Genomic DNA, 72089 nt, shown 5'->3' on the forward strand with positions numbered 1-72089 from the left:
ATTGCTGGGTCTAGTGGTAGATTAATTCCCATTTTCCTGAGGAATCTCCATACTGATTTCCAAAGAGGCTGTATGAGTCGGCATTCCCACCAGCAGTGGAGGAGTGTTCCTCTCTCTCCACATCCTCTCCAGCATAAATTGTCTTCGGTGTTTTTGATTCTAGCCATTCTGACAGGAGTAAGATGGTATCTCAGAGTTGTTTTGATTTGCATTTCCCTGATGGCTAAGGATGTTGAGCACTTTCTTAAGTGTCTCTTGGCCATTTTAGCCTCCTCTACTGAGAATTCTCTATTTAGCTCTGTACCCCACCTTTCAAGTGGATCCTTTGGTGTTTTGGAGACTTGTTTCTTGAGTTCTTTGTAAATTTTGGAGATTAGCCCTCTGTCAGATGTAGGGTTAGTGAATATCTTTTCCCATTCTGTGGCCTGCCTTTTTGTCTTTTTGATTGTGTCCTTTGCCTTACAGAAGCTTTTTAGTTTCAGAAGGTCCCATTTGTTAATTGTTGATCTCAGTGCCTGTGCCACTGGTGTTATGTTTAGGAAGTGGTCTCCTGTACCAACTCGTTGAAGAGTATCTCCCACTTTCTCTTCTAAAAGTTTCAGTGTGGCTGGATTTATGTTGAGATCTTTGATCCATTTGGACTTAAGTTTTGTACAAGGCGATAAACATGGATCTATCTGCAGTCTTCTGCATACCATTACCCAGTTATGCCAGCACCATTTGTTGAAGATGCTTTCTTTTTTCCACTGTACAGTTTTAGCTTCTTTGTCAAAAATCAGGTGTTCATAGGTGTGTGGGTTAAAATTAGGGCTTTCGATTCGGTTCCATTGGTCTACCTGCCTATTTTTGTGCCAATACCAAGCTGTTTTCAGGACTATAGCTCTATAATAGAGCTTGAAGTCAGGTATGGTGATGCCTCCTGAAGTTCCTTTATTGTATAGGGATGTTTTGGCTATCCTGGGCCTTTTGTTTTTCCATATAAAGTTGATTAATGTTCTTTCCAGGTCCTTGAAGAATTGTGATGGAATTTTGATAGGGATTGCATTGAATCTATAGACTGCTTTTGGCAAGATTGCCATTTTTATTATGTTGATCCTACCAATCCAAGAGCATGGGAGATCTTTCCATTTTCTGGTATCTTCTTTGATTTCTTTCTTCAAAGACACAAAGTTCTTGATATACAGGTCTTTCACTTCCTTGGTTAACATTATCCCCAGATATTTGATGCTGTTTTTGGCTATTGTAAAAGGTGATGTTTCTCTGATTTCTTTCTCAGTCACTTCATCATCTGTATATAATAGGGCCACTGATTTTTTTGAGTTTACCTTGTATCCTGCCACATTGCTGAAGGTGTTTATCAGCTCTAGGAGTAGCCTTGCGGAGTTTTTTGGGTCACTTATGTAAACTATCATATCATCTGCAAATAATGAAAGTTTGACTTCTTCTTTTCCTATTTGTATCCCCTTTATCTCCTTTTGTTGTCTTATTGCTGTAGCTAGAACTTCAAGTACAATATTGAAGAGATATGGAGAGAGTGGACAGCCTTGTCTTGTTCCTGATTTTAGAGGAATTGCTTTGAGTTTCTCTCCATTTAGTTTGATGTTAGCTGTTGGTTTACTGTATATTGCTTTTATTATATTCAGGTACGTTCCTGTTATCCCTGATCTCTCTAGGACCTTTATCATGAAGGGGTGCTGAATTTTGTCAAAGGCTTTTTCAGCATCTAGTGAGATGATCATGTGGTTTTTCTTTCGCAGATTGTTAATATGGTGGATTACATTGATAGATTTTCTAATGTGGAACCATCCCTGCATTCCTGGAATGAAGCCTACTTGATCATGGTGGATGATTTTTCTGATGTGTTCTTGAATCCGGTTTGCAAGTATTTTATTGAGTATTTTTGCATCAATGTTCATGAGGGAAATTGGTCTATAGTTCTCTTTCTTAGTTGTGTCTTTGTGTGGCTTGGGTATCAAGGTAATTGTAGCCTCGTAGAAAGAGTTTGGCAGTGAGCCTCCTGCTTCTATAGTGTGGAATACTTTGACGAGTATTGGAATGAGCTCTTCTTTGAATTTCTGGTAGAATTCTGCACTGAAGCCATCTGGGCCTGGGCTTTTTTTGTTTGGGAGACTTTTGATGACTGCTTCTATTTCATTAGGGGTTATAGGTCTGTTTAGATTATTTATCTGTTCTTGATTTAGTTTTGGCAAGTGATATCTATCCAGGAAATTGTCCATTTCCTTTAAATTTTCAAATTTTGTGGAGTACAGATTTTCAAAGTATGCCCTGATGATTCTCTTGATTTCCTCAGAGTCCGTTGTTATGTCCCCTTTCTCATCCCTGATTTTGTTAATTAGCATGTTCTCTCTCTGTCTTTTGGTTATTTTTGACAGAGGTTTGTCTATTTTGTTGATTTTCTCGAAGAACCAACTCTTTGTTTCATTGATTCTTCTCAGTGTTTTCCTGGTTTCTACTTGATTGATTTCAGCCCTCAATTTGATTATTTCCTGGCGTCTGCTCCTCCTGGGGGAGTTTGCTTCTTTTTGTTCTAGAACATTCAGCTGTGCTATTAATTCTCTAGTATGACTGTTTTCCAGTTTTTTCATGTGGGCACTTAGTGCTATAAACTTTCCTCTCAGCACTGCTTTCAAAGTGTCCCATAAGTTTGTGTATGTTGTGTCTTCATTCTCATTGAAATCGAGGAAGTCTTTAATTTCTTTTTTTATTTGTTCCTTTACCCAGGGATGGTGCAATTGTGCATTGTTCAATCTCCATGAGTTTGTAGGGTTTCTGCGATTTGTGTTATTGTTGAATTCTAATGTTAATGCATGGTGGTCTGATAAGATGCAGGGGGTTATTCCTATTTTTTGTATCTGTGGAGATTTGCTATGTTTCCTATTATGTGGTCAATTTTAGAGAAGGTTCCATGTGGTGCCGAGAAGAAGGTAAATCCCTTTGTATTTGGGTGGAGTGTTCTATAGATGTCTGTTAAACCCAGTTGGGTCATAACTTCTATTAATTCTTTTGTTTCTTTGTTAAGTTTCTGTCTGGAGGTCCTGTCTAGCGGTGAGAGTTGAGTGTTGAAGTCTCCTAGTATTAGTGTGTGAGATTTTATGTGCATTTTGAGCTTTAGTAATGTTTCTTTCACGAATGTGGGTGCCTTTGTATTTGGGGCATAGATGTTTAAAATCGAGACTTTGTCTTGATGTATTTTTCCTTTGATGAATATGAAGTGCCCTTCTTCATCTCTTTTGATTGATTTTAATTTGAAGTCTAATTTGTTAGATATTAGGATTGCTACGCCCGCTTGTTTCTTGGGGCCGTTTGATTGGAAGATCTTTTCTCAGCCCTTTACTCTGAGATAACGTCTGTCTTTGGTGTTGAGATGTGTTTCTTGTATGCAGCAGAAGGAAGGGTTCTGTCTTCGTATCCATTCTGCTAGTCTGTGTCTTTTTATAGGCAAGTTGAGGCCGTTGACATTGAGGGATATTAATGACCATTGATTGGTGATCCTTGTTTGCGCTTGATTTATTGTTAGTGAAGTTATTTTGTATAGTTTCTCCTCCCTTTTTCTTTTGGTGTTTTGTAAAGTATGATTATCTATTGCCTGTGTCTTTGTGAATGTAGTTATCTTCCTTGGCTCTAGGTTTTCCTTCTAGCATTTTCTGTAGAGCTGCATTCATGGATACGTATTGTTTAAATCTGGCTTTGTCATGGAATATTTTGTTTTCTCCATCTATGGTAATTGAGAGCTTTCCTGGATATAGTAGTCTGGGCTGGCATCCTTGTTCCCTTAGCGTTTGTAGGACATCTGACCAGGATCTTCTGGCTTTCATCGTTTCCATTGAGAAGTCAGGTGTAATTTGGTTAGGTCTGCCTTTGTATGTTACTTGGCCTTTTTCTTTAGCTGCTCTTAATATTTTCTCTTTACTCTGTAGGTTTGATGTTTTGATTATTATATGGCGAGGTGACTTCTTTTTCTGGTCAAGCCTATTTGGTGTTCTGTAAGATTCTTGTACTTTCATAGGCATATCTTTCTTTAGGTTAGGGAAGTTTTCTTCTATGATTTTGTTGAATATGTTTTCTGTACCTTTAAGTTGAAGTTCTTCACCTTCTTCTATACCTATTATTCTCAGGTTTGGCTTCTTCACGGTGTCCCATATTTCCTGGATATTTTGTGTTAAGGATTTGTTGGTTTTGAGATTTTCTTTGGTTGACGATGCTATGTCCTCTAATGAGTCTTCAACACCTGAGATTCTCTCTTCTATGTCTTGTATTCTATTGGTGATGCTTGCATCTGTAATTCCAGACCGTTTACCGAGCTTTTCTATTTCCAGCATCCCTTCATTCTGTGTTTTCTTTATCGTTTCTATTTCAGCTTTCAATCCTTCAACTGTTTGAGCTGTTTCCTTAATTTTCTTGGTTGTTTTTTCTTGGTGCTCTTTAGATTCTTTGAGAGATTTGTTTATTTCTTGAATTTTTCCCCCATTTCATGGATTTTTTTGTTTGTTTTTTCTTCTATTTCTTTAAGGGATTTCCTCGTTTCTTCTTTGAGGCTCTCCATCATCTTCATGAAATAATTTTTAAGGTCTGTCTCCTCTTCTTCATCTATGTAGTGCTTTTCAGGTCTTGCTGGTGTTGAATCCCTGGATTCTGGTGGGGTCGTGTTGGTGTTTCTATTGCTGAGTGATCTCTTATTCTGTCTTCTTCCCATGTCTTCTTCCAGTGGGTGCTGGTGGGGGCTTTCTGTTTCCACTGGTCTCCTTCCTTACTGCAGCTGAAGCTGAAGCTGGCCTCGCTGGGGTTGGGGTCTTGGAGGGGCTGATCTCTTTCCTGTGTGGGCGGCTCTTCTGAAGCTGGGCTCGCTGGGTTGGGGTCTTGGAGGGGCTGATCTCTTTCCTGTGTGGGCGGCTCTTCTGAAGCTGGGCTCGCTGGGTTGGGGTCTTGGAGGGGTTGCTCTCTTTCCTGTGTGGGCGGCTCTTCTGGAAGCCGGGAGCGGCCCCGATGATGGAGGGGGATGGGTGATGGGCGGGTGGTCCCAGCCGGGGACCCAATCTCACCTGAAGCTGGGCTCGCTGGGTTGGGGTCTTGGAGGGGCTGATCTGTCCCCACTTTATCTTCTAATATGTTCAGTGTGGCTGGATTTATGTTGAGGTCCTTGATCCATTTGGATTTAAGTTTGTGCATGCCGATAGACATGGATCTATCTGCAGTCTTCTGCATGCCAATATCCAGTTATGCCAGCACCATTTGTTGAAGATGCTTTCTTTTTTCCATTGTATAATTTTAGCTTCTTTGTTGAAAATCAGCTGTTCACATGTTTGTGTATTAATCTCAGAGTGTTCAATTCAATTCAATTCCATTGGTCTACCTGTCTATTTTTGTGCCAATACCAAGCTGTTTTCAGGACTACAGCTTTATAATAGAGCTTGAGGTCAGGGATGGTGATGCTTCCAGATGTTGTTTGTTGAGTAAGGTTGTTTTGGCTATCCTGGGTCTTTTGTTTTGCCATATAAATTTGAGAATTGTTCTTTCAAGGTCTGTGAAGAATTGGGCTGGAATTTTGATGGGTATTGCATTGAGTCTGTAGATTGCTTTTTGCAGGATTGCCATTTTAACTACATTGATCTTACCTATCCAAGAGCATGGGAGATCTTTCCATTTTCTGAGGGCTTCTTTAATTTCTTTCTTGAAAGACTCAATATTCTTGCGATACAGGTCTTTCATTTGTTTGGTTAGCGTTACCCCAAGGTATTTTATGTTGTTTGTGGCAATTGTAAAGGGTGATGTTTCTCTGATTTCATTCTAAGCCCTCGTATCTTCTGTATACAGTAGGGCTACTGATTTTCTTGAGTTGATCTTATATCGTGATTCTTTGCTGAACGAGAATTAGTATAAGGTGTTCTTTGAATTTCTGGTAAAATTCTGCACTGAAGCCATCTGGCCCTGGGATTTTTTTGGTTGGGAGACTTTTTATGACTGCTTTTATTTCCCTAGGTGTTATTGGTCTATTTAAATTGCTTATCTGTTCTTGATTTAATTTTGGCAGGTGATATCTATCCAGGAAGTCTTTCATTTCCTTTAAATTTTCAAATTTTGTGAAGTACAGGTTTTCAAAGTATGACCTGGTGATTTTCTGGATTTCTTCAGTGTCCATTGTTATGTCCCCCTTTTCATTTCTGATTTTGTTAATTTGCATGTTCACATTCTGCCATTTGGTGAGTTTGTGTAATGGTTTGTCTATCTTGTTGACTTTCTCAAAGAACCAACTCTTTGTTACATTGATTCTTTGTATTGTTTTCCTAGTTTCTACTTTATTGATTTCAGCCCTCAATTTGATTATTTCCTAGCATCTACTCCTCCTGGGTGAGTTTGTTTCTTTGTGTTCTAGAGCTTTCAGCTGTGCTGTTAATTTTCTAGTTTAACTATTCTCCAGTGTTTTCATGTGGGCACTTAGTGCTATATGAACTTTCCTCTTAGCACTGCTTTCAAAGTGTCCCATAGGTTTGGGTATGTTGTGTCATCATTCTCATTGAATTATAAGAAGTCTTTAATTTCTTTTTTTATTTCTTCATTGACCCAGGAGCAATTTCCTTGAGTTTGTAGGGTTCCTGCAGTTTGTGTTGTTGTTGAACTCTAACTTTAAAGCATGGTGGTCTGTTAAGATGCATGGAGTTATTCCAATTTTTTGTACCTATTGAGGTTTAATATGTTGCCAAGTATGTGGTCAATTTTTGTGAAGGTTCCATGTGGCAATGAGAAAGTATATTCTTTTGTTTTTGGATGGAATGTTCTTTAGATGTCTGTTAAACCCAATTGGGTCATAACTTCTATTAATTCCTTTGTTTCTTTGTTAAGTTTCTGTCTTGTAGTCCTGTCTAGTGGTGACAGAGGGTGTTGAAGTCTCCCACTGTAAGTGTGTGAGGTTTTATGTGTGATTTGAGTTTTAATAATGCTTCTTTTATGAATGCGGATGCCTTTGTATTTGGGGCTTAGATGTTAAGAATTGAGACTTCATCTTGGTGTATTTTTCCTGTGATGCATATGAAATGACCTCCTTCATCTCTTTCTATTAATTTCAATTTAAAGTCTAGTTTGTTAGATATTAGGATTGCTACCCCTGCTTGTATCTTGGGACCATTTGATTGGAAAATCTTTTCCCTTAACTCTGAGGCAATGTCTGTCTTTGAGGGTGAGGTGTGTTTCTTGTATGCAGCAGAAGGATGGGTTCTATCTTCGAATCCATTCTGTCAGCCTGTGCCTATTTATGGGAGAGTTAAGATCATTAATATTGTGGGATATTAATGAACTTTGATTGCTCATTCTCATTTGATTTGGAATGGTTGTTCTTGGTGGAGTTGTATGTGGATTTCTACCCCTTTTCTCTTTTGGGTGTTGTTAAATTGGGATTATCCATTTCCTATGTTTTTTGGTTGTAGTTAACTTCCTTGGACTGGACGTTTTCCTTCCATAACTTTCTGTAGGGCTGGGTTAGTGGATATGTATTTCTTAAATCTGGTTTTGTCATGGAATATCTTGTTTTCTCCATCTATAGTGATTGAAAGCTTTGCTGTGTATAGTAATCTGGGCTGGCATCCTTGGTCTCTTAGTATTGGTAGAATATCTATCCAGGACCTTCTGGCTTTCAGAGTTTTCATGGGGAAGTCAGGTGTGATTCTCATAGGTTTGCCTTTATATGTTATTTGACATTTTTCCTTAGCTGCTCTAAGTATTCTTTCTTTATTCTGTATGCTTGGGGTCTTGATTTTTATGTGGCGAGAGGGCTTTTTTTGTGATCCACTCTATTTGGTGTTCTGTAAGCTTCTTGTACCTTCATTGGCATATCTTTCTTTAGGTTGGGAAAGTTTTCTTCTATGATTTTGTTTTGTTTTGATTTCTTCACTTTCTTCTATACCTATTATTCTTAGGTTTTTCATGGTGTCCCATATTTCCTGGATATTTCATGTTAGGAATTTGTTGGACTTAAGATTTTCTTTGATTGATGAATCTATTTCTCCTAGTGTGTCTTCAACGCCTGAGATTCTCTCTTCAATCTCTTGTATTCTGTTGGTTATGCTTGCATCTGTAATACCTGAGTGTTTGCCCAGCTTTTCTATTTCCAGCATTCCTTCAGACTGTGATTTTTTATTGTCTCCATGTCAGCTTTCAACTCTTGCACTGTTTGAATTGTTTCTTGTAATTTTTGCTTCGTGTTTTCCTCCTTTTCTTGCATTTGTTGGAATTTTTGGTTTGTTTATTCTTCCATTTCTTGCATTTTTCGTTAGTTTTTTCTTCCATTTCCTTAAGGGATTTTCTCACATCCTCTTTGAGGGCCTCTATCATTTTCATGGAGATGTTTTTAAAGTCATTCCCTTCTGCTTCATCTGCATTGGGGTGTTCAGGTCTTACTGGTGTAGAATCTCTAGAATCTGGTGGTGTCATATTTGTTTTTCTGTTGCTGAGTGTGTTCTTATATTGTCTTTTCCCCATCACTTCTTCCAGTGGGTGTAGAAAGAGTCTCTTATTCTCCTGGTGTGTAGGTGACCAGGGTTCCCTTTTGGTGGGTATAAACAAATACAACATTCTCTGGCCTCTGCTTTCTGTCCTCTACCCTCTGCCCTGAGTGTGGGTGGAAGTGGATCAGCTCTCTCCGGCTCCTGGTCGCTTGGTCATCCATCAGGGGGGAGTCGATCTGGCTGCTGTCCCCAAGCCAGGACATCTGAAAGAGGGTGAGTGGGAGGAAATCAGGTCTAAGATGGGGACCCAGTGCTCACCTGAGCCCTCTGCCCTGAATGTGGGCTGAAGTGGACCAGCTCTCTCTCAGGCTCCTGGTCACTTGGTTGTTGGTCTGGGGGGGCAGATGCCGATCTGGCTGCTGTACCCACGCTAGGGGATCCAAAAGAGGGCAAACTAGAGGAAATTGGATCTAAGATGGGGCCCTGGTGCTCACCTCAGCCTTCTGCCCTGAGTGTGGGTGGAAGTTTTTCCTCCATTTTTTGAGTTTTTGGTTTTTTTCTTCCATTTCTTTAAGGGATTTTCTCATTACCTCTTTGAGGGTGTCTATCATCTACATAAAGATGATTTTAGGGTCATTCTTTTCTACTTCCTATATGTTGGGATGTTCAGGTCTTGCTGCTGTGGAGTCCCTAGACTCTGTTCATGTCACATTGATTTTTCTGTTGTTGACTCTGTTCTTATACTGCCATTATCCTATCCCTTCTTCCAGTGGGTACCAGCGGGGTCTCCCTCTCCTGGTGGGTACAGGACTAAGGTTCTCTTCCAGTGGGTGCAAGCAGGTCCAATACTCTGATAGTTAAAAATCTATCTCACCTTCATGATAAAAGGTCTGGAGAAATTAGGGAGACAGGGGACATAGCAAAGCATAAATTGCCTTTAAATAAAATTTTAAAACATACTTTAGAACAACAAATAGACCATTTCAGGGTGGTGATTACACATACCTTTAATCCCACCACTTCTAGGGAGAGGCAGATTAATCTCTGTGAGTTCAAGACCAGCCTGGTCTATAGAGCAAATTCCAGGACAGACTCTAAAAATGCTGCACAGAGAAATCATGTCTTGAAAAAAACAAAAAACAAACCAAACCAACAACAAAAAACCTCAGAAACTCCCACTGACAGAGTAAAAGTGTTAAATGTCTAGAGTTAAGAAAGATTATTTATCGAGGCTATATAAGGAAAAGCAATATATTTATTTATCAGGAAGAGAGAGAGAGTTGTACTGACCAGGAGTCAGAAGCGTGGCTGGCTTCCAGGAGAAAAAAGGGAATCCCCTTTTCCTTTCACTTCCTTTTATCTCTACCTTGACCACGCCCTGTTGGGCGGATAGCTCACTCCTACAATTCCCCTTTTAGTCTAAATAGAAGATAAAAACACATACAACATATATACGTAGAGGGTGATAATTAAGTTATAATCTACTTATCCTAAACTAAACATATCCATTCCACCTAAATTCTAAACTTATCTGAAAGGGATGCCTAAGTCTGAACACCTTCCAATCCCAACCCTAAAATAATTGCAAAGTAACATTAACAGGTGTAAACTATCCTCTAATGTCAATAGTAGGGAGATGGGACGTGGAATTCTCAAATTTACTTCCTGCTGAAGTGGGACGATGACAATCATGGGGACCTGTGGGAAGAAATTGTTTGTGTAATAAGAGTCTTAAGTAGGTCAGTTAGTCTCTGTTTTGCAGGAGAGGCTTGACTGAAGATCCGGATTAGATTTTGATTTTGATTGAAGCTCTTGTCTGAAGCTCTGATCAGATTATAGAAGATGCACTGTATCAGTTCCTTGGCCTGATGATGTGTCAAGTGATGTAGTTCCAAGCTGGTTTCAGGATGGTGCCAGTCAGGTGGGGTTGATGATGTGGGGTAGTTTAGATGTATCCAGTTGAATCAGGCAGAGTCGGGAAAGTGAATCCACATTCTCTTTCTGAAGCAATTGAAGATTGCTGTCAAGAAATCCCTTTGTCTCGAGAAAACTGAAATATTAATGTTAGCACAGAAATTCATAACTTCTATGTGTATGAATACTGGGAAAGGCAATCCTAAGGAAGATAATACACATGAAGGAGATTAGAGTTTTAGAAAAAAATCAAATATACACAGATGACAGTCCCCATATATGTATATCTTTTTTGGTGTCATTGTTTCTGTCTTATATCAATGGCTCTTTGATATAATACAGAAAGTCTGAATTGCATTTTAACAATATGCTTGGGTTTAAAGCAGGAGAGCCAATCCAACTCCAAAGCCAGCAAAATTTAGATGAATTGGGACTCAGGCATATTAAGAAGTGGAAGAAATAGAAATTATAATAACAAAATACAGAGATTTAGACATTGATAACACATTGCATTATTGCATGTTTGGTGGTCCTCTGAATAGCTAACCTTTCTTCTTTAGGTATCCATATGCCTAGGATTTTTTCACTGTTCAGAACTAATTGTCCTGTAAAGAAACAAACAGAATACTTCTCTTTCCTTTTATGAGGTCTCCTTATACTTAGCAGACCTTGTAGATGAGCTGTCATCCTTCCTCCTCCTGAGACGTTTTCTGTTCTGATCGAATCTTAATTAATTTAGATGGGATCCAAAGCTTTTCTTCTCCTGTGGAAACAAAAGCATAACCCCTTCCCCAACGTAACACATATCCTGGTTTCCAGACTGAGGTCATAACATCCTTAAAATACACTGGTTGGTTCAGTTCAGAAGTCTTCTCTGTAGTCCAGTGTCTTTCTGCTGCAGTTTGTCCTTTTTCATCAGCATTAAGAAAACAGACTATGGACACCCCTATGGAGGGCCTCACCCTCCCTGGGGGAATGAGGGGATAACGGGGGGGGATGGGGGGAGGGCACGGGAGGAGGGGAGGGAAAGGGAGAGGGACCTGGTACTGACTTGTGAAGCAACCTTGTTTCTTATCTAAATTTAAAATGGAAAATAAAAAAAATATTAATAAAAAAAAGAAAATTCAATGTTAGTACAGCATTATGTAACCTGTGTTTAGGGGTCTTTGTTCTCCCCCGGCTGTTTATGAAGCATCTCTTTTAAGGTTCGGTTAGATCTTTCAATCACTGCTTGTCCTGTGGGATTGTAAGGTATACCAGTTACATGTTTTATATTATAATACTTGAAGAATTGTTCCAATTTACTGGAGACATATGCTGGAGCATTGTCAGTTTTTATCGTTTTAGGTATACCCATAACAGCCATCACCTCTAAGAGGTGTGTAATAACAGAGTCAGCCTTCTCAGAGCTGAGGGCAGTAGCCCATTGGAATCCTGAGAACGTGTCTATGGTATGGTGTACATATTTTAAACTGCCAAATTCTGGGAAGTGAAATACATCCATTTGCAAAAGTTCATTTCTATGAATACCTTTAGGATTATAACCTGCTGGTAATGGAGGTTGATTGTAGAATGAGCAACTGGGACAATTTCTTACTATTTCTTTGGCTTGTTCCAGGTGATAGAAAATCCTTCTTTAATCCTTTGCTGTTGACATGGTGTTTCTTATGAAATTCTGAAGCTTCCAACCCATTACTTACTAACAAACAATCAATTTCATCATTGCCTTGTGCCAGAGGACCTGGCAAACCTGTATGGGACCTGATGTGTGTTATATATATAGGATGAGTCCTGTTTCTGATGGTTTCCTGGAATTGTAAAAATAATGAGGTTAATTCTGTACTATCAGGAACAAATTCTGCAGTCTCAATGTGCAAGACAACTCTTTCTGCATACTAAGAATCCGTGACTATATTGCGAGGCTCTGTAAAGTCTTTAAGTACCATGAGAATGGCAAATAACTCTGCCTTTTGTATGGAGTTGTAAGGGCTTTGAACTACTTTACTTATATTTCCTGATTTATACCCTGCCTCACCTGATTTGTTTGCATCCGTGTAGAAGGTAAGAACTCCAGAAATAGGTGTTTGTCTCATGATACGTGGAAGAATCCAAATTGTTTTCTTTATGAATTTGATTCTCTCTGTTTTGGAATAGTTATTACTAATAGTTCCCAAAAAGTCACTGCAAGCTATTTGCCAATACTCATTATCCTTCCATAAGGAGGAAATTTCATCATTTGTTAAAGGTACGATAATTTCAGCTGGGTCTTTCCCAGTCAGTTGACGAAGCCTCAACCTACCTTTTAATATCAAATCAGAGATCTTTCCTATATACGTTTTCAATTTTTTATTCTGTTTATGTGGCAGAAATACCCATTCTAATATGATGTCTTCCCTCTGCATTAATATTCCTGAGGAGTATTCTCTAGATGGCAAAATAACCAGAATACAGTCCAGTTTTGGATCCACACAGTCTACATGTGCTTCTAATATTCTCTTTTCTACCCATTCTAATTCTTTTTTAGCCTCAGCTGATAGTACTCGTGGGCTGTTTAGGTCTTTATCTCCTTTTAAAGCCATTTTTAGGTGTTTTAAATCATGCCCTTCTACACCGATAATTGTCTGTAATTGAGAGATTTCTCCTAATAGTTTTTGAAGTTCATTAAGAGTCTGGTAACGATCTCTTCTGATCTGTACTTTCTGTGGTCTAATTTTCTGAGCATCTATTTTATAACCTAAATAGTTAATAGAATCTCCTCTTTGTATTTTTTCTGGGGCAATTTGTAATCCCCAGCGAGGCCAAGTGTCTTTTACTGCTTCAAACATCTTTTCCAATGTATCCTTATTTGAATCAGACAATGACATGTCATCCATATAATGATATATTAACGAATGTGGAAATTTTTTACGAATTATTTCTAGATGTTTATTCACAAAATATTGACACAAAGTTGGGCTGTTTAACATACCTTGAGGTAGTACCTTCCACTGGAATCTCTGTACCAAATGGGAATTATTATAGGTAGGTACTGTGAAGGCGAACTTTTCTCTGTCGTTTTCTTGTAACGGTATGGTGAAGAAGCAATCTTTTAAGTCTATAACTATAATTGGCCAATCCTTAGGAATTAGAGAAGGTAACGGCATCCCAGGTTGTAGAGACCCCATAGGCTGAATTACCTTGTTGATGGCTCTAAGATCAGTAATCATTCTCCACTTACCAGACTTCTTCTTGACAACAAAAACAGGTGAATTCCATGCACTAGTTGATTCCTCAATATGTCCAGCATCTAGCTGTTCCTGAACTAACTTCTCCAAAGCCTCTAACTTCTCAGATGTCATAGGCCATTGACCCACGCAGACGGGTTCATCTGTCAGCCATTTTAAGGGTAGAGCTTTTGGTTGCTCTGTTGGTTTGGCACTAGCATCCTGCTTCTGTACAGCCTGTACATTTGGCATCTGTTTTCTGTACTGCCTTACTATATTCTTTGTACCACTAAGAGCCTGTCTATAATTCCTAGCTGATACAGGAGGAATGTTAATCTTCGTATTCCATTGCTGGAGTAGATAATGACCCCAGAGGTTTATAGCAATATCTGCAAAATATGGCTTTAACCTTCCTCTCTGTCCTTCTGGCCCAATAAAGTCAATCCATCTAACGGTCTGTTTAACTTCAGATAGGGTTTCAATCCCTAAGAATTGAACGTTAACCTCTTTTAAAGCCCAATTTGGGGGCCAGGACTTCTGATTAATGATAGTGACGTCACTTGGGGTGTCTAAAATTCGATTAATCACCATATTATTTACCTTAACTGGTAACTTGGGTCTATGATATTGTATAGAAGTTTGCCAAAATATATGCTTTGTATCTCCTCCTGATATAATTGATTCATCCTCTGGAGCTAATGTATTATCCAGTTCCGTATTATTTACAATGGGCAGTGGATCTTCTAATTGTCCTGGGAAAGGCTGTCCTCCACTGTCACTGGGAATGACCGGATAATCTTTCTTTCTGGGGCTTGCTTGAGCCCCCGATCCCTGTTTCCCGGCTTTAAAGATCTACCTTGTCTATCTCTTGTGGACCAGCATTCATTAGTCCAATGTTTGCCCTTTCCACACCTCCTGCAGAGACCAGGAGGCTGAGGCCTTCTGTTTGACACATTCCTGGTAGAAGAATTATTCCTAGGAATGCGTTGTCTACAGTTCCTACTCAGATGTCCCATTTTACCACAATTAAAACATCTAAAGTTTTGATGTCTTTTGAAACTTCTAAAGATTGCTTCCCCAACCCAATTTGGTATCTCCTCTTGGGTAGGCCATATTTCATCCTGATTCCTCCTAAATTCTTTAGAAATGGCTTCTCCTATCCAGGTTCCTGCCTCTGGATTGTCATACTCAACATTAGTTGTATATAAGACCCATTCCTCCAATGGTGCTGATCTTATCTTTAATGGCCACAGTATCTGTAATGTGGGTTTGCATTTTCATAAGCCAAAGATTCTGTAAGAAGTCGCCTAATATTAGGATCAGTTATTTGTAAATCTACTGCTCTGGATAATCTTTGTAAGAATTCAGAGAATCTTTCTCTCGGACCCTGTATCACTTTTTAATATGATTCAACTCTTTCCCCTGGTTCACAAACCTTATCCAAAGCATTTAGTGCTGCTGCTTTGCATAAATCAAATGTATGCTGATCATAACCAGCTTGGACCTGTGGGTCAGAAAATTGCTTCTCCCCAATAATCTTACTTTTGGAAGCTTCAAAGCCATCCTTCAAACATTGAAATTCAAGGGCCTTGGCTTCCTGTCTCCACAAAGCTTTCCACTGTATTTAGGAAGACTGGTCCAGCACTGCATATATTAAATCATTCCAATCTGAGGGAGTTATCTTATTGGTAGTAGCTCATGTGTTTAGTAACTGTTTTACATAAAGGCTGTGGACCCCAAAAGTCATTATAGCTTGCTTTATAGCTTTCATTTCTTTCATGGGAATAGGTTCCCATTTGTGTGTAGTGGAACCAGATTGATTCCTCTGTGATGCTGGCCTTTCTACCATGGTTGCTGGAAAGGCCACCTTAGGATGTCTAGTAGCCATATTTCGTTTATTTCCTGGTAGCCGAGCATCTGTTGACTCAACATCTGATGTTTCAGAGGATGTATCTTCTAAATATTTAAATTTTGCAACCATGTCATCTTTTAGGTCTTGGATTTCCTGCATTAAAAATTGTTGCAAGTCCTTGGACTGTTCATTGAGGTCTTGGATTTCCACCACTAAAAATTGTTCATTAAGGTCTTGGATTTTCTGCATTAAAGATTGTTTTAAATCTTTGGACTGATCAGTTAAATGTCATTCCAAGCTTTTCATACCATCCTCCCTAAAAACTCCAAAGGCATCTATTTTTCCTTCCAGAAAAAACATTCAGTCTGCTAGATTGCCATTATTATCAGACATAGATTGAATTGACCCTGCTAATTTTGAAAATTCCTCCTGGCTAGATTCTATCTTAGCCATAAATGTAGTGGACATCGAATTGAATGTGTCTCAAAGATTGTCCTGGTCAAATTTAACTAAATCCCCTTGTTCCTGAATTTTTGACTCTAACTTTTGAATTGACTCTGATAATTTGGAAAGTTCCACCTGATTAGACACAGTCTTAACCATAAATGCAGTAGACATTGAATTAAATGTAACCAAATCCACTTGTTCCTGAATTTTTGACTCTAATTTTTGAATTGACTCAGCTAATTTGGAAAGTTCCAGCTTATTAGACTCAGTTTTAGCCATAAACGCAGTAGACATTGAATTAACTGTGCCTCGAAGATTGTTCTGATCGAATTCCAAATTATCTGTTTTGGTAACTAAATCACCTTTTTCCTGAACTTTTGACTCTAATTTCCGAATTATAAGCTCATGTTTCTTCCATGTGATTACATGTATTAATACACTAATCACAAGCATGGCACACATATACGTATGAAAAATATTATAATTGTCTTTTACTGCATAATCCATCACATTGGTAACGAAATCTCTAAAATCCTGCAGTGTTAAATTACCTGCCTTGTTATAATTAGATGTTCTTACCATCAATTGGTGATTCCTAAATTGGAAAAACATCACCTCCTTTATTGTCTCAAATTAAAATACCTGTAGATACCGTGCTTGGCCAGTAGATGGCGCGGGCGTATTGCCAAACACTGCCTCTCTGCAGAAAATCAGATGCTCCCCAAGGAACCTGTGAAAACTTAACGAACAGATTTGGGAAGGCAGATTAACCGCACAGCAGCGGAGCTCGCAGTGGCTCTGGTAGCTGCTAAGGGGGTGCAAGGCAGAACTAATCGGGCAAGGGAATCAGGCGGGTGGGGGGGCAGCAGATGGCCAGGGTGCCGCGGCGGGGAACGCAGTCCTCTTCGCAGCCTTGGCGGCAGCGGTGGTCAACAACTGCAAGTGGCAGCTGCTCCTAGTGCAGCGGTGGGCTGTGAGTGGCACGCGTGGCAATTAGTGGCGGCGCCTGGCAGCACAGGGTGTGTGTCGGAGGCTAGGTCGGCTCCTCTCTCACGGTTCGGCGGTGGAGGCCACAGCAGGCACGCGGCAGCGGACTGCAGCAGCTCCAGACACAGCAGAGGCCGTGGCTGCGGTGGCAGCAGCTGAGGCAAAATGGCACATGCAGTGGTGAGTCTTTGCTGTGTCCCACCCCGGGATCCGGAGCGGGCAGCAGAAGACATGAGAAATGGAATTCGGGATAAATAGAAGCGAGCTCGCGCAATGCAGCTGCCGCGGCGGCAGCTGGAATGCCGATTAGCACTCACCTCGGGATGCCGATTTCAGGCGGTTTCCCTGCCACTAAAGTGTGGGCTGTAATTCCAAACCACTTCTGGTATCAGATATAATGATATTTGATGCTATATAGGGAAAACAATATATTTATTTACCAGAGAGAGAGAGAGTCACACAGACCAAGAGTTAGAAGCGTGGCTGGCTTCCAGGAGAAAAGGAAAGCCCCTTTTCCTTTCACTTCCTTTTATCTCTACCTTGACCCCGCCCTGTTGGGCGGATAGCTTTGTGGGGTTCATTCCTACAGTGAGGTTTCTCTGATTTCTTTCTCAGTCACTTCATCGTCTGTATATAATAGGGCCACTGATTTTTTTGAGTTTACCTTGTATCCTGCCACTTTGCTGAAGGTGTTTATCAGCTCTAGGAGTTTCCTTGCAGAGTTTTTCAGGTCACTTATGTAAACTATCATATCATCTGCAAATAGTGAAAGTTTGACTTCTTCTTTTCCTATTTGTATCCCCTTTATCTCCTTTTGTTGTCTTATTGCTGTAGCTAGAACTTCAAGTACAATATTGAAGAGTTATGGAGAGAGTGGACAGCCTTGTGTTGTTCCTGATTTTAGAGCAATTGCTTTGAGTTTCTCATCATTTAGTTTGATGTTAGCTGTTGGTTTACTGTAGATTGCCTTTATTATATTCAGGTATGTTCCTGTTATCCCTGATCTCTCTAGGACCTTTATTATGAAGGGTGCTGGATTTTGTCAAAGGCTTTTTCAGCATCTAGTGAGATGATCATGTGGTTTTTCTTTCGCAGTTTGTTTATATGGTGGATTACATTGATAGATTTTCTAATGTTGAACCATCCCTGCATTCCTGGGATGAAGCCTACTTGATCATGGTGGATGATTTTTCTGATGTGTTCTTGAATCCGGTTTGCGAGCATTTTATTGAGTATTTTTGCATCGATGTTCATGAGGGAAATTGGTCTATAGTTTTCTTTCTTAGTTGTGTCTTTGTGTGGCTTGGGTATCAAGGTAATTTTAGCCTGGTAAAAAGAGTTTGGCAGTGAGCCTCCTGCTTCTATTGAATGGAATACTTTGAGGAGTATTGGAGTTAACTCTTCTTTGAATTTCTGGTAGAATTCTGCACTGAAGCCATCTGGGCCTGGGCTTTTTTTGTTTGGGAGACTTTTGATGACTGCTTCTATTTCATTAAGGGTTATAGGTCTGTTTAGATTGTTTATCTGCTCTTGATTTAGTTTTGGCAAGTGATATCTATCCAGGAAATTGTCCATTTCCTTTAAATTTTCACATTTTGTGGAGTACAGATTTTCAAAGTATGCCCTGATGATTCTCTGGATTTCCTCAGAGTCTGTTGTTATGTCCCCTTTTTCATTTCTGATTTGACCACAGCAACTCTTACAGAGGAAAATATTTAATTGGGGCTACTTACATGTTCAGAGGTTTAGTCCATTATCATCATGGCGGGAAGCATGGTGGAATGAAGGCAGACGATGCTAGAGAGGAGCTGAGAGTTCTATATCTGGATCAGCAGGCAGCAGTAAGAGGAGAGTGACACTGGGACTGGCTTGAAGCATCTGAAACCTCAAAGCCCACCCCCAGTGACACACTTCCTCCAACAAGGCCACACCTCCTCCAACAAGGCCACACCTCCTAAAGAGCCTATGGAAGCATTTTCATTCAAACCACCACAGGTAAGTTCACTCCATAATATGCCACTGGGAAAGAAAAGAGGTTCTCCAAGGTTTTAAGAAGAATGGAGTTCTTAGATGTTCCTTCCAGAAGAGAGATTTATCCTTGAAACTAGATACAAATTCTGATCCTCACACAAGCAACTAGAGAACCAGAGGCACATGTGAGCAGAGAATACTTCCAGAAGCAACTGCATGCCAGATGAATGCTGTTGCCTGCTGGCTTAGACTTCCTCCATGCTATAGAGCTCTGTTGTCACAGGCCAGCTCCACCAACAAAATCCTCTGCACCTGTAAACAACTAGCTTTGATTTTCATGATTGCCAGGGGAGTTTTTAAGCAGGACCACTCCCTGTCCATTTCTGACTTTTTTCCATGATAAAAAGTGACATTTATTTATTTTTTATTTTTAAAACAATCTCAGTTCCCTCTCATTTTCATCCTCCCACTCCCCATACCTTCTCCCCACCCCACCCCTCATCCACTCCTCAGAAAGGTTGAGACATCCCATGGAGAATCAACAATGTCTGTCATACCACTTGAGGCAAGACCAAGGCCCTCCCCACTGTATCTAGGCAGAGCAAGGTATCCTTCCAGAGGGAATGGGCTCAAAAAAGCCAGTTCATGCACCAGGGAGAAATACTGGGTTCCACTGCTAGTGGTCCCACAAACTGCCCAAGCCACCCAACTGTCACCCACATTCAGAGGGCCTGGTGGTGTCCTATGCAGGTTCCCCAGCTGTCAGGCTGGAGTCAGTGAGCTCTCATTTGCTCAGATCAGCTGTGTGTGTGGGTTTCCCCGTCATGGTCTTGACCCCTTTGCTGACATATCACTCCTCATTCTCTACAACCAAACTCCAGGAGTTTGTCCCAGTGCTTAGCTGTGGATCTATACATCTTCTTCCATCAGTTACTGGATAAAGGTTGTTATCAATCTGATTATAGGGGGAAGGGCAGCTAAGGTGCCCTCTCCACTATTGCTTAGATTGTTAGCTGATCCTTGTGGACTCCTAGGAATTTCCCTAGTGCCAGGTTTCTGACTAACCCCATAATAGCTCCCTCTGTCAAGGTGTCTCTTTTCTTTCTCTCCCTCGGTTCTGCCCCTGCCTCTACTTCCTGATCCCTCGTGTTCTCTTATCTCCTCCTCTTCTTAGGTCCTCCCTGTTTCCTGGCTTCTCTGGGATTTTGAACTGTAGGCTGGTTATCCTTTGCTTTATGTCTAATGTCTACTTATGAGTGAGTACAAACCATGTTTGTCTTTCTGTGTCTGGGTTACCTTACTCAGTAGGTTATTTTTCCAGTTCTAGCCATTTGCCTGCAAATTTCAAGATGTCATTCTTTTTTTTACTGCTGAGTAGTACTCCATTGTGTAAATGTGCCACATTTTCTTTATACACTCCTCGTTGAGTGGCATCTAGCTTGTTTCCATGTTCTGGCTATTACAAATAATGCTGTCTTGAATATAGCTGAGTAAATATCTTGTGGTGTGATTGTGCACCCTTTGGGTATATGTCCAAGAGTGGTTTGCTGGGTCTTGCATCACTGACATTCTAACTCCACATCAGTTTAACATCTAGAGATCACATTTGGGATCCTTGTAGACATGTTCTGTTAACTTTAACTTGTACAAGAATGCCCAGAGGATAGTTGTTAAAATGGATATTTCCAGTACCGTACCCTACAGTCTTAACAGGAAATCTACAAAAAGCTGCTTGGAAAATGTATTCTAGAAAAATGTTCCCTGGCAGAACGCCCTACCTGGTGAAATGTCCTATCTCCAGTCTATTCAAGAGTGGGCCACAGTCATGGCTACCATGTGGCTAATGGGACCAAGGAAGGTGGTTTTCAAATAACGATTTCTTAAATTAAATTTTTACTTAAACAGTCACTTGGGATTAGAGCAATATGCTGTGAGTATGGCTTAGAATCTGGCTACTGGGGGCAAGCAAACATGCAGTAGCATCTTGTGGAAAATGCAGAATTTCAGGTCACACCTTAAGGCAGCTGGACCAGCATTCACATTTTTAAAGTGATTCCCTTATGAACCTCATACCAATAAAGTCACTGTCCACTTTCTGCAATATGTTGGTGCCTCTTTGAACAATTCTGCTCTGTTCCATTCACTTTCTGTTGTAGGAAAATGAGTTCTCACAATTCTTATCAAGTATATTAGATGTGACTATAACTGACATTACTGGTCTGGTGTTGGGGTTGGGAAAATTGCAACCTGGTTGGAAAATGCCCTTTGTGTATGAGAGCCAGGGTTTGGGTCTTATTCTGTAGGCAACAGAGAAACAATAAAGGCTGTGAAGCAGGCAGGAAATGTTTTACGGATGTAATGCTTGCAGGCCTGGAAGAGAGCCTAGAGGAGATAGTCATACTGATAAGCAGTCTCCACATTCCACTGGCTCTTACATTATGTATATCTATAGGAAGCCAAATTGGCATTTTAAAGTATTTTTTACTTTTGTGCATAAAATATCAAGCTATAAATTATGTAAACTATATATTATGTAAAAAAAGATCTGTTTTAAATGAAATAAATGTACATGAAATCTGTATACTCTCTAAAGTTGTTTCTAAATACTCTACATCCTCTGAACTAATAGCCTCATGAAGTGGACAGACATGGACACTAATAACTGCTATGTAGGCCAATGTGACACACAGGAGTATGGCCACAGCAAGGGATGGAGAGGAAATGGAAGGAGCAGTGGGGGATCCAAGGAAGACCTAGAAACAAGGCAGAAGCAGAGGCCTAAAGATGTAGAGCAGTTCCCAGGCAAAAGACAATAGCACTGAGATGCAGGAAAATAAGCCTGCCCAGGCCAGAGGGCAGGAACAGCCTGTGATACTCACAGCATGCCAGAAAGATGACATAGGAAGGGGAGAAAGATGACAGAAGGGTAGGGGACACTTACAAGAGGTTTCTTCCACAGTAGAAGGCATCTAACTGCCCTGACCTGCAGGACACCAACCTGCAGGCCATCAAGAGACCTAATGACCGGAGATAGGGACAAGAAGACACTAAGTAATGACCACAAGACAAGCAGCAGATCAAGTGGCAATTTTTATTTTTCTCAGGGCAGTTAATGTACTTGTTAGAGCAAGAGAACAGGAGGGGTGTGAGGGGGTGAGAGGGTTGTTTTGGGTATCAGGTGTGCACATAGCAGGGTATTGTTTAAGCACATAGAGCAGGATATTGGCAAGGTAAAAAGTTCAGGAGGGAGAGGAATGGGTGGGCTAATGGCCGTTGTCCAGGAGATGGTTAGGGCTGGTTGAGTTTGGACAAGCTTTCTGGGTCACAGTGTTCCTATGTTCTACCTATGTTGTTTCTCTTCTGAGTACCTCCAGAAGGCTCCTTTGTTAAGGCTAAAGGCAAATTACATAAATCTTTAGGCTTTAGAAAGTACAGGCTTGGCTCCAAAAGATCAAGGTACGTGAGGTGCTCCCAACATCTAACTGTTACAAAGTCTCCAAAATATTCCAATTGGGAGAGCCAGCTTTAGAGTCACATCTTATCAGACCATCCCTGAAATAAACTGGAGGTAAAAGAAGCTGAGCATGAAGCGGCCTACTTTAGCTGAGAAACACTGCGGGCTGAAGAAAATAGCAGCCAGATGAGAGGAAGGGGAGAACAGGTGTAAAAGGCATCCCAGAGGCAATGCCAGCAGGAGCCACTGACAGGCTGCGGGTGGGACCAAAGCAAGTAGTCACGGCCAGGAAGACCCCTGAGTATCTTGTGATAACCAAGTCTTCCCTGCAACAAAATCACCTCTCTCTGGCTGCGAGGCCATCTGGCAATTTTCAGCCCATGGCAGCTTCCATTTCCAAATGGAATCCAGGAACCAACAGAAACGATTCCCAACGTATATCAGATATTAAAGTCCTAAGGGCCAGAGACCAATCAACTGAATCAAAGTATGTAAACCACCAAAGGTTCCTCTCGTGGAACTACAAAGTATCGCCCATTAAACTTTGAGGTGAGTAACTGAAGTCATGATTAGGTGGTATATTATTCTGCCAAATCAATTAATAACAGCTGAGTCTCCATAAACCAGAGCAATGGCCGGACATTAGGGAATGGAGCCTTCATCCCCAATTTCTATGATTCTCTAATACTCATAAATATTTAATTTAAACTGCAAGGCAGAGAGGTCAGCTTACCGTCTTAACACCAGGAAGCTAAGCTGAAGCCATACAGCTTTTGCCTCCATTTGAATTAATATCCTGGTATTCACACTTCTACTGATTTCTAAAGATGGTTTTGTGCTAGATATTTTATATTTACACTAAAAAAACACAATACATATTCACTTTAATGTGCCATGTTGACTCATTTTTGAGGAAAATACACAGATTTTCTTCACCCTGGTACATAACAGTGAGGGTGGCAGTCATCATGCGACTTAAGATGCCGGGGAGTCTTCATAAAGGACTTCATCTACCTTCATGTCGTGCTCCTCCACTGGGACCTGGAGGCAGATCTGCTCTTTGAAAGCCAAAGCCAAGGTGTAGGGCTTCACTTCCTGGTGCTGCACACAGCGCTTCAAGTAGGTGTCACAGTAGCCCTTGCCCCGCCCTAGCCGGTTGCCATCTTTGTCAAACCCAAGGCCTGGCAAGAAGATGAGGTCAAGTCCACCTGTGGAAATAGGGATGTATATGGAGTATCAACGGTTATTGCAAGATTACTTCAGGATATCAGCTGTGTTTTATTTCTTATAACAATAATCCTTTTTCTGATTTCTAAAGAAAGAGCCGACCTTTGTGAAATTATGAAAAAATCAAGTTGGACAAAGGAGCTAATTCTCCAGCTACTTAGTTAGTCCTGCATCCATCCTTCAGCAGTTCCTGGTGGGCCTCTATAGATATGGCAGATTGATAGCCCTGGCCACACAAGCCAGAGGGTTCTCCATGGCAGAGCCTCAGAACCTCCGTTAATTCTAGCATGCTTCTCCCTCCACGCACTGTCCAGTTTGGGAGGCAGCAGCCTGGATAATGAGATGGAGAGGTGTGAGAGGGTAAGGGAAAAGCAGGATGGATGGAGCTATTCTCATAGCTCCTAAGAGCACTGAGAAGCCCACTCCTCTTCCTTTTCCTCCCATTGACAGGCAAGGGTAGGCTCAGCCTGTCATCTTCGCTGTGGGCTAACCACTCAGACAGCACTGCTGGCTAGGCATACCACGGTTGGAAGCCAAGGACTCTCCAGCACAGGGTGCTAGAAGCAGTGTTATTCAGATTGCCGCTAGACTGGCCCCTGCTTCAAGCAGCTGCTGACTTCCTATGAGGTCAACTCCACTTCCTGTTCCTGGCATGTACCTGTCGACCCTACCCGCCAACATCCCACACTGAACAGCTCAGGTGCAGTCAGATCCAACCTCCAAGCCCGCCTGTCTATTACAAGCCCTGCTTGCTAAGAATGGTGGTGACACTGACCTTTTCTCTCTCCCCATCCCATTCATTTATCTCTATAGGGATGAACAGTGTCCTGTGCACTCGGACCTTACTCCCTAGGGTCCTCTTTATGTTTCCAGAGCAACTGACTTAAAGCTCCTGTCTTCTAAACACATACAGTTTCTATGACGTCTGCCTCTCCATGGTAAGAAACCTATTTTGCAAAGTCCTCAGAGGAGACAGAGTCCCTGCCTTCAAGAGATGGCAGTTCAGTTAAAACAAAAATTCATCCAAGGCCAAGACAACATCTCTATCATGTGTCCCAAACAACAGAGACAGGAGCCCTAGAGACTCCAGCAGAGAGCAAGTAAATCTAGCTAGGTGATAGGACCAGGTTATATGGTATTTTGACTTGACATGGATCTTTAAGAACAAGTTAAGGGTCAGGTTATATCCTGGAAACCAAAAGAAGGGTAGCAGGAGCAGTGTGCTGAAGAAGCGGCAGGCAGCACTTCTGTTTCCTGGAGAAGGAAGAACGGGGTAGAGAGTAGGAGGACAGACCAGCTCTCTCCAGCACGAGCCATAGACGTCCTTAAAAAGGTGTGCATATTTGTCACAAAATTAAAAGTAGAACTACCATAAAACCTAGCAGTCCTACTCCTATGGATTATCCACAAAAATTAAAAAAAGATCTTAGAGGATCTTTACACACTTCCATTTTCAAGTAGAACTGTATACAATAGCCAAAAGGTAGACTATCCTAAATGTAGCAACTGATCAAAATAAACAAACAAAAACAAAAAACAAAACCCATGATACATACATATGGCAACATATTAATCTGTCAGAAAATGGAAGAAAATGTTGTAATAGTGGACAAGGATGAACTGTGAGGACACTATGCAAAATGAAAAAGATCATATAAACATGTGCACTATATGATTCCACTTACAGGCATCTAGAGTAGTAAACCTTTTATAATCAGAAAGCAGAATGAAAGTAGAATGTCATTTGCCAGAGGCCCGAGGAAGATGCTTTGATAAACACTGCAGTCAGCATTTTAGTCATACAAGATGGAAAAGTCCTAGAGATCTGCAATATGACAATGTGCTTACAGACAACACAAATGCATGTTACAATTTAAGAGGTTACATCTCATGTGGCATACTAGATAACATAAGAAAAACTATAAAAGCCAAGCAACAAAAAGGGAAAGCAACAGAACAGCTGGGATATCCACCAGTGCCAACTCCTAAGGACAGAAGGCAGAATTTTGGAGCTGCCACATTATGCTGGTGGAAGAGAGAATGGAGAAAGGAAACAGGCAAGGAAAGCCATTCTCAGCCCTCAGGCTGCAGCCAAGCTTGCTGCCACTGCCCTCCTCCTCCCTGTGCTGCTCTCCCTGGAGTCTACCTCGTAGAGCTGAGTGTGTACGTCTCTGTCAACTCCACTGGACAGCAAATTTCCTTGCAGGCCATAACTTTTTCCAAGACATCCTTCAAGCTTGAATTTTAATAGACTTCCAGAGCACAAAGACCTTGAAAGACAAGTACATTATCTTCAGATAGATCAATCCTGGCATGGCATCCCCACTTTAATAACTCTAAATACATATATTTGGATTAAAGAAGTAACATTATGGGACAAAACGAGTAAGTTTGTCTCCGCATGCCTGCTAGTTTGATGTGAATGGGAGAGCTGTTAAGCAGAAGGGAGAATGGCCTTTGGACTGTTGAGTAACTCAGGGATCTGAACTCGCCCTTCAGGGGTCCTGGCATTCTTCTTAGCTGTGGGTCCCTGCCCACAGGATTACCACCACCTAACACCCTTCTACCATTTGTGGGCTGTGGCCCCTGGTTCCAGTAGTTACTTAGGAAGACTTTTCTGGTAGGCTCCCACTTCTGCTGTCTGGTGAATCTGAGTGTTTTTCTGGAAACATCCTGTAGCCCTCACTCGGCTTCATCCATCTGTGGTCTCAGTTCTTCCTGTGCCACCAACCTTTATTGCCTTCTCTCCTCTTCCCCACCTGAAACACACACACACAGGTGCACACTCACACACACACACATCCCTCTGGGAATATTCCCACACCATAATACTACTTCTGGATGCCCCTTTCCCCAATGGGGACAAGAAAATCAGGTATGGGCTCAACAAGCTTTCCATGCCATACACACTAGAGTGATACCCTAGACACCCCCTAATGTCAAAATTCTGTAGGAAAACAGAAAAGCCTTCCTTCTTCACACATACTCTTCCTGCAGCTCAGAGTCTCATTAACAGAGGACAATGGTATCAGCACAGCCCACTCCTGCTGTTGTTTAACCCCTGGGGCGTTTGCTTCACAAGTCTTGCTGGAGCAGAATATACCTAAGACAGCCAAAGAGCTCCACTCATCAGGATTGCAACAGGAACTTCAGGAAGGGGTCTCTGGGGATAGCTAAATCCTTCTGCACAGTCATAGTTTATTGTTTGTTTATGCTTTCTTGCATTCAAAACTGTAACACTTTGCCCCAGCCTTACACCCTGTGTTTGTTTGCAAACTTTCTTTTTTCCCACTGTTTGGTGCTGCCCTGAAACAGCAGCCACCTCTGAAGGCAGCTGGTAAGGTGCAAGGACCATGCTCCGGCCTAGCTGTGGGATCCAGGGCGAGTTACTTTCCAATCTGGGTTTCAACATTATCACCTGCAAATCTGCTTGGTCCCCGCTGGTCACAAATATTAAATTAGATAAAGCTTATGAACTCTACAGTTAGGTGCCGTCTATGATAATCACACTTATTGTGAGACTTTCTCTTGTGAATTAAGAAATCCGAGGCACCGAAAAGGATGGCATTCCTTGGGAACTCCCAGTGAAATCAAGCACACCCACTTACTCCAGTCTTCCCTTAGAAACGGTTCCTGCTCTTTCTTCCCCAGGGCTCAGGCAAAGAGGGAGCGAGACACTGAGGAAAGTGCAGGTAAAGAACTAGAGTTAGTTGATGAGTTTTGTTTTCTGTAAAGGACCCTATAGTAAATCATTTAGGCTATGTGATACTGTGGGCCGTAGTCAGTTATGTACTGTGAAAGCAGCCGTAGACAATATATACATGGATAACTGGTTATGCTTGTTTATTAAAACAGGTAAATAAGTATCCACCAATGCCCAGCATTAGGAATAAAGGGGTGAGTAAAAGTGCTGCATCTCCAGGCAGGCAGGAGGGGGCAGACTACTCTTCACTGCACACATGAGAAGCCATCCAGAGAGCTCCAAGAACTCTTAGGTCATTCAGTTCAAAGAGGAAGCTATCCCGGGAGGGTAAGAGTCAGCAGCTACACTGTTCCCACGCTAACAGGTAAGTGTGGCTGAGCAAAGGAGTTCAAGAAACAGCCACGGGCCAACTACGTTAGAGGCCATGGCAGCGCAAGAACACAGCTCTCACTTCAAAAGGAGTGTAAGAAACAGCCACAGGCCAACCCTGTTAGAGGCCATGGCAGCGCAAGAACACATCTCTCACCTCAAAAGGAGTGCAAGAAACAGCCACAGGCCAACTATGTTAGAGGCCATGGCAGCGCAAGAACACAGCTCTCACCTCAAAAGGTGTGTAAGAAACAGCCACAGGCCAACTATGTTAGAGGCCATGGCAGCGCAAGAACACAGCTCTCACCTCAAAAGGGATAAGGGGTAAATTACTCTAAAGCCAAATATTAGTGATCATGGACCAGGAACATGGATTCAGTTATTCCAAACACCAAGACTCAGAGTGGTAACAGTTTTGTGAAGTTTTTATACTTTCAGAACAAAAAGTCATAAATCAAGACACTCTTCAAATACATGGTGGGAACCCAGACAGGTCCCCTGACTCCACAACACACACACACACACACACACACACACACACACACACACACGATACAAATTTAAGAAAAAAGAAAAGAAACCTTGAAACCCCCATGAAGAATTAATCAACAAGATAGCCTAATAAAAACCAGTAATTTAAAAAATAATTACATCATAAGTGCATTTTCACTCTGTCCCAACATGTTTTGGACACTGGAAATCTCAGTGTAGAATCATACACATCTGAAGACAGGATGACCCCTGGCTATGCATTTCATCATTGTTACTACAAAATCTTTGCTTTGACATGGACACCAATGTGGATCAAAATACAGAATCGACATTCATCACCAGAGCGCTGGGCCAAGCACACAACACCTGGTACAATGCATTCCTGGGTGTAACAGGGCACTCTGCTGACCAGTGTATCACAGCATAAGAAGCCTATCTATGCCTTGCATTCAAAACTAAGGATATTGTAAGTGTGAGGCTTGATTCAACCCTATGAACACTATGTGTTTAAATGAAAGAAGTAGCCATAGACCATATCAGAATTCAGAGGGCACCCACTGAGGTTTTCAGATCTTTTTGCCACTGAACAAAGAGTTAGATCATGAATATATGGATAGTGGTAGAAATGGAGGCTATTTCTTTTTTTTTTTTTTTTTTTTGGTTTTACGAGACAGGGTTTCTCTGTATTGTTTTGCAGGCTGTCGGTCCAGCCTGGCCTCGAACTCACAGAGATCCACCTGCCTCTGCCTCCCGAGTGCTGGGATTAAAGGCGTGCGCCACCACTGTCTGGCGAATGAGGCTATTTCTTAAGAAAGAAAACACTACCGAGTATAGCAGGCCAGAGAACTAGGACAACTACCCAGCTCAAAATCCCTGGGCCATTAATGTCATTACCCGTTATGGGGCACTTCCAAAGCACCTACCTTCTCTTATTTTGTACATTTGTCCCTTACATGTAGCCTTGATGGGAAGAATTTCTGTGCTTCTGTCAAATCACTTCTCTCAAGTAAACCTTGATCCTCTCTGTGCCCTAACCTTCCTCTATAGTCAAAGGAGACAGGGATTTAGACTCTTCTATGCAAAGCTGAAGTTCATAAGGTACCAACTGCTGAGTATTTCCACACAGCAGCCTCCACCCTAGAAAAGTCAAACTAAGGTGGCCTGTGAAGGTAGCTGCCCTTCTCTATGATATCTGTGCATTCCTGTGCGTCCATCTTGGGAAGGACACAGAAGTGGCTGCCTCTGAGATGAAAAGTTGTGGAACACAAGGAAGGTCCTGGATAAAAAGGAGACCCAAATTCCACATGACTCCTTGTGAATTTTTATCACATGGCACACAGAACTAGAAATGCAAAATTCTACTCTTAAATGTCAACCTTCTGTGTGAAGGCAAGGGCCTAGAAGATAGTCTAGCATTCAGTCAAATGTACTGGCTTCCAGGTGGACCACTGCTTTGGCTTCCACAACAACCTTGCATAGCTAAGAACCTTCTAAGTAACTGAAGCTCCCCTTAAAACCCAACTTCTTAAGATGGTACCAATACGACCAACTTTACAGAGAGACTAAGTAAATACACAAAGGAGGTATGTCAAAACCCAGTGAAGTATTCAGTAAACGCAGGCTTCTCTTATACTTATAAATATGAAAATGCCTACTCTCTGTTGGCTCTGAAAGTTTTTTTTTAAAGAGTTATTTAGATTTTTTTTAAAATCAGCTCAATCCCTTTCCAAGAGCAAGCCTAACTCTCCACTGCCATCTGCTGTCAGCTGGAAATATGCAGGCAGGAGCCATCCATGAGAGATGCTGGAGTCAGGGGCAGAGCAGACTTAGGCGATTGCGACCCTGCCCAGATGCGATGAGAAAGCATTCTGGTTATAAACCAGCTTTCCTTTTACAGAGGACCCTCTGGGCTGTGTCTGTTTCTAGGAAGAGTCCTTGATGCTCACTTTCAGCTGCGCTCTCCAGTTCACATCACCTGCCCACAAACCCCACAAAACACATTATCATCTGCTCTTTCCAAATGGGAAAACCATGATATAATCTGACAAAGTCATATAGACAGTGACACTGAGACTCCAATGCTGGGGAAAATGGGAGCTTCTGCTGGAGGGTAAAGCAAACAGAGATGATTCTACTAAATCCGCCATGGAAGCAGGCTCCGAAACACTGAATACCGCACTGTCAGGCCTGGGCCACAGTGTGGACAGACGACACACAGACTGGGAGAAGGGAAGACGTTCAATAAGGGGGACAGCTAGGGGGCTGACAGTGCTTAGGTAGTAACCGGGGAACACTGGCCATTCACAGACCTACGAGAGGTAGGAGTAGGGAGAGGATGTCTCTGGCATCAGCAGAATGGCAGCTAGACGGGCTGCTGGGCAGCAATGTGGGAGCTGCACGGTGATACTGAATTCTAACACTTCAGTATCCTCTGGTTTCTAATGTGTCCACATGTTAGAGTGAAAAATGAAAAAGATTGTGAGTCTAATGGAAACTAACAAACAGATTTACATACGGTTATTATCAGTGGTTGCTTCTGGGCATGGAGACTTGGATTATTTTAGTTTTTGCTTTATGTCTCATCTTTATGATTAAACACTGCTGAATTCATTTTTGTTTTATCTAGACATAAAATTACTGTCCCAGTGCTATAATGGAGTAAAGAGTACAGAAAACTTTGGCCCATAGCCATGTTAACAAAGCAGGAACAAAAACATAATGAAAGCTAGGACTATGGTCATGGTAGCTGGGCTACGAATACCACCCCCCAATAGAAAAAGGTGAAGGACACCACAGGATCCTCATCTGGGATCCCAGACATCACTTGTTCCCGCAAACTAGCTATGAGTGCTCTTGGGAGATGCTACAGTATATAAAAAGAGGAAGATTATGCAAAGTGGGAATCCATGAAACAACTTTCATGACATCATCATACATGGTGGAGTGGGACTTTGCAGTGATGTAGCTGTTTGGGGGCCATCCACTCTCCTATAAGTAACGCCTTACCCATGTTCTTATAAACAAGCTCAATGGTTTACCACATTGGACTAGGGTGGAATCCTCACTTTGGGTGTTGTTAGTGCTACATCTGGGGTAGTTTGATGCCTTTTCACATCTTCCTGGGCAAAATTAATGCAAAAACAGGGCACAGCTATTTTTTAATAAGACCGTGTGTGTGTGTGTGTGTGTGTGTGTGTGTACTCTAAAATAATTCTAGTCTTTACCAGGAGACATACTTCAAATCATGTTAGCCATTTTCTTAAGCACTTAAAAACTTAATTATACTTTGACCAACACCTCATCTAGAAAATATACCTCAAATAGTAAGATAACAGGGAACAGGTAGCAATTATCTGACATTATTGTATTAGACATCATGACCATCACTGCTATCCCTATGAACAACAGTCATAACCATACATGAAAAATAGCAAATTAGTTACCAAGAACCAAAATGGGAATAGAAGAGCCAATTCAGTGTGGGTATGGCACGTAGAGATAAGTACCAGAGATCCTCTGGTCTCCACCTTCCCACAGTACTGGGATAACAGGCCTGGCTTTTTGCTCAGGTTCTGCGGTCTTAAACTCAGTCCTCATGCTTGTGCAGCAAGCACTCTTACCTACGGAGCCATCTCTGTACCCCCCCAATTCTTTAACTCTTACCTACGGAGCCATCTCTGTACCCCCCCAATTCTTTAACTCTTACCTACGGAGCCATCTCTGTACCCCCCCAATTCTTTAACTCTTACCTACGGAGCCATCTCTGTACCCCCCCAATTCTTTAACTCTTACCTACGGAGCCATCTCTGTACCCCCCCAATTCTTTAACTCTTACCTACGGAGCCATCTCTGTACCCCCCCAATTCTTTAACTCTTACCTACGGAGCCATCTCTGCACCCCCCAATTCTTTAACTCTTACCTACGGAGCCATCTCTGTACCCCCCAATTCTTTAACTCTTACCTACGGAGCCATCTCTGTACCCCCAATTCTTTAACTCTTACCTACGGAGCCATCTCTGTACCCCCCAATTCTTTAACTCTTACCTACGGAGCCATCTCTGTACCCCCAATTCTTTAACTCTTACCTACGGAGCCATCTCTGCACCCCCCCAATTCTTTAACTCTTACCTACGGAGCCATCTCTGTACCCCCCCAATTCTTTAACTCTTACCTACGGAGCCATATCTGCATCCCCAATTCTTTAACTGCACCGGCTTGCAACCCACATCCTGCCAGTCAAATACGGCTATAAAGTTTCACTGGAACCCAGCCACACTTTATCCCTGAAATAGATGCAGTACCAGCCACTAAGCCCCAAATGTTATCTGCTCCTTAGAAGGAAAGCTTGCTAGCCCTTGATTTGGGCATCTCCCTTAGGGCTTAAGGGCACAGAAAATCAAACTTCAGTCCATCCTATCTTAGAAGATATTGACTAAAATAAATACGGACAGGGAGATTAAATTGTTTTCACTGTGCAAAATGATGTAGAGAAGCGATATTCTCTAATCCAAACAGCATTCCTAAGTATTATTTTGACACTGAGTTTGGGAGGCATTTGCTGATATTCATAGTCAGATGGGCCCAAAGGGGACAACGAAGTGGGAAGAAATCAGTGAATAATTTTCTTATGCTTTTTCTCTAATCTGGGTAACCTCTGGTCATGTGATTTTCTAAAAAACAAAACAAAAAAAGAGGAAGACAAACTCTTCAGTCTAAGCTAATGACTCTTAGAACTCGTCCTCTGGGTGACACAATCAAAGAATAAATAAGAGAACCACAGAAAAACAAAATACTGTACTGTGGGAACACCAGACCTTGAGCAGAGGCCCACTTCCCCTTCTGCCTGGGAGTAGGCAGCTGTAAGACAATGTTTACTAAAAACATGTTTACTAAAAACAATACAATGCCTGGGGGCATTAAGTTCCTGGAAAAGGCCTGCCCGCAGAAACCACCCTGACCTCGACCTTGTCCAAAGACTAACCACCTCTTCTGCCACGCCCAGATCAGTTTCTGGGGTGAGAGCAGAACCAGCCAGGGTAGAGGAGAGAGCAGAAGCTTCTCTGGTGGGAGCCTTTCTTAGGAAGTTTTCTTGAACCTTTTTGGAGCCTGCTTAAAGTTTTCTTTACATCGTTGAACAAGTCTCTGTGTTGTCAATCCCGACACCCTCCGCACATTCTCAGACACAGGCCGCGCAGCAGACACGACAATTGGAGGTCCTACCAAGATCGTGAAAGTGAGGTAAGTGGACGGGGTTAAGAAACTATGGGGAATAGTTCCGGGAAGCTAGAATCATTGCAGTATCAACTAAAAAAGTTACTTAAAGAACATGGGACTGCAGTCAAGTCTAAAACCCTAGAAGGCTTTCTAAAATCGATCGAACGAGCCAGTCCATGGTTCATTACTGGGGGAAACTTAAATATTCCAGATTGGGAGGAGGTTCGCCGTGATCTTCATAGACTTTTACGAAAAGAGGGATCTGAGTCCTTACCCCCTACGACATTCTCTTTATGGAGATTAGTGAGGGGAGCACTTTTGACAGATAAGGTTCGTCACCGCCAGGTAGTTCAGGACACAAAAGAGGCTTTTTTAGAATTACAAGAGACTGAGACTCAAGCCTCCTTGAGTTCAGGGGCAGAGAGTGATGATGAATCATCTGAAGGGACCCTGACTGAAACTAGAGGCTCCATTGTTAGTGAGGATGAAGGGGAGTCTCTTAGTAACAACAAAAAAACGGGTAGAGATCTCCGGGCGCAACCCAAACAGAAGAACTCCGGTCAGAATCGGTTATATCCTTCTCTATTAGACATAGAAAATGGAAGTAGCTCAGACTCAGACTCATCACAGTCTGAAAAGGAACGGTTACTTGCTGAGATCGCGGCCCTTAAAAAAGAACTAAAGAAGATTCGATTTAAGGAAAGACAGGACAGGGAGAGAAACCCTTCCCCATACTTTGACAAAAGGGACTCCTATGAGATAACCCAGTCTTTCTCGGACCTGGAGGGAAGACCCAGAGGAGGGGTCCAATGCTGCCCGGTGGTGCCCCCAGTAATGGAAGTTCCAGATCCGAACAATTCTGGACAGGTCATTCGGCGTCATAACCCTTTAAATTTTAAGGAGATAAAACAACTTAAAGAGGCAACTTTAAATTATGGAGCACAGGCTCCCTTTACACTTTCCTTAATGGAAATGTTTTGCGTCTTTTAACTTGACACCTAGTGATTGGCAGCAGCTTTGCCGAGCGACTCTATCAGGGGGAGATTATTTGATTTGGAGAGGTGAGTTTCAGGAAAGATGCAGCCAGACAGCCCAAAGAAATGCACAGGCCAGACAGCCCCAGAGAAATGTGGAGATGCTTACCGGGAGTGGTCAATACGCCACCATTCAGCTACAAATGCAATATGACATCGCAGTTTATGCCCAAGTGGCAGCCGCGGCCCAAGGGGCTTGGAAAGCATTGCCTTCCAAGGAAGGAGGGGATCATCTGTCCAAAGTCCTTCAAGGACCCTCTGAACCTTTTCAAGACTTCGTAGACCGTCTCAGTCAGGTAGCAGAAAGAATATTTGGGGGCATTGGGCCTGCGATGCCGGTCATCAAGCAGATGGCATTTGAAAATGCAAATAAGTATTGTAAGGAAGCCCTTCGCCCCTATCGCAATAAAAGTCTAAATGACTATATCCGGATTTGTAGGGACATTGATGGGAACTTCATCCAGGGCCAAGTGTTAGCTGCTGCCATTCGGCCCCAAGTGGGGAAAGAAAGACCTACTCTGGGAGGGAAAAAAACATGTTTCAGCTGTGGTAGGGAGGGACACTTCCGTAGAGAGTGCCCTCAAAATAGTACTACAGGTCTCAAGCGACCTGGTTTATGCTCCCGTTGCAGAAGGGGAAGTGGGTCTCTGCTCAAGGTCTGGTGTTCCCACACTGTACAACCCCACTTATATGTATCTAAAGCAGTCAATCTCAGAAATGGAAAGGAGAACCATGGTTCCTTAGGACCTGGAGCGGGGGTGGGGAGGTGGGAGGTCTGGGGTGGGATGGGGGGTGGGGATGGTCATCTGGTGCGTGTGTCATCTTTCAGTGGGCAATTTCAGGTCCCCAAATGAATTTTTTGGGTTTTGTTTTTTTGAGACAGGGTTTTTCTGTTTAGTTCTAGCTGCCCTGAAACTTTCTGAAGACCAAGGTGGCCTCAAAATCACAGAGATCTGCTTGCCTCTGCTTCGTGAGAGTACTGGTATTAAAGGTGTGTACCACCATCGCCCGGCAGAGATCCATTGCACAACTCAATGAACTTAACCCTGCTGAATGGAAAGCTGTGGATTTATACTATATGCTTCTTTACCTTAATAAAGAGAAACAAATACGATAGGAGAGGTGGCACAAGAAAGAAGAGAAGGGCTAGAGGCCTGGCTGGGAGAGTGTTTCCCTGGCATGTGAGAGCTACCAGCATCGTTAATGAGTTAATTAAAATGTGGCTTACTCTAAAGCAGTGTTTCTCAATCTGTGAGTCTCAATCCCTTAGGGAATCAAATGACTCTGTCACAGGATTCACTTAAGACCATTGGGAACACAAATACTTACAGTACAATTCATAACAGCAACAAAATTAGTTATGGAGTAGCAACAATATAAGCTCATGGTTGGGGGTCACCAGAACATGAGGAACTGTACTAAAGGCTCGAAGCATTAGGAAGGTTGAGAAACCACTGCTCCAGAGTAATGAAGAACATCTCTTCCAGGTGCAGGGTAAGAGTGTCTTTGAACTTCTTGCTGTCTATCTTACTTTATACATGATCAACATACAAAGTCATTATCCTAACCAGTTATAGACCTGCCCATTTCTTCAGCCTCAAGACTTTAGCAAAAAATAGAAACTGGCTTCCATCACTTGTTTTATCCAAGTGTTTAACAGACACTTGAAAGCCCAACAGTCTTTCTGGCTCCGCAAATGTAACTAGACTTACAGTAGAAGAAGCCTTATAGCTCACCTGATGTGAGTCTTGTGCCACCAGAACAACTTCTACTGCTACAAAACCTAAGTTAAAGTAATATAAGGTTATGAAACAGTATCAGCTGGGTCTGAATTAGGGTGATTTTTTCACTCCAACTAGCCTTGCTTTTCTGCTTCAATATGTCTTTGTCTGGTGGGTAAAAACTCTATCTTGAAACCCATAATGTACCCTAAAACTAGTTTGACAGGAAGGGGGAAGCAGAAAAAACAATTCTCAAAGTTTTATGTTCTATCAGAAATTCAATGGAATCAAGTCAATAAACAGCCATTATTAACTCGATAAATACAAGTCAGCTCTGCCCAAGGAACTACAAAGAGCATGGGAAAGGTATGTACCAATAAGGGCTAACAACTTGCTCCACTAAAAACACACCCAAGAAGTTGACTGTAAGGAAACACCTAAACTATAATAGGGATGGAGCAATGTAGGTGCCAAGGCAATAAACAGAAAGCAGATAATAGCATCCCACTGGCAAAGGGGTTAAGTCCAGGAGATGACATTAAGGACGGAGGTGCTAGAAGAAAAGCACTTTCAGGGATCTGGATTAAGGACAGCAATAGCCTGTGACATCCAAATGAAATAAGAAAAGCATAGATTTGGAGAACTGGGCATGTGTTCAGGTGACCATAGTGATGGAAAACAAGCCAGCTGGGGCGTATATGCCGACCATGTGGAAAAGTGCCTCCAGTGCCTACGAAAGAAACCACTAAGTTCCATAGAGAACCAGTAAAGCCCATGGCGGCTTGACAGGAAAACCAGGGGAACATGAGTGGCCATGGGAGGCCAAATTGAATCTCCAAGGAAAATAAACTCCACTGCAAGGTGGAGAAAACCTGAGGCAAGTGGGAAGCATCTTGGGGACTACACAGAAAACAGTCTAGAACCATTCCTGGCATTTAAAAATGCTACATTAACATATTCCTACATAAGCAAACTCACTCCTAAGGAAAATGTAGTATTAACCTGCATAGCACTCCCACATTCCCCGAGCACTCTGAAGGAAGGCTTGGGAAGGTCCTCACTGGCTAATCCCTGGTTTGTAATCAGACCCCAGTAACTTGTACCCCCATGTAGCCCACCAGACAACGACTCCTTTAAAGACACTTTCAAGACCTTAGAAGTTTAAAGGAGTTCCCCTGAAGGGAATTTGGGTCAGCAGGGGTAGAGCGGGCACTTATCACATGAGGAAGAGCCTTCCAGAGCCTGGCAATTACATTTTGAAAAGATGTTGTGGGCTGGTTGAAGTTGAAGTATTTCCTTAAAATAGACATCATCCTTTCTATGACTTTGGGTAAGTGTTCCTTTATTTGCTCTGGTTTGTTTCTAGTCATAACACAGAAGGAAAATACCATAGTTTGTCTATTATCCCATGCATTTATGTAAAAGATAATAGATCCTTCAATAGTGTTTTCAACACAGGTAGAACTAAATGGTTTGCATTATTTTGGTTCAATGCAATGGATAAGGCTATGTGCAGAGAGAATATGGGAGTTACTCTACTGGTATTAGACAAGTAATAACACTGGTGTCATAAGAATCAGATAAAGAACAAAATGGTTTTCAAAGGTCACTTTCACATCCAGTAATTCCATATTCAACCAGCTGTTTTCAGATGGTTCCACCTAATTATACAGTTTAAGAATCTAGTATCTTATTCATTCCCAACTGAACTGTTGTCTCTACAACCACACAAATGGAACAACATTTGTCTCTTTTTCCTGCAAAGTGGGGTTTTTATTCTGGATTTTACATTGTTGTTTTCCATGATTTTGGTACCTATTTTTAATCAATTTCTGAGGATGGAAAGTCTTAGAAACAAAACCACCTGGCTGGGCTTCACTGTTCGTTCACTTTGTGACTTTGATGAATAGTTTCCTGTGAGGAGCCGCCCTCGCTATCGCTATTGCCGTTAGAAGATGGCGCTGACATCTGCTGTCAGTTGGAGTTAACCGTTAGAAGATGGCGCTGACATCTGCTGTCAGTTGGAGTTAACCGATTAAGCTGTGCCTCTCCCGTGGCGTCATCTGGGGTGATGTGCAAACCACCAATCCCGGCTCTACACGTCTCACTCGGAGCTCCTAGGCTTATATAAGGGGCTGGGTTTCTTAGCTTGGGGTCTCCCTCTAAGAAGCTGATCATCTATCTCTCAAGATGCATTAAAGCTTTACTGCAGAAGGATCCGAGTGTTCTGCGTCGTTCTTGCTGGCGAGACGGTAGCGCGGGACATCTGGTGCCGAAACCCGGGAACTCTTCAACATCGCCGGCGCCGCGGGAGACCCCTCGGAAGACGGGGCGGATTCAGAACTGCAGGGACGTAAGTTCAGAGAGGTATGCTTTATCCTGAACACCCCCCTTTCTCGACTTTGGCCTTAGTTTGTCATCACCGTGGGACGGGTCAGTGGAGGTTTTGGTGCTAGTCCTGTTTGTCCTTCTCCTTCATCGTGGCTGGTGCTGACAGAATGGTGCTGTCAGTCTGGTGCTGTCAGTCTGGTGCTGTCAGTCTGGTGCTGTCAGTCTGGTAACGGAGTTGAGCGCCGTTTTTTAGATAAGCCACTAGCGCGATGGGGTTGTCACAGTCAGTGGTTACTGCCCTACAGACTGTGCTAAAACAAAGAGATCTCAAAATTGCACCACAAACACTTCAAAATTTTGTGAAGGAGGTAGATAGAGTGGCATCATGGTATGCTTGTTCCGGGTCCCTCACTGTGGCCTCATGGAACAAGCTAGGTAAAGAACTAGACAGGAAGCATGCAGAAGGAGATCTCCACTTAGGTACCAAAGCCATTTGGAAGCTAGTTAAAAACTGCTTGGAGGATGAGGCCTGTCACCCTGCTATAATAGAAAGTCAGGGAACCTTAGAGGAAGTTCAGGATAGCATGTCAGAAACTGAACGGAGTGAGAGAATGGGAGCTCGCAAAAGGAAAGACATGTCTAAGAAAAAAGGCCCTCCCCAAGAAGTTAAGAAAGGGGGAGAGAAAGAAGGGAGTGATCATTCACCCCCTAACAAATCTAAGAAAAAGAAAAAGCCAGAAGCTAGTCTATACCCTAGAGTAGAGCTAGAAGCCTTGGAGCTAGATAATTCTGATTCTGACACTCTGTATTCTAGCGAAGAAGGTGGTCTAGAGGAGGAGGTGGCACGGTATGAGGAAGAAAGATATCACCCTGATAGACACCGGCCACTGAAAACAAAAATGAATGTGAGACCACCACCTATAAATCCGGCGGGCTCACGCCCCTCAGCGCCTCTGCAGTATGAGCTTCGGCTGAATAATGGTACTGACTCCTTTTTACCTTTAGAGGAACGGAGAAAAATACAAGTAGCTTTTCCAGTATTCGAGAATGCGGAAGGCGGAAGAGTACATACCCCTGTAGATTACAATCAAATCAAAGAATTGGCCGAATCCGTTCGTAATTATGGGGTCAATGCTAACTTTACCACATTACAGGTGGAAAGGCTTGCTAATTTTGCCATGACTCCCACTGACTGGCAGACGACAGTGAAAGCAGTGCTTCCCAACATGGGACAATACATGGAATGGAAGGCTCTCTGGTATGATGCAGCCCAGGCACAAGCTAGAGTTAATGCCACGGCTGAAGATGAGAATCAGAGGCAGTGGACATTTGAAATGCTGACAGGTCAGGGTCAACATGCCCTTAATCAAACCAACTACATCTGGGGTGTCTATGGTCAGGTGTCGGCTGCCGCTATTAAAGCATGGAAGGCCCTCACAAAAAGGGGAGAATCCAGTGGACACCTTACAAAGATTGTCCAAGGACCCCAAGAGCCATTTTCAGACTTTGTGGCCAGAATGACAGAGGCCGCCAGTCGCATCTTTGGTGATTCAGAACAAGCTATGCCCCTGATTGAGCAACTTGTCTATGAACAAGCAACCCAGGAATGTCGAGCGGCTATCGCCCTCGCAAAAGCAAAGGTTTACAAGATTGGCTCAGAGTGTGCAGGGAGCTGGGGGACCCCTAACCAATGCAGGACTAGCTGCCGCCATTTTACAAACGCACAGGTATAGAGATTTATCTAGTCGAAAAGCTTGTTTTAATTGTGGGAGAATGGGGCACCTTAAGAAAGATTGTCAAGCCCCTGAAAGAACAAGAGAATCGAAGCTTTGCCATCGTTCTGGTAAAGGTTATCATAGGGCTAGCGAATGCAGGTCAGTCCGGGATGTAAAAGGGAGGCTTCTGCCCCCTATTGAAGAACCCAAGGTACCCCAATCAAAAAACGGGTCACGGGGCCCATGGTCCCAGGGCCCTCAGAAATATGGGAACCAATTTCAGAAAGCAATCAAGAGGAAGTAGAGGTTTCCGAGGAACCCCCGGAATGGACTTGCGTGCCGTCTCCGACTTCTTACTCATGCCCCAAATGAATGTTCAACCGGTCCCAGTCCATTCCCCTGGACCTTTGCCCCCTGCCACCATTGGGCTTATTCTGGGCCGTGGCTCCTTAACTTTACAGGGACTCATTATATATCCTGGAATTGTTGACCCGTATCATAAAGAGGAGATTCAAGTTCTCTGTTCTAGCCCTCGGGGTGTATTTTCTATAAAGCAGGGAGATAGAATTGCACAACTGGTGTTGCTGCCCTCCCTCGGGGATGGAGAAACCTACACTTTACAAAAAAGGGCTATGGGATCTTCTGGAAGTGATTCAGCCTATCTGGCTATACCCCTAAATGAGAGACCTACAATAAAATTGTTAATTAATGGAAAAGAATTTGAAGGGATAATGGATACGGGAGCAGACAAAAGCATTATTTCACTCCATTGGTGGCCGAAGTCTTGGCCCACTGTTGTTTCATCTCATTCTCTACAAGGTCTTGGATACCAGTCCTCTCCTGCCATCAGTGCCTCAGCCTTAACCTGGCGGAATGCTGAGGGCAAACAGGGATGTTTTACCCCCTATGTGTTGCCACTCCCTGTAAATTTATGGGGACGGGATGTGTTACAAGCCATGGGCATGACCCTAACTAATGAATACTCCCCCAGGCATCAGCCATTATGGCAAAGATGGGGTATACAAAGGGTAGAGGCTTGGGTAGGCAAGAACAAGGCAGAATAACACCCATTACGCAACACGGAAATCGGGGTAGAAAAGGACTGGGTTTTATTTAGGGGCCGTTGAGGCTTCACGACCCATACCATGGAAAACAGAGGAGCCGTTATGGGTCTCTCAATGGCCTCTATCCTCTGAAAAATTAGAGGCTGTCACAAGATTAGTGCAAGAACAGGAACGGCTGGGGCATCTAGAGCCTTCTACCTCCCCATGGAATACACCAAATTTTGTTATTAAGAAGAAATCTGGGAAGTGGAGATTACTCCACGACCTGCGGGCCATTAACAATCAGATGCATCTTTTTGGCCCTGTTCAAAGAGGACTTCCTTTGCTTTCTGCACTTCCTCAAGATTGGAAGCTTATTATTATAGATATTAAGGATTGTTTCTTCTCTATTCCACTTTACCCACGGGATAGACCAAGGTTTGCCTTCACTATCCCTTCTCTTAATCATATGGAACCAGACAAGAGATTTCAGTGGAAGGTACTGCCGCAAGGCATGGCCAATAGCCCAACAATATGTCAGCTGTATGTGCAGGAGGCTTTGGAGCCAATTAGGAAGCAAATTACATCTTTAATCGTTATCCATTATATGGACGATATTCTTATTTGTCACAAAGAGTTAGATGTTTTACAAAAGGCTTTTCCCATGCTGGTGGCTGAATTAAAACAGTGGGGATTAGAGATTGCCTCAGAAAAGGTTCAAATTGCAGATACAGGCCTCTTTTTGGGCTCAATGATTACTCCCAAAAATATAGTTCCTCAGAAAATAGAAATTCGCAAAGACCACTTACAAACATTAAATGATTTTCAGAAACTTCTGGGAGATATAAATTGGTTGAGGCCCTTTTTAAAAATTCCATCTGCTGATCTAAAACCCCTCTTCGATCTCCTGGAGGGTGAGATTAGACCATTGCAGATGTGGCAGATGGATGTTACTCATATTCCCTCTTTTGGAAGGCTTCAATATGTTCATGTTTCTGTTGACACCTGTTCTGGCGTAATGTTCGCCACACCCCTAACAGGGGAAAAGGCCTCATATGTGATTCAACATTGCCTTGAGGCCTGGAGTGCTTGGGGAAAACCCAGAATTTTAAAAACAGACAATGGACCAGCATATACCTCTCAAAAATTCCGACAGTTTTGTCGGCAAATGGATGTTACCCATCTAACTGGCCTACCTTATAACCCTCAAGGACAGGGCATTGTGGAACGTGCCCATCGTACACTCAAATCATATCTGATTAAACAAAAGGGGAGTATTGAGGATGTTCTACCCTCGGTACCAAGAGTTGCTGTGTCCATGGCACTTTTTACCCTTAATTTCTTGAACTCTGATGCCCAAGGCCACACTGCGGCCGATCGCCACAGTTTAGAGCCTGATAGGCCAAAAGAAATGGTAAAATGGAAAGATGTCTTGACTGATCTCTGGAAAGGCCTGGATCCTATTCTTATAAGATCCAGGGGAGCTGTGTGTGTTTTTCCACAGGAGGAAGAAAACCCCCTGTGGATCCCTGAAAGACTCACTCGAAGAGCTCCTTCACAACTCCAGAATAAGAAGGATGGAGGCCAAGTGGGTGATGAAGACTCTCCTACTCGGGATGATGGTTCCTAGTATGATGGGAGAGTTACGGTGGGCCATCATGTCTACCTTCCCCTACCGATGCCAGTGATGCAGAATGCCCAGGTGTTCCCTAGATTTTTCACAACTAATAGAGAGTTGGGGCTTGCCTTTTTGCCTTTAGATCCTCAGATACAGAGTTTTCAGGACTTTTGATTGGAAAGGGGCATTAGGCAACAGTCTGAGTGAGGGACAGAGCTATGGATCATCTGATTGGTCCTCCTCCAATGTTAAGTATACCCCTTTTAAGAGAACTAATTATTCAGCTGCCCTTTATTTGGGTTGTGAGTAATGATACCTTAGGTAAGAATCAGAAAGAAATAAATTGCTCTGCTTAGAATTGTTTTTATGCATTATGCTGGGATGCTATTAAGCACCCTTTTGCTTTGGTAATGCGCATGCCTCGATTTGTTCCAGTTCCTGTTGAGACGCCAAGTAATTTGAGTTTGTTTAGGGAAAAGCGAGATTTTTGGGATCTCTGCTATTATTGTGGGCCTGATAGCCACCGCCGCGGTTACTGCTTCGGTTACCGCCTCGGCCCTTGCACTTTCTGCCACTGTGCAGACAACTCAAACCATTAATGAACTATAGGCCACTGTGACCATGGTCCTAGATAAACAGGCCACTGCCAATTCTCAGATACAAGGAGGCCTGATGTTGGTAAACCAACAGATTAATTTGGTTCAGGAACAATTGGATATATTGTGGCAGATGGCCCAATTGGGATGTGAACAAAAGTTGCCTGGCCTTTGTGTCACTTCAGTACAATATGAGAATTTTACAAGAGCAGCTAACCTGTCACAAGCTCTGTCTCAACATTTATTACAGAATTGGACTTTTGAGTTTGAGCAGACACTCCGTGAGTTGAGAATGGCGATCCTGCAAGTGAATTCGAAGCATCTGGATCTTTCTCTGATGGAAGGCCTCTCCTCCTGGATTTCATCTGCATTTTCTTATTTTAAGGAATGGGTGGGGGTAGGATCATTTAGCCTAGTTCTCTGCTGTGGAATAGTGTTGATGCTTTGGATGGTGTGTAAGCTCAGAGCCCAAACAAAAGAGACAAAGTGGTGGTGGCACAAGCACTTGCTGCCTTAGAACACGGAGCCTCCCCTGACATTTGGTTAACCATGTTAAAGCAATAGGTCGCTGGCCTCCCAGCTCTTGCACCCCACGAGGCTAGTCTCATTGCACGGGATAGAGTGGGTAGGCTTCAGCAGCCCAAGGAGTTGCAAGGCTAAGCACTGCACAGGAGAGGTCTGCGGTATAACGACTTTCTCCTGGGAGATAAGTCATCTTGCATGAAGGTTCTATGTCATGATCTCCTTCCCCCAGAAAACGACATCGGACTGGTCAGGGCTCTCTCTGGGGATAAGACCCTGGAGAGGAGCTTTGTACATGTTCCGAATTTGCACATGGGGATTTGACCTCTATCTCCACTCCAAAGTTGTGGGTGTCCTATTGCTTCAAAAATAAATGAATAGGGGGAGATGTGAGGAGCCGCCCTCGCTATCGCTATTGCCGTTAGAAGATGGCGCTGACATCTGCTGTCAGTTGGAGTTAACCGTTAGAAGATGGCGCTGACATCTGCTGTCAGTTGGAGTTAACCGTTTAAGCTGTGCCTCTCCCGTGGCGTCATCTGGGGTGATGTGCAAACCACCAATCCCGGCTCTACACGTCTCACTCGGAGCTCCTAGGCTTATATAAGGGGCTGGGTTTCTTAGCTTGGGGTCTCCCTCTAAGAAGCTGATCATCTATCTCTCAAGATGCATTAAAGCTTTACTGCAGAAGGATCTGAGTGTTCTGCGTCATTCTTGCTGGCGAGACGGTAGCGCGGGACAGTTTCCCACAGAGGCCTGTTCCCTATGAAAGGTAGAAGATTGCCTTGGATGGGCTCTAGCTGACTCACACTTGAGTGATTCCCACTGCACTATTAATTGACTAAGGGACGTAGAAAAGTGAACAAAGTCACTGCTTCAGACTAATACTTCTGTGAAACACTGACATCTGCTGGACTTGGAGAAGAGTATGCAATTCATCTAAGACACAATCGTGAAAACTAAAATTCCCATACCGCGCTTTGAAAACAGTTCAGCAAGGATACACATCTTACGCTATCAAAGCTTCAGTGTTTATTTTCACCAAACTTGAGAAGTAATTTAAGATTGTAATAATTTTTGAAATTCTTTCAGAGACTCCTGATCCTATTTGAAAATTAGAGTCTATGCTGCTATGATTTGCTATAAAATAGAAGTAATCACTTTAAAATATAAGAATAACCAGCTGTGATGCACATGTGTAATCACAACCGAAAAACTAACACACACACACACACACACACACACACACACACACACACACCACTTTATCTCCCTCTCGCTTCCTCTCACTGAATGTACACACATCCCTTATATAAAAAGGAGGAAATCCACATAAAATAGTAATAAGTATAAACTGGTTAAAATACATTTAACAATACACTAATGAAAATGTGTAGAAGCAAGGTTAAGGGGACATGGACACGTGGAGAGTACTATGCTAAAAATTCTGTTGACTCTTTGGACCTACTTTTCCCTTTATCTTATCAGCCAGTAATTCTGAGGTTCATTGTACCTCAGAAACCATTTTATTTACAAAAGAAAAAAAAAGTTTCTGACAGGGGACCAAATATACCAAAACATCTTTACTTACTCTCTAAATTCTTTGAATACTGAAAAGTTAACTTTAAAGATTTATTTTACAATTTTTGATTTTGTGTGGGTATGTGCATGTGAGTACAGATGCCTGTGTAGGCCAGCAGAGGGAGCTGGACCCTTTGGAGCTGGAACTGCCTGAAACTGAACCTGGAAACTGAGCTCAGGTCTTCTACAAGAGTAATACCTGCTCTTAACACAGAGTCATCTTTCTAGACCTGGAATAATGTAACTTTAAAAACCACCAGAATGTTTACACAGCTATCCTAATACATTAAGGGCAACTCTCCATTTGGATGTCCATGTCCATACTTGGGGGTGGGTTATCATTTTCCTAAGTGAGTCTGTTTGTTTATGACTTCCTTCCCCTTCTTCCTCTCCGCCCTACTCTCTCAATATTAGTGCTTAACTGTATATTAAAAACTTTTCTAATAAACTCCAACTCTGTTTCAAACTGTTCATCCTCTAAATCGTATGTGTGATGAAGTCAAGAGTACTGGCTTCACTGGAGTGGAGATCTCTGAGAATAAATCCTCAGGCAGAGCCACAACAAGGCTGTGTCTTCTTCCTCCTGTGGCTGCTGCCAGTTTAGGTGATGTCATTTATAAGCCCAGAATAAAATTCTCCTGAATATACAGCCATAAAGCTTACTTTGTCCCCTAGAGAAAACACGCAGGGTTTTTTGCAAGTGACAGAACTCTGGCTGATAGGAACTGTTGTCTACTGACACAATATCATCCTATAATCTGTATAAAAATAAATAAATAACCGAAAAGTCCTGAATCCCCTTATTTTTAGGTTTGTTATAGTTAAAGCCAATGAGATGTAAGGATTTCCAGAAAAGCTTCTTGCAGTAGGGGCAGCTAACATTCACTCTTTGCCATCAGCTCTGTTTTCCTTCTTGCTCACTACAGATATGATGGCTGGACCTGCAGAAGCCATTGCACAAGTAGGAAAGTGCTGCCAAGAAAATGGTAGCCCACACTCTCTTCAACCTTAAACTGAGAGGCCAATGTCAACAATCACATGCCATTGAAATTCTATTCTCATTGCATAAAAACATGTAATAAATAAGCCCCTTCCATGTTTAAACTGTGCTTTACAAGATTACTGTTTTTATACTCCAATGCCATTACTAACCAGACTGCAGCAATCAACTATATTAACCTGCAAAGAAATTTTTAATAAATTCCAAAAGTTCTAAAGTATTTGTGACAATATTCTCTTACTCAAGGGGAATACATAAGAAAATGTTTAGGACATTTAATAATGTTCAATACTGTTTGGGTCAATGAAACACTTAATACTATTAAGATAAATCAGATAACAATGAGATCAAAACATTTTATATCAAAATGTTAACTATTATTACCTTTGTATTAATATACAGGGAGGAATGAAAATAAATGAATAAGGAATCAGGAAATAATTACAGACTAATATCAAGGTAATAACAAAGACAAAACTATTGATTGCTTGAATGATTTGTAAGAAGAGTAGGTAATGCACAGATAATAAGGAGATGAAGGGGAAAAGCAAGGAGTTGAGGAAAACATAGGGACAAAGGAGATAGTAAGAGAGAGAACAGGAAAGGAAAGGATGATCCCTGGGGAGGGAAGAAGAGCTGGGCATCACCTGTGCCCTCCACATCCCTGTCCACATGAGGAATTTCTTATAGTCCCTGGCCCTGGCTCTGAATGCTCAAGGCCTGTGTTTCCCTCAGCTAATCCCTGACCAGTCCTTTCTTCCTTCACCTCACCTTTACCAACGCTGATACTCCCCAGCCCACCTATCCACTGGACACTTGGCCCTCTACATCCTTAACCCCTCAGCGTACTGACCAGCAAGAAGTTAAGAAACTAAATCTATTGAACAAAGCACAGATGTTTTCAATGTTCTATAGAGTTAGTCCAGCCAAACTGGAGGTTGAATGATACCTTCACAGGGTCACATATCAGATATTTTACATATCAGACATTTATATTATGGTTCATAACAGTAGAAAAATTATATTTATGAAATAGCAACAAAAATAACTTATGGTTGGGGGAAACCACCACACAAGAGGAACTGTATTAAAGGGTTGAAGAGTTAGGAAGGTTCAGAACCACTGAGTTAGGTATCATTAATTGCTTGCCTATCATACCATGTTAGGAATAAAACCCAGCTGTGACTTTACCAGAAGAAGAGATCATTCAATAAACGCCATATACAGTTAGTACTTCATGACAACAACTAATATTCTTTTTTAAAAAATATTGAGCTGGTACCCCAGTTAGAAGAGTGCTTGCCTGGTATGCATGAAGACAAGACCTGAGTTTGATCCCCAGAATGGCATAAACAAGGAATAGTTGTACACACCTGAAATCAAAGTGTTTTCTAGGTAGAAACAAAGAATCAGAAATCCATAAGGTTAAGGCTACAACAATGGTTGGGATTTGAGCGGGACCTGGGCAGAGTGGTTCTCAGCCAGTCTCAGCTCTGGAAGCTGATGCTTAAGATTATAAGTACAGGGCCAATCTGGACAATATGGCAAGTTCAAGACTAGGGTAGGTTATATAGACTCTATTTCCCACTCCCCACAAACGAAAGATGAAAGCCTCCAGCAGTCAGAGAAAAAAGGTGACATTCAGTCGAGGTAAGCAGATGAATGAAGGCAGACACCTTCCCCAAAACTAAGGATGGGGGAAATATAAAACCCCTCTTTTCTTCTTCCTTGCCATAGAATCTAGAGTTATTTTCTAGGCAATGAAAACGACTTCCATAGGTAGAGTGATGCTATGTGGTTGAGGTAAGGTGCCATTTGCAGGAATATTTAAAGAAAAGCATATAGAGTAGGCTTCAGTACCCCATGGAAAAGAATCAGTATCTGTTAAGATCATCAGAGGTGAAGGCAAACTTTAATTTACTGACATTTCATTACTTTAAAAATCTCGCTTGCTGGATGTCAGCCTAGTTCCAGGCTCAGTGAGGGACCACGGCAAAGCAGTAAGGAAGCAATAGAGTAGGACAGGCAACACACTCCCTTGGCTTCTACTCCAACACATGATACACACACCTGTCCACACACATACCACACATATGCACTGCATACAAATACATTACAAAGAAAATCCTGGTAATACTTGATAATTGGATGGTTAAGAAGGAGAGACAAGGGTAATTTTATGGGTACAAGCTAGCTACAAACAGAAATACAATAAAAAGAATACATTTAGAAATGTAGAATTAAGGCGTGGTGGGACATCTTGCTGTTTAACACAAAGCTGAACAGGACAGCTCAAAGAAGAGGAACTATGACAACATGCAAGCAAAACCTGCCTCTGTGAGAACAACAGGCCAGTTAACGCCACTACTATGGGAACTAGGTCTCCACCACACTGCTCACACACATTCAGTCATTCTCAGCCTGTGGGTAGTGACCCCCTTTAGGGTCAAATGACCCTTTCACAGGGTTGGCATATCAGATATTTATATTACAGTTCATAAAATAGCAAAGTTACGACCCATCCCCCCCATCTTCGGGGCCGCTCCCGGCTTCTAGAAGAGCCGCCCACACAGGAAAGAGATCAGCCCCTCCAAGACCCCAACCCAGCCAGCCCAGCTTCAGGTGAGATTGGGTCCCCGGCTGGGACCATCCGCCCATCACCCATCCCCCTCCATCTTCGGGGCCTCTCCCGGCTTCCAGAAGAGCCACCCACACAGGAAAGAGATCAGCCCCTCCAAGACCCCAACCCAGCCAGCCCAGCTTCAGGTGAGATTGGCTCCCCGACTGGGACCACCCGCCCATCACCCATCCCCCTCCACCTTCGGGGCCGCTCCCGGCTTCCAGAAGAGCCGCCCACACAGGAAAGAGATCAGCCCCTCCAAGACCCCAACCCAGCGAGCCCAGCTTCAGGTGAGATTGGGTCCCGGCTGGGACCACCCGCCCATCACCCATCCCCCTCCATCTTCGGGGCTGCTCCCGGCTTCCAGAAGAACCGCCCACACAGGCCCCTCCAAGACCCCAACCCAGCGAGCCCAGCTTCAGGTGAGATTGGGTCCCCGGCTGGGACCACCCGCCCATCACCCATCCCCCCATCTTCGGGGCCTCTCCCGGCTTCTAGAAGAGCTGCCCACACAGGAAAGAGATCAGCCCCTCCAAGACCCCAACCCAGCGAGCCCAGCTTCAGGTGAGATTGGGTCCCCGGCTGGGACCACCCGCCAATCACCCATCCCCCTCCATCTTCGGGGCTGCTCCCGGCTTCCAGAAGAACCGCCCACACAGGCCCCTCCAAGACCCCAACCCAGCCAGCCCAGCTTCAGGTGAGATTGGGTCCCCGGCTGAGACCACCCGCCCATCACCCATCCCCCTCCATCTTCGGGGCCGCTCCCGGCTTCCAGAAGAGCTGCCCACACAGGAAAGAGATCAGCGCCTCCAAGACTCCAACCCAGCCAGCCCAGCTTCAGAAGAGCCGCCCACACAGGAAAGAGATCAGCCCCTCCAAGACCCCAACCCAGTGAGCCAGCTTCAGGAAAGAGATCAGCCCCTCCAAGACCCCAACCCCAGCGAGGCCAGCTTCAGCTTCAGCTGCAGTAAGGAAGGAGACCAGTGGAAACAGAAAGCCCCCACCAGCACCCACTGGAAGAAGAGATGGGAAGAAGACAGAATAAGAGATCACTCAGCAATAGAAACACCAACACGACCCCACCAGAATCTAGGGATCCAACACCAGCAAGACCTGAAAAGCACTACATAGATGAAGAAGAGGAGACAGACCTTAAAAATTATTTCATGAAGATGATGGAGAGCCTCAAAGAAGAAATGAGGAAATCCCTTAAAGAAATAGAAGAAAAAACAAACAAAAAATCCATGAAATGGGGGAAAAATTTCAAGAAATAAACAAATCTCTCAAGGAATCTAAAGAGCACCAAGAAAAAACAACCAAGAAAATTAAGGAAACAGCTCAAACAGTTGAAGGATTGAAAGCTGAAATAGAAACGATAAAGAAAACACAGAATGAAGGGATGCTGGAAATAGAAAAGCTCGGTAAACGGTCTGGAATTACAGATGCAAGCATCACCAATAGAATACAAGAGATAGAAGAGAGAATCTCAGGTGTTGAAGACTCATTAGAGGACATAGCATCGTCAACCAAAGAAAATCTCAAAACCAACAAATCCTTAACACAAAATATTCAGGAAATATGGGACACCGTGAAGAAGCCAAACCTGAGAATAATAGGTATAGAAGAAGGTGAAGAACTTCAACTTAAAGGTACAGAAAACATATTCAACAAAATCATAGAAGAAAACTTCCCTAACCTAAAGAAAGATATGCCTATGAAAGTACAAGAATCTTACAGAACACCAAATAGGCTTTACCAGAAAAAGAAGTCACCTCGCCATATAATAATCAAAACATCAAACCTACAGAGCAAAGAGAAAATATTAAGAGCAGCTAAAGAAAAAGGCCAAGTAACATATAAAGGCAGACCTATCCGAATTACACCTGACTTCTCAATGGAAACGATGAAAGCCAGAAGATCCTGGTCAGATATCCTACAAACGCTAAGGGAACAAGGATGCCAGCCCAGACTACTATATCCAGCAAAGCTCTCAATTACCATAGATGGAGAAAACAAAATATTCCATGACAAAGCCAGATTTAAACAATACGTATCCATGAATCCAGCTCTACAGAAAATGCTAGAAGGAAAACCTAGAGCCAAGGAAGATAACTACATTCACAAAGACACAGGCAATATAGAATCATACTTTACAAAACACTAAAAGAAAAAGGGAGGAGAAACTACACAAAATAACTTCACTAACAATAAATCAAGCGCAAACAAGGATCACCAATCAATGGTCATTAATATCCCTCAATGTCAATGGCCTCAACTTACCTATAAAAAGACACAGACTAGCAGAATGGATACGAAGACAGAACCCTTCCTTCTGCTGCATACAAGAAACACATCTCAACACCAAAGACAGACATTATCTCAGAGTAAAGGGCTGGGAAAAGATCTTCCAATCAAACGGCCCCAAGAAACAAGCGGGCGTAGCAATCCTAATATCTAACAAATTAGGCTTCAAATTAAAATCAATCAAAAGAGATGAAGAAGGGCACTTCATTTTCATCAAAGGAAAAATACATCAAGACGAAGTCTCGATTTTAAATATCTACGCCCCAAATACAAAGGTACCTACATTCGTGAAAGAAACATTACTAAAGCTCAAAATGCACATAAAATCTCACACACTAATAGTAGGAGACTTCAACACTCCGCTCTCACCGCTAGATAGGACCTCCAGACAGAAACTTAACAAAGAAACAAAAGAATTAATAGAAGTTATGACCCAACTGGGTTTAACAGACATCTATAGAACATTCCACCCAAATACAAAGGGATATACCTTCTTCTCGGCACCACATGGAACCTTCTCTAAAATTGACCACATAATAGGAAACATAGCAAATCTCCACAGATACAAAAAAATTGGAATAACCCCCTGCATCTTATCAGACCACCATGCATTAACATTAGAATTCAACAATAACACAAATCGCAGAAACCCTACAAACTCATGGAGATTGAACAATGCACAATTGCACCATCCCTGGGTAAAGGAACAAATAAAAAAAGAAATTAAAGACTTCCTCGATTTCAATGAGAATGAAGACACAACATACACAAACTTATGGGACACTTTGAAAGCAGTGCTGAGAGGAAAGTGTATAGCACTAAGTGCCCACATGAAAAAACTGGAGAACAGTCATACTAGAGAATTAATAGCACAGCTGAATGTCTAGAACAAAAAGAAGCAAACTCCCCCAGGAGGAGCAGACGCCAGAAAATAATCAAATTGAGGGCTGAAATCAATCAAGTAGAAACCAGGAAAACACTGAGAAGAATCAATGAAACAAAGAGTTGGTTCTTTGAGAAAATCAACAAAATAGACAAACCTCTGTCCAAACTAACCAAAAGACAGAGAGAGAACATGCTAATTAACCAAATCAGGGATGAGAAAGGGGACATAACAACGGACTCTGAGGAAATCAAGAGAATCATCAGGGCATACTTTGAAAATCTGTACTCCACAAAATTTGAAAATTTAAAGGAAATGGACAATTTCCTGGACAGATATCACTTGCCAAAACTAAATCAAGAACAGATAAATAATCTAAACAGACCTATAACCCCTAATGAAATAGAAGCAGTCATCAAAAGTCTCCCAAACAAAAAAAGCCCAGGCCCAGATGGCTTCAGTGCAGAATTCTACCAGAAATTCAAAGAAGAGCTCATTCCAATACTCGTCAAAGTATTCCACACTATAGAAGCAGGAGGCTCACTGCCAAACTCTTTCTACGAGGCTACAATTACCTTGATACCCAAGCCACACAAAGACACAACTAAGAAAGAGAACTATAGACCAATTTCCCTCATGAACATTGATGCAAAAATACTCAATAAAATACTTGCAAACCGGATTCAAGAACACATCAGAAAAATCATCCACCATGATCAAGTAGGCTTCATTCCAGGAATGCAGGAATGGTTCAACAATAGAAAATCTATCAATGTAATCCACCATATTAACAATCTGCGAAAGAAAAACCACATGATCATCTCACTAGATGCTGAAAAAGCCTTTGACAAAATCCAGCACCCCTTCATGATAAAGGTCCTAGAGAGATCAGGGATAACAGGAACGTACCTGAATATAATAAAAGCAATATACAGTAAACCAACAGCTAACATCAAACTAAATGGAGAGAAACTCAAAGCAATTCCTCTAAAATCAGGAACAAGACAAGGCTGTCCACTCTCTCCATATCTCTTCAATATTGTACTTGAAGTTCTAGCTACAGCAATAAGACAACAAAAGGAGATAAAGGGGATACAAATAGGAAAAGAAGAAGTCAAACTTTCATTATTTGCAGATGATATGATAGTTTACATAAGTGACCCAAAAAACTCCGCAAGGTTACTCCTAGAGCTGATAAACACCTTCAGCAATGTGGCAGGATACAAGGTAAACTCAAAAAATCAGTGGCCCTATTATATACAGATGATGAAGTGACTGAGAAAGAAATCAGAGAAACATCACCTTTTACAATAGCCAAAAACAGCATCAAATATCTGGGGATAATGTTAACCAAGGAAGTGAAAGACCTGTATATCAAGAACTTTGTGTCTTTGAAGAAAGAAATCAAAGAAGATACCAGAAAATGGAAAGATCTCCCATGCTCTTGGATTGGTAGGATCAACATAATAAAAATGGCAATCTTGCCAAAAGCAGTCTATAGATTCAATGCAATCCCTATCAAAATTCCATCACAATTCTTCAAGGACCTGGAAAGAACATTAATCAACTTTATATGGAAAAACAAAAGGCCCAGGATAGCCAAAACATCCCTATACAATAAAGGAACTTCAGAAGGCATCACCATACCTGACTTCAAGCTCTATTATAGAGCTATAGTCCTGAAAACAGCTTGGTATTGGCACAAAAATAGGCAGGTAGACCAATGGAACCGAATCGAAAGCCCTAATTTTAACCCACACACCTATGAACACCTGACTTTTGACAAAGAAGCTAAAACTGTACAGTGGAAAAAAGAAAGCATCTTCAACAAATGGTGCTGGCATAACTGGGTACTGGTATGCAGAAGACTGCAGATAGATCCATGTTTATCGCCTTGTACAAAACTTAAGTCCAAATGGATCAAAGATCTCAACATACATCCAGCCACATTGAAACTTTTAGAAGAGAAAGTGGGAGATACTCTTCAACGAGTTGGTACAGGAGACCACTTCCTAAACATAACACCAGTGGCACAGGCACTAAGATCAACAATTAACAAATGGGACCTTCTGAAACTAAAAAGCTTCTGTAAGGCAAAGGACACAATCAAAAAGACAAAAAGGCAGGCCACAGAATGGGAAAAGATATTCACTAACCGTACATCTGACAGAGGGCTAATCTCCAAAATTTACAAAGAACTCAAGAAACAAGTCTCCAAAACACCAAAGGATCCACTTGAAAGGTGGGGTACAGAGCTAAATAGAGAATTCTCAGTAGAGGAGGCTAAAATGGCCAAGAGACACTTAAGAAAGTGCTCAACATCCTTAGCCATCAGGGAAATGCAAATCAAAACAACTCTGAGATACCATCTTACTCCTGTCAGAATGTCAAAAACACCGAAGACAATTTATGCTGGAGGGGATGTGGAGAGAGAGGAACACTCCTCCACTGCTGGTGGGAATGCCAACTCATACAGCCTCTTTGGAAATCAGTATGGAGATTCCTCAGGAAAATGGGAATTAATCTACCACTAGACCCATCAATTCCACTCTTAGGCATTTATCCAAATGAGGCAGGTTCATACAACAAGGGCATCTGCTCCACTATGTTCATAGCAGCATTGTTTGTAATAGCCAGAACCTGGAAGCAACCTAGATGCCCCTCAACTGAAGAGTGGATAGAGAAAATGTGGTACATTTACACAATGGAGTATTACTCAGCAGAAAAAAACAATGGAATCTTGAAATTCGCAGGGAAATGGATAGCACTGGAAGAAACCATCCTGAGTGAGGTAACCCAGTCGCAAAAAGACAAACATGGTATGTACTCACTCATATATGGATTTTAGATATGGATCAGGATAGTGCCAGTCTGCACTTCCATAGATAGAGAGTCTGGGAAACAGGAAAGAACCTAAAAGATATGCATATATGCATAGTACCCAAGAGAAGAGGATGGAGACAAGATCCTCTGAATGGATGGGGAACAGGGCGAGGGGGGTAGTGGGACCTGGGAAGAATAGAAGGGGTAAAGAGGAAGGGAGTTGGTCATGGGGGAACAGGAAGTTGAGGGGGTGGGGGTAGAATAGGGGGAAGAGGGAATCATAGGATCGAAGACAGATCAGGCACCAGAGTGACCTCGAGTGATCTAAAGGTATAACATCAATTGGCAAGCTAAGCAATAGTGGAAGGACCACCTCGAATGCCCATTCCTGATAATGAACTTGATGTCTATAACTATCCGGGAGCCTTCATCCTGGGACTGATGGAAGCAGAGGCAAACACACAACTAAGCACTGAACTGAACCCAAGGAACCCAGTGACAGAGAGAGAGGAATGATGAGCAAATTGGCAAAGAATGGGCTGGCAAAACCAGCAGAGACAGCTGATCTGAACAGGGGAGTGCTCTTGGACCCCAGACCGACAGGGGGGAGGCCAGAATGGGACTGATCTGGACCCCCCAAATGTGAGTGTCAGTGAGAAGGCCTGGACAACCTATGGGGCTCTGAGCTGTGGATCAGTGTCTATCCCTGGTATACAATCTGTCTTCATGTGCCTATAGCACAAAGAGAGATGCTCTCTCAGCCTGGACTCTTAGGGGAGTGCCTTGACCCTACCAAGAGTAAAATGATAGACTCTAGACATCCCCTATATGGAAGGATTTGGCAATAGGGTGGGAGGGAGGGTGGAAGGGGAGTGCGGGAGGAGGGGAGGGAGAGGGAACTGGGATTGACATGTAAAACAAGCTATTTAAAATTAAAAAAAAAGAAAAAAAAAGAAAAAAATTGGCAAAGCATACATAAAATGAATAAAAATATAATTAAAAAAATAGCAAAGTTACAATTATGAAGCAGCAATGGAAATAATTCTATGGTTGGGGTCAGCACACCATGAGGAACTTCATTAGGAAGGTGACAACATTGGATTAAGTGCTTAATAAATAGTTACCAGACAGATGGCTATGTAGGTCTATAACCATTGAAGGCTGAGGCAGGTGGATTGTGAATTCAAGGCCAGCCTGGGCTGCACAGTGAAGTAACTTCTGTCTTAGTTGGAGTTTCTATTGCTGCGAAGAGACACCATGACCACAGCAACTCTTATAAAGGAGGCTTACACTTCCAGAGGTTCAGTCCATATCATTATGGTAGAACATGGCAGCACACAGGCAGATGTGGTGCTGAAGAGGTAGCTGAGAGTTCTACATCTTGCACAGGCAATAGAAAGTGGTCTGAGACATGGGTGTGGGGCCTGAGCATATATGAGATCTCAAAGCCCACGTCTACAGTGACGCAGTTCCTCCAATAAGGCCACACCTACTCCAACAAAGTCACACCTCCTAACAGTGCCACTCCCTTTAGGGGGCACTTTCTTTCAAATCACCACACCATCTCAAATAAATAAATAAATAAATAAATAAGATAGAACATTTTCAAATTTTTTGTGATACAATTCAAATTTCTTTGATCTACTGTTAAGGATATCATGACTTTGTGGTATTTTTTTCTTGCAAGTATTCTATAATAAAGTTCTCAATATATATCATATATCATAATATATAATATATATTATATATATTATACACAAAGACATCGATGAAACCCATGCCCACAGTTTTCACCATAATTTTGTAGGTTCTACACAGTCCTAGTAAAGAAGGAAATGGGACAAATAAATGTGAATTACTCTCAATGAACTGATTCTGCCTCACCCAAAGCACTGAGCTGCTCAACCTTGAGGAGTAGAGTCAAAGACCTTGCCCTTGATGGGGCCTCTTTAATTACTGTAAAGTGTCACAGTGGAGCACTGTAAAATCATTGCAGCCACCTATTTAAGTTGTGTCTTGGGTACTCTTACACAGACATGAATTCTTAAGAGTCTCAAAAAAAATTCAAACAGTAAAACTATCACTAAAAGTTATAGGCAATAGTCTGTTCTCTGGGACCTCAGAAATGGCTAATAGTATAGGAGAGTTTGACTTTTGACATTATCTTATCCATTCTCTTTTGTTCCAGAACAGCACATGTCGCTCTCACTTCAGCCCCACAATTCAGCTCAGTGACTGAGGAGGGCTGGAGAGGTGGCTGTAGGTCCTTTCCCTGAACAAAGAAAATCAGTCAGAAATGATCATGTTCAACCCAGGCCTGAGCCAGTAAATCAATTCCATGTCTAGCCATAGTGGTTAATTCAGAGATGACCAATAGGGGCAATGAGATTTAGGACCAGAATTTTATTGAGACTGTTAGAAACGTGCTCTTTTCTGCTAGAATTTCCAGCAGAAAAGGTGATGTCTAAGTCCAAGCTGCCATGGGCCATAGCAGACACAAAGCCATCACAGATACGAAGAGAATCACAACAAAGACAAACTGACTCCTAAGGACACTAACCCAGAGACATTTAAGACCAGTTGTTCTGTGCAGTCTTCAGTTTCTGTACCAGTATTATCCCAGTTGTGCTTAAGCCAAATTGATTAAGGTTTAATAGGACTATAAATTCTCAATGGAAGGACTCCCAGTTGATCAAATTGTCTAGGCAGGTGTCACCTTAAATCCAGTAAAGATTTAAAAAACAGCCCCTCTATTTCATTTACAAGCTGGGTTATTATGTGAAACAAGAATGCCTTACGTGAACTTGTCATTGCAACTGAGGGCACACAAGCTTACTGCCTTCTAAACTGAGATAACGTAAGCCAACCAGGAAGATGCATAGACCACAAAGGCTGTGGCAAAGACAATCTGAGCTCCAGTCAGCTGGTCTCAGGCCCTGTGAAGCTTGACTGATGCTTTAGCACCAAACTCGCTGCATTCTAAACTGCTGAAGCAAGTGAAACTGCACCCGGAGGATGTGATGTTAGGAGGTAAGGAACAACGAGCCTGCCTGCTCAGACATTTCCTCCAACAACAGCAGGGATCTCTATCTCATACCACGACTGAGAGAATCTACAGTGTCATACTCCATTCCACTGCAACTTGGATTGCAAGTGTCATGGGAGCAAAAGCCACCAAGGCCACAAACATGGTGTGAATAAAGAGCAGAGGATGAAAGTGAATAAACAGGTATTGAGAACGCACATTTTTCAAGACCAACCCCTGAACTTAAATGTTTTCAATACTCAATATCTTTTTATTTAATACTTACATTTGATATATAGTACAAGTTGGGATACTTCACTAGTACAAAATTGCTGTCTTCTCAGATACAGTGTGAGTCCTTATCTTCCTATACATACAATAGATATGACATAAAATAGATGAAACTATCTGGGAGAAGTCAGAGAGGTAGTGTATGCCTATGGGCTCAGCACTGAAGAGGCAGGAGTTTGAGAGGTGGAAGCCAGACTTGACTACATAGTGAGACCCTGTCTTACACACACATACACACAGGGTGTGAGGAGTTGGCAAGGAAAATATCTGATGAAATTACCAAACATTCAAAGACATTAATTCTCCCAAACTAGCCAAGCCTGACCACACTTAGCATCCAAAATCAGATGAAATAGGATGCATCTAGGTAAGTGTTCTGAGGTGAGAAATGATGCCTTACCAGTGGACAAGGCCTCCTCCCGAACATCTCCCTCAGCGGGTTGATGAATATTCCAGGATGTTTTGGGAAGTAAAGAGATCTCTTCAGGTGATGTTAATCTCACCATGTCCATGTGATTACTCTGGAACTGGTACCGAGGGAAGAAGCAGATCTTGCCTTGTTTGAAAATGCCCTTGATAATCTCTTCTGTCTCAATTTCATCTTGCATGCTGAAAAAGATGGAAATTCTTTTGGAATTTTGATACCGACTGTGAGCAATCACCTAAGTGGGAAATGATGACAATTATAATTTTTTTTCGGATTTTTTTTGTTTTGTTTTGTTTTGTTTTTTGCCAATGTTTTTTTCCTTGTTTTATTTTTTTTTTAATTTTATTTTCCAGTTTAAATTTGGATAAGAAACAAGGTTGCTTCACAAGTCAGTTCCAGGTCCCTCTCCCATTCCCTCCCTTCCTCCCGAGCCCTCCCCCCCCCATTGTCCCCTCATTTCCCCAGGGAGGGTGAGGCCCTCCATGGGGGTGTGCATAGTCTGTCATTTCACATAGGGCAGGGCCTAGACCCTTCCCCAAGAGTTTGGGTGAGAGTGCACCTCACATTGTTCTATGGGAGTCCAAAGTCCGTGTGTATACTTGGGATGGGTACTGATATGCTGCCCAAGGCTCAATAGATTCCCTAGGCCTCCTCACTGACACCCAGATTCCGGGGGTCTTGATCAGTCCCATGCTGGATTCCCAGGCTGATGCCTGGGATTCAAGAGTTAACCTTTATCTGGTCAGCTGTTTCTGGGGGTTAAACCAGCCCAGTCTTAATCCCTTTGATCATCAGTCCTCCCTCTCTGTTACTGGCTTTCTTGAGTTCAGCTCAGTACTTAACCAAGGGAGTCTGCCTCTTCTTCGATCAGGCACTAAATAAAGTTTCTGTTTCCCAGACTCTCTGGCCATAGGATTGAAGGCTGGCACTCCCCAGATCTATGTCTAAAATCCATATATGAGAGAGTACATGCCATGTTTCTCTTTTTGTGACTGGGTTACCTCATTCAGGATGGTTTCTTCTAGTGTCGTCCATTTGCCTGCGAATCTCATAATTCCATTATTTTTTTCTGCTGAATAGTACTCCATTGTGTAGATGTACCACATTTTCTCTATCCACTCTTCGGGTGAGGGACATCTAGGTTGCTTACAAGTTCTGGCAATTACAAATAAAGCTGCTATGAACATCGTGGAACAGACATCTTTATTGTATGAATGGGCATCTTTTGGATATATGCCTAAGAGTGGAGTTGCTGGGTCTTGTGGTAGGTTTATTCCCATTTTTCTGAGGAATCTCCATACTGATTTCCAAAGTGGCTGAACCAGTTGGCACTCCCACCAGCAATGGAGGAGTGTCCCCCTTTCACCACATCCTCTCCAGCATAAATTGTCATTGGTGTTTTTGATTTTAGCCATTCTGACAGGGGTGAGATGGTATCTGAGAGTTGTTTTGATTTGCATTTCCTGGATGGCTAAGGATGTTGAGCACTTTCTCAAGGGCCTCTCAGCCATTTTAGACTCCTCTATTGAAAACTCTCTATTTAGTTCTGCAGCCCACTTTTTAATAGGGTCCTTTGGTGTTTTGGAGACTTGCTTCTTGAGTTCTTTGTAAATTTTGGAGATCAACCCTCTGTCAGATGTGGGATTAGTGAATATTTTTTCCCATTCTGTGGGCTGCCTTTTTGTCTTGCTGACTGTGTCCTTTGCTTTACAGAAGCTTCTCAGTTTCAGTAGGTCCCATTTATTAATTGTTGATCTCACTGTCTGTGCTACTGGTGTTATGTTCAGGAAGCTGTCTCCTGTACCAATTCGTTCAAGGGTACCACCCATTTTCTCTTCTAAGAGGTTCAGTGTGGCTGGATTTATGTTGAGGTCTTTGATCCATTTAGACTTAAGTTTTGTGCATGGCGATAAACATGGATCGATCTGCATTCTTCTACATGCCAGTCTCCAATTATGCCAACACCATTTGTTGAAGATGTATATTTTTAGCTTCTTTGTCAAAGATCAGATGTTCATACGTGTGTGGGTTAATACCCGGGTTTTCAATTCGATTCCATTGGTCTACCTGTCTATTTTTGTGCCAATACCAAGCTGTTTTCAAGACTATATCTCTATAATAGTGCTTGAGGTCAGGGATTGTGATGCCTCCGGACGTTGCCTTGTTGAACAGGGTTGTTTTGGCTATCCTGGGTCTTTTGTTTTTCCATACAAAATTGATTATTGTTCTTTCAAGGTATGTTGTATCTTCATTCTCATTGAATTCGAGGAAGTCTTTAATTTCTTTTTTATTTCCTCTTTGACCCAGGGATGGTGCAGTTGAGCATTATTCAATTTCCATGAGTTTGTAGGTTTTCTGCAATTTGTGTTGTTGTTAAATTCTAATTGTGTGCAGCAAGCATTAATCTTCAGGAAGAGCTGTAAAACTTGGCGTCCACGTGGTCCTAGGTTTTTCTCACTTATGGCAGACACACAGAAAAAGATTTAATTGCATATGTTACTGTTGATAAATTGCTGCTGTTGAATTCTAGAGGCAGGCTTTTGCTGAGTATCCATGGCTGTTCTATTGAAAGACCCTGGCCCAGTCTAACAGGCAGCTGAGGGTTATGGAAAATTCCGCTCCTCCACAGCTGCATAGTCATTGCCTATCAGAAGGAAGTCCGGCCTAAGGACACAGGCTGCCTGGTGAGCAAACACAGAGATATCTGTGGGCGGCCAGACGGCCAGCTCAGCAAGGTTGAGCAAACACAGAGATATCTGTGGGCGGCCAGACGGCCAGCTCAGCAAGGTTGAGCAAACACAGAGATATCTGTGGGCGGCCAGATGGCCAGCTCAGCAAGGTTAAGCAAACACAGAAACCGATTGTTCCTCGGACAGGGCCAAGACTAGAGTTCCAAGAAAAACCTCAATTGCCTGCGCTCTGAACCCTAGCCTCATTTGAATTGTCCAATCAGGGTCCTGTTACTAAGCTTCTCGCTTCTGTCCCGCGCTTTTTGCTATAAAAGAACCCCTGAGTCCCCAGCTCGTGCGCTCAGTTCCCCGAGACTGAGACGCCCGGGTACCCGCATGTTACCAATAAAAGCCTCTTGCTGTTGCATCCAAGTTCGTGGTCTCGTTGTTCCTTGGGTACGGGTCTCGTCTCCCTTCTGTGAAAGCTCCAAGACGGGGGTCTTTCACTATGTGGTTTCATGTCTGTAATAAATAGGTCGTCTGACAGCATAACTGAGGGGTGAAGTGCCTGTCTAGCATGCACAAGGCTCGTGGTTTGATCACCAGTGCTGCAAACATAATGATAGTTTTGTCCAGTTTCGCATGGGAGAAAGCATTTTCTTTACTTAATCGCAGTCTTTGACAAAAAATACTTTAGTTCAATGTGTACATTTCATCAAGAATATATTTGCACCTGTGAATGTTTGCAAAATTAGGTTACAGCTCTTTAGGGTTGTGAATCTTCAGTGGTCTCTGTGTGTCCTCTGGCAGGTAAGGCTCCAGGACAGAATCACTGGTATCCCCAATATTTCCAACTCTCTGAAGCCATTATTTCCATCAGAAATCAAAATCATAGGAAGACTCAATAACATAAAGGTGTCTGTCGGATACTAGGAGAAGATGTACTTGACACTAGGGTAGCTGAAATAAAAGAAGAGATCAAGTGTTCATGTAGAAAACAGATATGCCCCCATGGAAGGCCTCACCCTCCATGGGGAGCCAACAGGGCATGGGATAGGGGGCTGTTGGTGGGCAGGGAAGGAGGAAAGGGAGAGGAAACTAGGATTGACATGTAAAACATGTTTATTTCTAATTTAAATTTTTAAAAAGGAAAAAGAAAAGAAAAGAGATTGTTAAAGGTCTTACAGGCTAATGTCTGAACCTTGAAGGTTATAGGCCATTCTGAGATACATAGGTATGTAGGAAGACCCTGACTCAAAATAAAACAAAATCAAAGTAGCCTCACATAGCATATCTTGAAAGTGGTGGCACATGCCTCCACTGCATTGGGAAGGCTGAAACAGAAGGATTGTGGTGTCAGGGTCACCCTAAGCTGCACAGGGAGACTGGGTCTTAAAACAAACACAGTTTCATTGTTTGAATGTGAATTCCCCATCCACAGTCTCAGGAGTCTGAACACTTAGTCCCCATATGGTGGCACTGTTTTGGGGTGCTTTGGAACATTTCTAACAAGCACATCACTGTGGGCAGCAGAGCTCAAAGATGGTTCCTTGTTCTGACTCACCTCAGTAGGATTTAAGTAACTCCCTACCTGGTCTTCTTGCTTATTCCTTTTTGCTTCTCCAGTTTAAAGGTGGTGATAAAATAAAAGACCATGCTGTTTAGGATGAAGCACCATCACTAGAGTGCTGGCCTTGCATGCACAAAACCTGGGGGTTGGACCTCCAGCACCACACCACACAAATTGACTGTGGTGATAACCTCATCTGTAATCCTAGCCCTCTGGATGTGGAAACTTATTGTGAGACTTTCTCTTGTGAATTAAGAAATCCGAGGCAACGAAAGGGATGTGGAAACTTTTGAAACCTCAAAGCCCATCCCAACTGACATATTTACTCCAACTAGCTGGGTTCAGTAGTTAATCCTTAACTTGAGCTATACAATCCATGCAGCTCCTTAGGTGAAACTCAGTCTTTGACTGTGAAACATAGCCTTGCATTTATTTTTATTCACCAAAACTATGTATAAACTATCATTATTATTACCAAAATAGACAGTACAAATTAGAGAGGTGTCATCTTCTTGACAGTCCACAGGTAAAAATGCCTAATAGAGCTTAATTCTATTTATATTTTCACAAAAGTGCTTTTAAGAGAAAGCTTTCTTGGTCTTTGCCTATAGATATCATTGCCTTCATTTTTATTTTGTTTATGCTATAGTATCATTACATTATAGACATTATATTATATAATGTAATCATTATTACATTATGTTATATTTTGTTGTTATATGTATTACTTAGGAAACCTGAATTCTGGAGTCCTTCCTAGGTAACTTAACCTAAGTCATGTCTCTAATAAGCAGGAAAATTCCAAGTCCTCAGGTTTCAAAGTCACTTCCTGAGATCTTCTGTGCAATGGCCCTATGCTAAGCATGAAAGATACAGTGATGCATGTAGAAGATACAGTCCCCCTCTGTGGGGCTAATGACCAAGTGTTCTTCTTTATTCCACAAGCCTGACCCAGAAAAGTGCTCATTAAAGAGCATGGAAGTAGGAAAGTCACCCTAACCCTAACCCTGAAAGTCATCTTAGTCAAATGAAGGTATGATTTCCAAGTTTCATCTTAAGAACATTCCATTTTAGCTACTCTCTGTGTCCCCACAATTGGTTCCCCTCTGCTCAGGTTGTGTCCTGGTGGGACTTCCATGCCATGCCCGCTGCGCAGCCTGTGTCCGAGAATGTGGGGAGGATGTCAGGATATGACATAGAGACCAGTCCGTGGGGCAAAGAAAACTTTAAGAAGTCTTCCAGAAGGCTCCCAGAAGGCCCCTCAAGAAGGCTCCACTTTATTCTTACCCTGGCTGGTTATTATATGCCCTAACACCAGAGGCGGCAGTGGGGGGTCAGGAAGAGGCAGTCAGTTATTGGAAAAGGTCAAGGTCAGGGTGTTTACATGGGCGAACCCTTATCAGGAACTTATTGCTCTGGTAAACATTTTTTATGGGCACCATATTGTTTTTAGTAAATATGTTTAAGTAAACATGTCTTCTCTGTAGTAGGTTACAGCTGCCTGCTCCCATGCTGATGGGGAAGTGGGCCTCCGGCCAAGGTTTTTTGTTCCCATACTTCCAGTCCTGCTGGTTGGCACCTGTTCTGCCACTGCCAGCAAATATGGTTTTTAACTAAGTCTCTATTATTCTTCTTGCAAATAAAGACTTGGGAGTCAGACACCAGGGTGAAAACATGCTAGCTCAGAGAGGCCTAGAAGCAACAACTTACCTTCCTCCTTGGCTGAAGACCCAGCAAAAGAGTATCTCTCCAGCTGTCTCAAACCAAAAAGACTGCAAAAAAGTCTCCAGTCTTCCTACTACTTCCTGTGTGTCTCTCCATCTGTCTTCCTTGCTCCCCCATACTCTGTCTGGCTAATTCCTGTCAACTAAGTTGCTGGCTCTACCTCTTGACACAAGGTTGATTTTCTTAGCACAGTTTCTGGGTTCACAGTGCAACCAAATATCCTACAACAAACCTCTTTATATGTGCTAGATGGAAGTAGGTATTCAGAGAACAAGTGTTGTGCTCAGTCATACAGTACAGCTACTGTACGCTTTGAGCTACATGCTCATAGCTCTCAGGAGTAGTACTATCTCACCTTTGATTTCTCTGGAAGGCCTGGCTTAGGAACTGGTACATATGAAACACATAGTAAATGTTCACTGGGTTCTGTAGCATTATTGAGTATTTAGTGTATGCCCTGATATAAATTCAAGTTGATATTGTACCCAAAACTATATTAGCTTTTCTGTTAAGTTTTACTCAGCAAAGCAAAAAAGAAAATGTCCTTTTCTTCCAAATATCATCTTAGGGGAAGTACAAGGGTAGGCCTGTTTAAATAGGATGTTAAAGTCATTGTGCTAGAGGGCCTTGGGATTTCCACTGCCCAGAATGGAATGGCAAAGAGCACACGTAGCCAAAAAAGCAGAAGTACTTGGTGACATCAAGTGAAACTGGGTCTTTCGAGGACAATTTTCTACAAGTGCCAAGACCTAAACATTCAGCAGAGAGCAAAGTACAGAGAATTGACAGCAATGCACCAGGCCAATTGCTCTCTACTGGGTACTTGCCACATGCCAGGTCCTGAGCTGGGCTCCAGGCATCTGAATGCTGTGTGAAACAACAACAACAAAATCTAACTGTAGAGTATCACAGTACAAAATAATACAAAAGACAATGTGTGTGGGGGTCTTTTCTGAGAAGACTGGCATCAAAGTTGGCTTTGTAGATAGATAAACAAGATGTCACTAATGGGAAAGTGCAGCATTGTGAAGTGTGTAATTGTGCTTCACCAGTGTGCTTTGTGGTGAGCTACAGTGTGGCCTCCAGTGTATGGATGATGTGTTCAGAGAAGAGATGGGAGTCCAGCTCACAGTGGCCTTGAGTCCCGGGTTGTAAGTTTTGAGTACTGCATTGTGAGCTGAAAGTAAGAGGGACATTTGAAAGGTTTAACATAGGACAGAAACATGGATAAATCTATATTTTAGGTCTTCTGGTTAGATAACAGTATTTCTAGTGGCTTGGATCCTAGGGAAATTGGTGTCATGATAACCAGATTTATGTAAGTCCTGCATCTGAGAGAAAATGTGGTATTAGATTTTCTGAACTCAGTTTATTTCACCTAATGATTTCAGTTGTACCTACTTTCCTAACAAATGTCACTATTTAATTTTTATCTACAGGATCATAAAATTCTGCTGTGGGGGTCTGGAGAGATGGCTCAGTGGTTAAGGACACTAGCTGCTCTTCCAGAGGTCCTGAGTTCAATTCCCAGCAACCACGTGATGGCTGACAACCATCTGTAATGAGATTTGGTGCCCTCTTCTGGCCTGTAGGGGTACATGCAGACAGAATATTGTATACATAATAAATAAATAATCTTTAAAAAAATTCTTCTGTGAATATGAATCATGTTTCCTTTGTCCATTTATTGTTGATGAACATCTAGGCTGATTCTAGTTCAGGCAATTATAAATAGTACAGAAATAAATGTGGAAGTGTAGGTAAGGTATTTCTGTGCTGTGTTAGCTTAGCATCCTTCAAATACATACATAAGAGGTTGAAGTGGTCATTCAATTTTTAATTTTTTGAGGAGCCCCCATACTTATTTCCATAGTGGTTGCACAGGTTTGTTTTCCCACCAGCAATGAATAAGAATTTCTCTTCCCCTCCCCCCTCCCCCATTCTCTCATGCGTTTATTTGTTTTCTTGATCATGGCCATTCTAACTGGGTAGAATTGGAATTTCAAAACAGTTTTGTGTCTCCTTGATGATTTTGAACACTTTTCCAAGTACTTACTGTCCATTTGTGTTTCTTCATTTGAAGTCTATTCAGGTCATGGGCCCATTTACTGATTTAAGTGCTTTGTTTTTATGTGTTCCTTTTAACAATGCCTTAGAAATTAATGACTTTTCTTATGTGTAGGTTGTTTCTTCATTCTAGTGTTGTTTCCTTTGCTGGGCAACGTTGTTTTAATTTCATGTAATCTCCCATTTGTCAATTCTTAGAACTATTTCCTACGTATTAGAGTTCTTTTTCAAAAATGCTTGCCTTTGCCTGCGTCTTCAGGTGTTTTACTTAGATTTTCTTCTAACTTTTGCTAAGTTTCTTGTCTCACTTTAATGTCTTTGATCCATTTTGAATTGATTCTGTGGAGGGTGAGAAATGGAGATCTAGTTGTATCCTTTTACAGTGTAAATCATTTGCCTGGAGTCATTTGTAAGGGAGGCTATTTTGTCTCCAATTTATATTTTGATCAGATGACTGTGGCTATATGGCTTTATCTTAAGGTCAGATATTTTAGTCCATTGATCTATATATCTGGGTTGTGACAGTACCATACTGTTTTTTTGTCACAATAACTGTGTAATACACTTTGAGATCGGATATTGTGACATATCCTGCATTATTCTTTCTGCTAAGAATTACATTAGTTACTAGGAGTTTTGTGCTTCCATGTGAGCTTTCAGATTGTCTTTTCTTCTTCTGTGATGAATATTATTATCATTTTGACAGGAATTACTTTGAACCTGTACATTACTTTCAGTAACATAGCCATCCATATACACAATATTTTGCCTACCCAAAAGAACAAGAGGTAGTTCCAACTTCTAGTGTCTTCCTCAATTTCTTCCTTTAGTTTCTTAAATTTTCATTGTAGGTCTTTAACTTTCATGGATAGGTTTATTCCCAACTATTTTTAAAAAGCTGTTATTAATGGAATTTTCCCCTAACTTTGTTCCCAATGAGTTTACTATTGATACTATTTTTGTGTTGTTATAACTTGCTATTGTGCTGTGTTTGTCAGAGCTTATAGTTTGCTTGTGGAATTGTTAGGATCTATTATGTATAAGGTTGTGCTGTCTGCAAATAGCAGTAATCCACCTTCTTTCCATTCTGTTTGTTTTCCCTTTCTCTAATTCTCTTGTCTTAATGCTCTAGCTAAGATTTTGTATTTAATAACAATGGAAGGAATGTATATCCAGATTTCAGAGAAAATGCTCCCAGTTTCCCCCAGTTAGTATAACTAATATTTGTTGTATGCTGTCTTTATGATCTTGAGATTATCTTTTCTTCTGTTTCTAGTTTCTTTGGGGTTTTATCATGAAGGGATGATGGACTTTATCCAAGATCTTTTTTTCATTGATTAATATGATTATGTGCTTTCTATCTTTAAGTCTACTCACATTCTGAATTGCACTTACTTATTTATATTGAAACATTCAGGCATGCCTGGTGTGAAACCAACTTGGTCTTGATATGTGGTTTTCTTAATATAGTCTTCATTTCAGCTTGCATGAATTTTATTGAGGTTATTTGAATCAATATTCATCAGAGAAATTGATTCATAATTATTATTATGGTTCTGTTTAAGTTCTCTGTACCTTCCTATTTGAATTTTGGTAGATAATTTGTCTAAAATTTATCTATTTCTTCTGTATTCCTCTGTTTGGGGAGAAGTTTGTAATGTACCCCTTAATGATTCTTTGCATTTAACTAATATTACAGTTTGGGTGTCTTCTCTCTTTTGACAAGTTTGGCAGGGTTTTGTCAATCTTTTTTAATTTTTTATTGGTTCTATATAGTATTCTTTTTCATCTCTATTTTCTTATCTTCTGCTTTGATCTTTATTATTTACCTACTACTTTAGAGTTTGGACTGTTCTTGTTTTCTAGGACCTTGAGGTACCTTAAATTACTTTAGATTGTTTTGGTTTTTAAAAGTACTCAAAACTCTGATATAATGTAGTTTCATTTTCATTTGGTTCTAGGGTTTTTAAATTTCTTCAACAGCCCTTCTTGTCATTCAATAATGTACTGTTCAGTTTCTGTGTATTTTCTTCAACAGCCCTTCTTGTCATTCAATAATGTACTGTTCAGTTTCTGTGTATTTTCTTCAACAGCCCTTCTTGTCATTCAATAATGTACTGTTCAGTTTCTGTGTATTTGTGCCATTTCTGTAGTTGTTCTTGCTACTTAATTATGGGTTTTCTTTGTTGCATTGTGTTCTGGTAAGATAAAAGATATTATTTTAGTAATATTTTATTTACTAAGATTTGATTTGTGGTCTAGAATGTGGTCTGTGTTAGAGAAGGCTGATAGGCTCCAGAAACAGATGTTTATACTGGTTCTTTTGGATGAAATGTTCTGTACACATCTGTTAAGTCCATTTACTTTATAGTATAATTTAACTCTGTTTTTTTTACTTTTGGTTTGGATAACTTCTCTTGAAATGAGAGTAGGGTATTAAAATTACCCCATATTAGTGTATTGGGATCAACCTGACCATTTATGTCCATAGAACTTTGGGGACACAGATATTTAATGTATATATTTTTTACATTGCCATATTTTCTTTTTCTTATTTATTTTTCTTTTTAAATTTTCCTTATCCTTTAAACCAATCCCGGTTCCCACTCCCTCCCCTCCTCCTGCTACCTCCTGCTTTTCCCCACCACAACCTCCACCTACTCCTCAGAGAAGGAAAGGCTTCCCATGGGGAGTCAAAAAACTCTAGCACCTTACTTTGAAGGAGGACCAAGGCCCTTCTTCCCTTCATATCTAGGCTGAGCAAGGATACCAACAAAGAGAATGGGCTCCAAAAAGCAAGTTCAAGCACCAAGAATAAATCCTAGTCTCACTGCCAGTGGCACCACAGACTGCCCAAGCCACACTATTGTCACCTACATTCAGAGGGCCTATGCAGTTTCCCTCACTGTCAGTCCAGATTCAGCGAGCTCTCAGTAACTTATGTCAACTGTTTCCTGTGGGTATCCCCAAACTGGTCTTGACACCTTTGCTCCTCCCTCTCTTCAACTGGACTCTGGGAGCTCTGCCCAGTGTTTATCTCTGCATCTGTTTCCATCAGCTACCCAAACCTATGGGAGCCTATGAATTCAGTACTAAGAGGAAAGTTCTTAGCACTAAGTGACTACATAAAGAAAGTGAAAAAAATCTCATACTAGTGACTTAACAGCACACCTGAATCTCTAGAACAAAAAGAAGCAGACTCATCCAGGAGGAGTAGATAACAGGAAATAATCAGATTGAGAATGGAAATGAATAAAACAGAAACAAGGAAACAATGCAAGAATCAATGAAGCAAAGAGCTGGTTCTTCAAGAAAATCAACAAGATAGACAAACCCTTGTCTAAGCTAACCAAAAGGCAGAGAGGATATGCAAATTAACAAAAGCAGAAATGGAAAGGGGATATAACAACACACACTGAGAATATCCAGAGAATCCATGAGTCATACCTTGAAAACGTGTACTCCACAAAAATTGGAAAATCTAAAAGAAATGAATAATTTTCTGGATAGGTGCCACATACCAAAATTAAATAAAGAGCATATAAACAATTTAAGTAGACCTATAATCACTAAGGAAATAGAAACAGTCTTCCAACCAATAAAAGCCAGGGCCAGATGGTTTCAGTGCAGAATTCTACCAGAATTTCAAAGAAGAGCTAATACGTATCCTCCTTAAATTGTTCCACACATAGAAGGAACATATCCAAATATTTTATGAGCCATATTTTCTTAATAATTGTTCCATTTTTCAGTATGAAGTAGTCTTCTTTGTCCCTTCTAATTTTGATTTGAATTTACTTCATTTGGTAGAATATCTACGTCAGATTCTTTCTTTTCCATTTGCTTGGTTGTCTCCCATACTTTTGTTATTAGTCTGTGGTTGTCTTTACTAGTATGTTGTGTTTCTTAGCAATAACAGAAAGTTAGATCTAGGGTTTTTTGTTTTGTTTTTTAATTCAGTGAGACCAGGTGATTTCTTTTATTTGAAGTCCTAGGATTTTATGTAGAAATAAAATTGTGTATGTGTATATGATGGAATCTTGAAATTTGAAGGAAATGGATGGCACTGGAAGAAACCATCCTGAGTGAGGGAACCCAGTCACAAAAAGACAAACATGGTATGTGCTCACTCATATATGGATTTTAGACATAAAGCCAGGTAGTGCCAGCATACAATCCCATAGTCAGAGAGTCTGAGAAACAGAACCTTCAACCAATGACTGATGGAAGCAAACACCCGCAGCTAAACACTGAACTGAACTTCTGGAACCCAATGACAGAGAAAGAGGAGTGATAAGAAAAGGGGTAAAGACTGGGCTGGTGAAACCCATAGAAACAACTGACTTGAACAAGGAGAGCTCTTGGACTGATGGCTGGGAGGCCAGCATGGGACTGATCCAGACCTCCTGAATGTGGATGTCAGTGAGGAGGCCTAGGCAATCTATGGGGCCTTGGGATCAGTATTTATCCCTGGCATACAAATGGACTTTGGGTGCCTATCCTACAATGAGGGATGCTCTCTAAGCCTGGACTCTTGGGTGAGGGCCTAAGCCCTGCCCCAAAAGAAATGACAGACTCTGGAGATATTCCATTGAGGGATTCACCCTCCCTGGGGAATGGAGTGGGGATTGGGTTTGCTGGTGGGGGCCGGGAAGGGAGATGGTATATTTGGATATTGAAGTAGATCTATTCCCAGCTTCCTGAGGAAGCACCATACTGATTGACATAGTGACTTTACAAATTTACACTCCTATAACCAAAAAAATGTGTTCTCCTTTCACCACATCCTTGCCAGCAAGAGGTGTCATTTGTTTTATCAATGATCTTGTTCGTTCTTACTGGTATAAGGTGAAATCTCAAAGTTGTTTTATTTTGCATTTCCCTGATGGCTAATGGTTCAGTGTTTCTTTAACTACTTCTCAGACATTTGTGTTTCATCTCTTGAGAACTCCTGCTTAGTTCTGTACTCCATTTTGAATTGGGTTATTTTCTTGAATCTCAGTTGTTTTAGATACTAAGCCACCATTCGATACATAATTGATAAAGATCTTTTTTCCATCCTGCAGCCTAGTGCTTTGTCTCACTGATGGCAATCTTTGCCATGCAGAAACTTTCCAGTTTCATGAGGTCCCAATTATTAATGATGGGTCTTAGTGCCTGTACCACTATTATTGAGCTCAGAAAGTATTTTATTATGCCAGTGGGTTTACTTTAACTTCCACCAGATTCAGTGTATC

General features: G+C 42.0%; 1 protein-coding gene across 1 annotated transcript; it reads right to left on the reverse strand.

Moving 5' to 3' along the window:
- Positions 1–23259: 23259 nt before the first annotated feature.
- On the reverse strand, positions 23260–59017 carry LOC121137010 (5-formyltetrahydrofolate cyclo-ligase-like). Its single transcript, XM_040738769.1, has 2 exons — positions 58795–59017; positions 23260–23492 (listed from the first exon to the last, which is right to left on the reverse strand). The coding sequence occupies exons 1-2, from the start codon at positions 59000–59002 to the stop codon at positions 23260–23262; spliced, it is 441 nt and encodes a 146-aa protein (XP_040594703.1). The 5' UTR covers positions 59003–59017.
- Between the last annotated feature and the right edge of the window lie 13072 nt (positions 59018–72089).

The sequence above is a fragment of the Mesocricetus auratus genome, unplaced genomic scaffold (assembly GCF_017639785.1).
Source record: "Mesocricetus auratus isolate SY011 unplaced genomic scaffold, BCM_Maur_2.0 Super-Scaffold_100676, whole genome shotgun sequence".
Taxonomy (NCBI): Eukaryota; Metazoa; Chordata; class Mammalia; order Rodentia; family Cricetidae; genus Mesocricetus; species Mesocricetus auratus.

Coding starts and splice junctions, on each gene's coding strand:
- LOC121137010 (XM_040738769.1), bottom strand. CDS start 59,002: ATGCAAGATGAAATTGAGACAGAAGAGATTATCAAGGGCATTTTCAAA. Junction 23,493..58,794: donor GGAGGAGGCCTTGTCCACTG/GTAAGGCATCAT, acceptor CTATTTCCACAG/GTGGACTTGACCTCATCTTC.